This window comes from Xenopus tropicalis, chromosome 3 (assembly GCF_000004195.4).
Source record: "Xenopus tropicalis strain Nigerian chromosome 3, UCB_Xtro_10.0, whole genome shotgun sequence".
Lineage (NCBI taxonomy): Eukaryota > Metazoa > Chordata > Amphibia > Anura > Pipidae > Xenopus > Xenopus tropicalis.
Window position 1 is genome coordinate 151,745,976 of NC_030679.2, and position 70,692 is coordinate 151,816,667.

At 48.7% G+C, this 70,692-nt stretch overlaps 4 protein-coding genes across 9 annotated transcripts; all 4 read left to right on the forward strand.

The window, feature by feature from the left end:
- Positions 1 to 1,404: 1,404 nt before the first annotated feature.
- Positions 1,405 to 18,141, forward strand: LOC101732610 (asialoglycoprotein receptor 1). The gene is made up of 10 exons (XM_031899613.1): positions 1,405 to 1,830; positions 1,990 to 2,053; positions 3,678 to 3,788; positions 4,945 to 5,001; positions 6,195 to 6,275; positions 10,856 to 10,897; positions 12,272 to 12,352; positions 14,682 to 14,833; positions 15,697 to 15,803; positions 15,888 to 18,141. The coding sequence occupies exons 2-10, from the start codon at positions 1,993 to 1,995 to the stop codon at positions 16,030 to 16,032; spliced, it is 837 nt and encodes a 278-aa protein (XP_031755473.1). The 5' UTR covers positions 1,405 to 1,830; positions 1,990 to 1,992; the 3' UTR covers positions 16,033 to 18,141.
- Positions 18,142 to 20,227: 2,086 nt separating this feature from the next.
- Positions 20,228 to 25,777, forward strand: LOC100488747 (asialoglycoprotein receptor 2). The gene is made up of 6 exons (XM_031899614.1): positions 20,228 to 20,272; positions 22,456 to 22,569; positions 23,101 to 23,154; positions 23,737 to 23,888; positions 24,292 to 24,398; positions 25,539 to 25,777. The coding sequence occupies exons 2-6, from the start codon at positions 22,464 to 22,466 to the stop codon at positions 25,687 to 25,689; spliced, it is 570 nt and encodes a 189-aa protein (XP_031755474.1). The 5' UTR covers positions 20,228 to 20,272; positions 22,456 to 22,463; the 3' UTR covers positions 25,690 to 25,777.
- A 17,284-nt stretch (positions 25,778 to 43,061) lies between these two features.
- On the forward strand, positions 43,062 to 56,950 carry LOC116409657 (asialoglycoprotein receptor 2-like). Its single transcript, XM_031898390.1, has 4 exons — positions 43,062 to 43,073; positions 43,869 to 43,964; positions 49,495 to 49,601; positions 56,601 to 56,950. Exons 1-4 carry the CDS (start codon positions 43,062 to 43,064, stop codon positions 56,752 to 56,754), a joined length of 369 nt encoding a protein of 122 aa, XP_031754250.1. The 3' UTR covers positions 56,755 to 56,950.
- Positions 56,951 to 60,802: 3,852 nt separating this feature from the next.
- clec10a (C-type lectin domain family 10 member A) lies at positions 60,803 to 69,681 on the forward strand. 6 transcript variants are annotated; one of them, XM_012960234.3, is made up of 11 exons: positions 60,803 to 60,916; positions 61,629 to 61,722; positions 62,742 to 62,855; positions 62,952 to 63,041; positions 66,029 to 66,100; positions 66,314 to 66,394; positions 67,144 to 67,215; positions 67,310 to 67,390; positions 68,631 to 68,782; positions 68,955 to 69,061; positions 69,301 to 69,681. In XM_012960234.3, exons 2-11 carry the CDS (start codon positions 61,644 to 61,646, stop codon positions 69,443 to 69,445), a joined length of 993 nt encoding a protein of 330 aa, XP_012815688.1. In that variant the 5' UTR covers positions 60,803 to 60,916; positions 61,629 to 61,643; the 3' UTR covers positions 69,446 to 69,681.
- The last annotated feature ends 1,011 nt before the right edge of the window (positions 69,682 to 70,692 follow it).

Here is a 70,692-nt window from a genome sequence, read left to right on the forward strand (position 1 = left end):
ACAGAGAGTATTGGCTCCTCCTACAGAGAGTAGTGGCTCCTCCTACAGAGAGTAGTGGCTCCTCCTACAGAGAGTAGTGGCTCCTCCTACAGAGAGTAGTTGCTCCTCCTACAGAGAGTAGTTGCTCCTCCTACAGAGAGTAGTTGCTCCTCCTACAGAGAGTAGTGGCTCCTCCTACAGAGAGTAGTTTGTACAAATAACTTGTGATAGGAACAGGACGTTGCACAACCAGTGCCGGGGCCCCTAAAGCCAAATTGCAAGTAAAGTCATAGAGGAAACCACGTTCCCCCCCAGTTTTCACCGCAAGCGCCTGTAGGAGCAGGAAGCCGACCTTCTAAGAAACCCATGTGATGCCTTCATACGAGGCAGAAATGGAAAGAAATGGAGATGTACGACACATCCAGCACTTTGAGCCGGGCTGATTAAAGGGGAACCTGTCACCCTAAGAAATAATTCCAAATCCTCTCCTATCATGTTAGTTGAGCAAAATAAACTTTACTTACTTGTTACTATGGGATTTCACTTACCCCATTAGAGTGGTTGTTACTGAGTCTTGGTCCCTACCCCGACTGAGATGTCTACAGGAGAACCCCCGTTTTATGTAGCCCTCCCATTGGAGACCCTAAACTTCTCCAAATCAAACTGGACTTTAGATATCTAACTGTACCATTACAGGCCTTACCAACATGCATCTCCATGAGATCCAACAAAAGTCACTGCACCATGCTACCAGGTCGGGGTTATACTGAGTTTTGGTCTCTGTTTTGACTGAGATGTCTACAGGAGAACCCCAATTTTATGTTTCCCAGGTCTAGCCCTCCCATTGGAGCCCCTAAACTTCTCCAGCTTACACTGGACTTTAGATCTCTAATTGTACTTCACCAACATACATCTCCATGGGATCCACCAAAAGTAGAGTTATTGCACCAAGGTACCAGGTCAGAGTATTACAGAGTCTTGGTCCCTACCCTGACTGAGATGTCTACAGGAGAACCCCCATTTTATGTTTCCCAGGTCTAGCCCTCCCATTGGAGCCCCTATACTTCTCCAGCTCAAATCTAACCGTACCCAGCATCACCAAAATACATCTCCATGTAGTCCACCAAAAGTAGAGTCATTGCACCAAGGTACCAGGTCATAGCTCTCTCCTAGCAACATCCCAGAGATCTTCTGATTCTATGGAAACCATGAGCTTATGAGCTCAGTCTTTATTCCACAGATACGACACTACTGTATACATCTCTAAGTATCTACTGGAACATGGTTCCAAGTCACATCTCTCAGTAACTAACATCATAGACAATGTCGTTGGGTCCAGATCATGAGGCGTACCTGCAGGCCAATTCTAGAGGAGAGTCGAGGAGACAACCACTGTTGCCCACGTTACTTTGATATAATGAATTTAAGAGTTAAAGCTCTGGAGAACCTTCCACCGGCCTAAGTGGGGGGTCGCATGTAGCAATGCTTCTACCCCCGAGGGACCCTGTAAAGTTAACACCAAGTATCCATAGCTCTATGGTAGTTACATGGCTCGACCTGGGAACTTCTCAGAATAAATGCAGCATCTTCATGACTCAGCTCCTACCGAGAGTGAAACGGAGAAGTGAGGCTTCTGGCTGTTACGCAAAGACCAAGGTGACAGTTATATCCCCAGTGCCACCGACTTCCCCAGACAGTCTCTTACAACTCGTGTAAAACATTTATGAAGGTTTGCTGCAAGAACCCTAAAAGAACACCAAAAGGACTGACCTTCCCTGCCATCGACCCATCACAAACAAGAAGGTTGTGGCAGAATTTGCCCCACAGCAGGATCTGTGAGTGCTCCTCAAGGTGAGTCCAACCCCGGGTCTATAATCTCTGGCTAAATACTTGCCCCAGATTGAAGAAATATTGCAAGGACTCCCCTATTCTTCTATTGTCCCCTTCTTCTCCCCTCCCACCGTATGACCTTATTGGGTAAAGAGTAAATTTCTGTTTCCCTCTATCTAGAACATGGTGGAATACTATAATGCTAGAGAGATCAATGGAGAACGTCCCTCAGTCAATGTTCCAGGTAATATAAATGGAATATGTTGGGTTGGAGGGTATTTCCTGCCAGAGCAGAGGGCAGATCTTCAGCTTTTAGCTTTAATTCTATTAATGTTCTTCTCTTTTGTTCAATCTCGATGCTTCAGGTGGGTGCTCCAACCCTAACCCTAATACTAATCCTGACCCTAACCCTGACCCTAACCCTAATACTAATCCTGACCCTAACCCTGACCCTAACCCTAATACTAATCCTGACCCTAACCCTGACCCTAATACTAATCCTGACCCTTACACTAACCCTAATACTAACCCTAACACTTACCCTGACCCTAACCCTAATACTAATCCTGACCCTAACCCTGACCCTAACCCTAATACTAACCCTTACACTAACCCTAATACTAACCCTAACACTTACCCTGACCCTAAACCTGACCCAAACACTAGCTCTGACCCTAACACTAAACCTGACCCTAACCCTGACCTAACACTAACCCTAAACCTGACCCTAATCCTGACCCAAACACTAGTCCTGACCCTAACCCTGACCTAACACTAACCCTGACCTAACACTAACCCTGACCTAACACTAACCCAAACACTAACCCAAACACTAACCCTAACCCTGACCCTAACCCTAGCCTTATACACATAAATAAGTTGGACTGAGACCTTCTCAGCTCCCTATACTCACCTAGTCCGTCTCCCTATACTCACCTAGTCCGTCTCCCTATACTCACCTAGTCCGTCTCCCTATACTCACCTAGTCCGTCTCCCTATACTCACCTAGTCCGTCTCCCTATACTCACCTAGTCCGTCTCCCTATACTCACCTAGTCCGTCTCCCTATACTCACCTAGTCCGTCTCCCTATACTCACCTAGTCCAGCTCCCTATACTCACCTAGTCCAGCTCCCTATACTCACCTAGTCCGTCTCCCTATACTCACCTAGTCCGTCTCCCTATACTTACCTAGTCCATCTCCCTATACTCACCTAGTCCATCTCCCTATACTCACCTAGTCCGTCTCCCTATACTCACCTAGTCCGTCTCCCTATACTCACCTAGTCCGTCTCCCTATACTCACCTAGTCCGTCTCCCTATACTCACCTAGTCCGTCTCCCTATACTCACCTAGTCCATCTCCCTATACTCACCTAGTCCGTCTCCCTATACTCACCTAGTCCGTCTCCCTATACTCACCTAGTCCATCTCCAGACAGAGATTGGTCAGAGTGAAGTCACTCAATGGGCAGAATTTTGTCATCAAAAACACATTTATTGGGGCTCCATACAATTTTGGGGGTATGAAATATCCCTAGAGCTGCCAGTCACAAACTGCTAAGGGGAATGTTCCAGTGGGGGGGGGGGGGTAAATTCAGGACACGTCACTTTGTTGTTTAATGAATTTGTGAAACAGCTTCCTGAGCGAAACGCGTGTCAGGCATTTCCTTTTCCTGTTCTGACACCGCTGTGTATGTTGGGCCAATGGTGACGAGTTGGACCCCGAGCACTTTGTTCTGTGATGGAACCAAATCATCAGTTCTTAGCACTCGTGTGACCCCAACATGAACAACCCACCCCTTGTATAGAATGAACTTCTCCTCTTCTCCATCATTGATATTATTACTTGTTTAATTTCTCCTTCCTCAGTCTCTTCAACTCCAAGAAGGGACCCTCAGGTCTCATCCCGCCTTATCTGCTGCCTCACAACCCTGTGTATTAGTCTTCTCATCATATGTGTCGTATTTATTGTGCTTAGGGGTAAGTACAACCCTTCCTCCTGCATAGTATTTGGGCACCAATAAGGGAATGGAGTCAACGTTTCTGACTGAATTGAGGGAAGTCTCTTCCACTGAAGAACGTTCTCAGGTCTCAGTCTTTGTTACCTGGGACAATAGGCCAAATAGTCCATGTTTTGGGCATCTCACCAGGTGACAGTCTCATTAGGAGATCTTTAGATGGACAGTTAAACTTGACATTGATGGTCTAACACAGTGATCCCCAACCCTTTGGAGGTTTCTCCCAGTGGCCTCAAAGAAGGTGCTTATTTTTGAATTTTTGGCAAGTTTTGGTCAACCAGAAGCTCCTGTAGGCTGCCAGTCCACATAGGGGCTACCAACAGCCAATCACAGCCCATATTTGGTACCCCCGGGGACATTTTTCATGCTTGTGTTGCTCCCCAACTTTTTTTACATTTGAATTTGGCTCAGGGGTAAAAAAGTTTGGGGCCCCTGGTCTGATGGTGCTTGGAGAGAAGTCTAACTTTCTACTGGGTCTCTCTAAACACCTTCTAGGACATTGGGCTTTAGGCACATTGGGAGTTTTCTATAACTTGCATTTCCCAATTGCCCCCTACCCACCAGGGTACTAACCCCTTCTCACTCCTGGGTGGGGCACAGGCTGCCCTTTCTAGATGTTTTTTATCCTTAGAATGAACTACAACCCAAGCTGTACCTGTCCCGGTCAAACCAGACAACTTCCTTCTGGTTTCTCCTGACTTGCTTCCTTAGATGCTTCCATTGGCCAAAGAGGACCACACCCAATCCTGCCTTCCTTTTATACCCTTTAGGCCCCTCCCTCTTTTCTTGAATCTCTCTGGAGAGACCCTTTTTCTCCACCTTTCTCTCGTGGTGACTTACACGTTCTCTAACTAATTATCGTATCGCAGTCACAATGACTTGGACAATCAAAACCTTCTAATTTGGGGCATTTTCTTCTCCATTTCCACAGTTTCACAACATCGAGTTACGTAACATTTATACATTTTGTATAATCTTTGTATCACACTAGGGAATATTACAGGCATGGGCCTATCAACAGAAGCTCATGGGTTCAAACAGAACCAGGAGTCAGACGGGTGCAAAACAGATGTTTATTAAGGAGGATTTGGTGTAACTTTTCCTTTTTCCTCCCCCAGTAACTGGAACCCTGAATCCCTCCAATCAAAATAACATTCAGATGGACCCGCCTACAGGTAACAAAGCCAATGAGCTACACACTGGGGAATGGGATATTTATTGACTGGAGGTTCTTATATCTACATGTGACCGAGAGGTGGGAAATAATTCCCAAAGCTACAATGTATAGAGACCCGGAGTGAGTTGGGCAGATCCGCCATTTTATTCCCAGAGAGGTGGGAATTACCTCTCTACCCAATGGAATGCCCTGCCGGGGTATGTTGGGTAGGGGGTTCCTCACGGTGAGGGCAGTGAGGGGGTTGGGAATGCCCTGCCGGGGGATGTTGGGTAGGGGGTTCCTCACGGTGAGGGCAGTGAGGGGGTTGGGGAATGCCCTGCCGGGGGATGTTGGGTAGGGGGTTACTCACGGTGAGGGCAGTGAGGGGGTTGGGGAATGCCCTGCCGGGGGATGTTGGGTAGGGGGTTCCTCACGGTGAGGGCAGTGAGGGGGTTGGGGAATGCCCTGCTGGGGGATGTTGGGTAGGGGGTTCCTCACGGTGAGGGCAGTGAGGGGGTTGGGGAATGCCCTGCCGGGGGATGTTGGGTAGGGGGTTCCTCACGGTGAGGGCAGTGAGGGGGTTGGGGAAGGCCCTGCCGGGGGATGTTGGGTAGGGGTTCCTCACGGTGAGGGCAGTGAGGGGGTTGGGGAATGCCCTGCCGGGGGATGTTGGGTAGGGGGTTCCTCACGGTGAGGGCAGTGAGGGGGTTGGGGAATGCCCTGCCGGGGGATGTTGGGTAGGGGTTCCTCACGGTGAGGGCAGTGAGGGGGTTGGGGAATGCCCTGCCGGGGGATGTTGGGTAGGGGGTTCCTCACGGTGAGGGCAGTGAGGGGGTTGGGGAATGCCCTGCCGGGGGGTGTTGGGTAGGGGGTTCCTCACGGTGAGGGCAGTGAGGGGGTTGGGGAATGCCCTGCCGGGGGATGTTGGGTAGGGGGTTCCTCACGGTGAGGGCAGTGAGGGGGTTGGGGAATGCCCTGCCGGGGATGTTGGGTAGGGGGTTCCTCACGGTGAGGGCAGTGAGGGGGTTGGGGAATGCCCTGCCGGGGGATGTTGGGTAGGGGGTTCCTCACGGTGAGGGCAGTGAGGGGGTTGGGGAATGCCCTGCCGGGGGATGTTGGGTAGGGGGTGGGGTTAGTTTGGAGGGGGCGGCACTTGATGGACCTTTTTCCAACCCAACCCAACTCTGTACCCCGTGTCCCATTTTACAACAGGAACGTTACTGAGTGGATTTCAGGGAATTCTCGGGAAGGCGCACAGACTGATGAACTTGACCAAAACAATTCACATCAATGGTAAGAGATCCAGTAAGAGATCCAGTAAGAGATCCAGTACCAGACAATGCTCAGTAACTGCACACAATACTGGATACACAGACTCGGCTGGATCTCCTGGTTCCTGGGATACCCAGTTGCACAGCACTGGCCCATAGGCAGGAGAGGGTCTGGCAATGGGAGCGGATGAGGGAGGGACCTAATCATGTCAGGGTAGTTCCTCGGTTCTGCTGGATACCTGCCCAAATGGCGCCCCACTGACTCCTTTGATTTACCCCTCACTATTCCCCCTAGTGCTTCAGGCTTTGCCTTGACCTTCTGCTCAGTGGATCCAGCAGAGTAGATCCTGGACAGTTCAGTCCTTATTCCTACAATGGGGATTGGCCGTAACAGTATTCTTACTCTTGATTGGAGGTCAACATCCCAAATAATAGAGGGCTTTTAGGGGGGACACCCCTAAACTCTGCTGCTCCCAGCTTGCAAATGAACTACCTCATTAGCCATTAACTACTGGGACCAGTCCTTGGTGATCGTATCCCAACCATAGACTGGTTTCACCCTTACTGGGGCTAGTCCTTGGTGATCGTATCCCAACCATAGACTGGTTTCACCCTTACTGGGGCCAGTCCTTGGTGATCGTATCCCAACCATAGACTGGTTTCACCCTTACTGGGACCGGTCCTTGGTGATCGTATCCCAACCATAGACTGGTTTCACCCTTACTGGGACCAGTCCTTGGTGATCGTATCCCAACCATAGACCGGTTTCACCCTTACTGGGGCTAGTCCTTGGTGATCGTATCCCAACCATAGACCGGTTTCACCCTTACTGGGACCAGTCCTTGGTGATCGTATCCCAACCATAGACCGGTTTCACCCTTACTGGGACCGGTCCTTGGTGATCGTATCCCAACCATAGACCGGTTTCACCCTTACTGGGACCGGTCCTTGGTGATCGTATCCCAACCATAGACTGGTTTCACCCTTACTGGAACCAGTATTTGGTGATCGTATCCCAACCATAGACTGGTTTCACCCTTACTGGGACCGGTCCTTGGTGATCGTATCCCAACCAGAGACTGGTTTCACCCTTACTGGGGCCAGTCCTTGGTGATCGTATCCCAACCATAGACTGGTTTCACCCTTACTGGGACCAGTCCTTGGTGATCGTATCCCAACCATAGACTGGTTTCACCCTTACTGGGGCCAGTCCTTGGTGATCGTATCCCAACCATAGACTGGTTTCACCCTTAATGGGGCCGGTCCTTGGTGATCATATCCCAACCAGAGACTGGTTTCACCATTACTGGGACCAGTCCTTGGTGATCGTATCCCAACCATAGACCGGTTTCACCCTTACTGGGACCGGTCCTTGGTGATCGTATCCCAACCATAGACTGGTTTCACCCTTACTGGGGCCAGTCCTTGGTGATCGTATCCCAACCATAGACCGGTTTCACCCTTAATGGGGCCGGTCCTTGGTGATCATATCCCAACCAGAGACCGGTTTCACCCTTACTGGGACCAGTCCTTGGTGATCGTATCCCAACCATAGACTGGTTTCACCCTTACTGGGACCAGTCCTTGGTGATCGTATCCCAACCAGAGACTGGTTTCACCCTTACTGGGACCGGTCCTTGGTGATCGTATCCCAACCATAGACTGGTTTCACCCTTAATGGGGCCGGTCCTTGGTGATCATATCCCAACCATAGACTGGTTTCACCCTTACTGGGACCGGTCCTTGGTGATCGTATCCCAACCAGAGACTGGTTTCACCCTTACTGGGACCGGTCCTTGGTGATCGTATCCCAACCATAGACTGGTTTCACCCTTAATGGGGCCGGTCCTTGGTGATCATATCCCAACCATAGACTGGTTTCCCCCTTACTGGGACCGGTCCTTGGTGATCGTATCCCAACCAGAGACTGGTTTCACCCTTACTGGGACCAGTCCTTGGTGATCGTATCCCAACCATAGACTGGTTTCCCCCTTACTGGGACCAGTCCTTGGTGATCGTATCCCAACCATAGACTGGTTTCACCCTTACTGGGACCAGTCCTTGGTGATCATATCCCAACCATAGACTGGTTTCACCCTTACTGGGACCAGTCCTTGGTGATCGTATCCCAACCATAGACTGGTTTCCCCCTTACTTGGACCAGTCCTTGGTGATCGTATCCTAACCATAGACTGGTTTCCCCCTTACTGGGACCAGTCCTTGGTGATCGTATCCCAACCATAGACTGGTTTCCCCCTTACTGGGACCAGTCCTTGGTGATCGTATCCCAACCATAGACAGGTTTCCCCCTTACTGGGACCAGTCCTTGGTGATCGTATCCCAACCATAGACTGGTTTCCCCCTTACTGGGACCAGTCCTTGGTGATCGTATCCCAACCATAGACTGGTTTCCCCCTTACTGGGGCCGGTCCTTGGTGATCGTATCCCAACCATAGACTGGTTTCCCCCTTACTGGGACCGGTCCTTGGTGATCGTATCCCAACCATAGACTGGTTTCCCCCTTACTGGGACCGGTCCTTGGTGATCGTATCCCAACCATAGACTGGTTTCCCCCTTACTGGGACCGGTCCTTGGTGATCGTATCCCAACCATAGACTGGTTTCCCCCTTACTGGGACCGGTCCTTGGTGATCGTATCCCAACCATAGACTGGTTTCACCCTTACTGGGACCGGTCCTTGGTGATCGTATCCCAACCATAGACTGGTTTCACCCTTACTGGGACCGGTCCTTGGTGATCGTATCCCAACCATAGACTGGTTTCACCCTTACTGGGACCGGTCCTTGGTGATCGTATCCCAACCATAGACTGGTTTCACCCTTACTGGGACCGGTCCTTGGTGATCGTATCCCAACCATAGACTGGTTTCACCCTTACTGGGACCGGTCCTTGGTGATCGTATCCCAACCATAGACTGGTTTCCCCCTTACTGGGACCGGTCCTTGGTGATCGTATCCCAACCATAGACTGGTTTCCCCCTTACTGGGACCGGTCCTTGGTGATCGTATCCCAACCATAGACTGGTTTCCCCCTTACTGGGACCGGTCCTTGGTGATCGTATCCCAACCATAGACTGGTTTCCCCCTTACTGGGACCGGTCCTTGGTGATCGTATCCCAACCATAGACTGGTTTCCCCCTTACTGGGACCGGTCCTTGGTGATCGTATCCCAACCATAGACTGGTTTCCCCCTTACTGGGGCCGGTCCTTGGTGATCGTATCCCAACCATAGACTGGTTTCACCCTTACTGGGGCCGGTCCTTGGTGATCGTATCCCAACCATAGACTGGTTTCACCCTTACTGGGACCGGTCCTTGGTGATCGTATCCCAACCATAGACTGGTTTCACCCTTACTGGGACCAGTCCTTGGTGATCGTATCCCAACCATAGACTGGTTTCACCCTTACTGGGACCAGTCCTTGGTGATCGTATCCCAACCATAGACTGGTTTCACCCTTACTGGGACCAGTCCTTGGTGATCGTATCCCAACCATAGACTGGTTTCACCCTTACTGGGACCGGTCCTTGGTGATCGTATCCCAACCAAAGACTGGTTTCACCCTTACTGGGACCAGTCCTTGGTGATCGTATCCCAACCATAGACTGGTTTCACCCTTACTGGGACCAGTCCTTGGTGATCGTATCCCAACCATAGACTGGTTTCCCCTTACTGGGACCGGTCCTTGGTGATCGTATCCCAACCATAGACTGGTTTCCCCCTTACTGGGACCGGTCCTTGGTGATCGTATCCCAACCATAGACTGGTTTCCCCCTTACTGGGGCCGGTCCTTGGTGATCGTATCCCAACCATAGACTGGTTTCACCCTTACTGGGGCCGGTCCTTGGTGATCGTATCCCAACCATAGACTGGTTTCACCCTTACTGGGACCGGTCCTTGGTGATCGTATCCCAACCATAGACTGGTTTCACCCTTACTGGGACCAGTCCTTGGTGATCGTATCCCAACCATAGACTGGTTTCACCCTTACTGGGACCAGTCCTTGGTGATCGTATCCCAACCATAGACTGGTTTCACCCTTACTGGGACCAGTCCTTGGTGATCGTATCCCAACCATAGACTGGTTTCACCCTTACTGGGACCGGTCCTTGGTGATCGTATCCCAACCAAAGACTGGTTTCACCCTTACTGGGACCAGTCCTTGGTGATCGTATCCCAACCATAGACTGGTTTCACCCTTACTGGGACCAGTCCTTGGTGATCGTATCCCAACCATAGACTGGTTTCACCCTTACTGGGACCAGTCCTTGGTGATCGTATCCCAACCATAGACTGGTTTCCCCCTTACTGGGACCGGTCCTTGGTGATCGTATCCCAACCATAGACTGGTTTCACCCTTACTGGGACCAGTCCTTGGTGATCGTATCCCAACCAGAGACTGGTTTCACCCTTACTGGGACCAGTCCTTGGTGATCGTATCCCAACCATAGACTGGTTTCACCCTTACTGGGACCAGTCCTTGGTGATCGTATCCCAACCATAGACTGGTTTCACCCTTACTGGGGCCAGTCCTTGTTTATATATATATACAGAATATATAGAAGAATATCTTTCTCTCTCCAGGCTCCAAGTTCACGGAAGACCAGACGGAAACTGATGGGAACAGTAAGTACTTTATATGGATGTTTTAATTGAGACAGAGATATTTACTACGTTGCCCCCAAGTGCCTCACATCCCACAATGCCTCTCACCGGACTGGGTCTATCTGTTCCCATGGATGTTAGTTGGGGAAGGTGCTCCTGGACCCCAGTCCTGATCACTTTAATGCACCCACTAACACCTTTAGTACCTTCTCCCAGGGCACCCACTAGCACCTTTAGTACCTTCTCCCAGGGCACCCACTAACACCTTTAGTACCATCTCCCAGGGCACCCACTAACACCTTTAGTACCATCTCCCAGGGCACCCACTAACTCCTTTAGTACCTTCTCCCAGGGCACCCACTAACACCTTTAGTACCTTCTCCCAGGGCACCCACTAACACCTTTAGTACCATCTCCCAGGGCACCCACTAACTCCTTTAGTACCTTCTCCCAGGGCACCCACTAACACCTTTAGTACCATCTCCCAGGGCACCCACTAACTCCTTTAGTACCTTCTCCCAGGGCACCCACTAACACCTTTAGTACCTTCTCCCAGGGCACCCACTAACACCTTTAGTACCTTCTCCCAGGGCACCCACTAACTCCTTTAGTACCTTCTCCCAGGGCACCCACTAACACCTTTAGTACCTTCTCCCAGGGCACCCACTAACACCTTTAGTACCATCTCCCAGGGCACCCACTAACACCTTTAGTACCTTCTCCCAGGGCACCCACTAACTCCTTTAGTACCTTCTCCCAGGGCACCCACTAACTCCTTTAGTACCTTCTCCCAGGGCACCCACTAACTCCTTTAGTACCTTCTCCCAGGGCACCCACTAACTCCTTTAGTACCTTCTCCCAGGGCACCCACTAACTCCTTTAGTACCTTCTCCCAGGGCACCCACTAGCACCTTTAGTACCTTCTCCCAGGGCACCCACTAACTCCTTTAGTACCTTCTCCCAGGGCACCCACTAGCACCTTTAGTACCTTCTCCCAGGGCACCCACTAACACCTTTAGTACCTTCTCCCAGGGCACCCACTAACACCTTTAGTACCTTCTCCCAGGGCACCCACTAGCACCTTTAGTACCTTCTCCCAGGGCACCCCTGGCTCCTCCCTTTCCTGACCCTCGTCAGTTCTAGAATATTTCTCAGAAACGTTCCTGGCCTATTAATCACCAGTCGTAATTACACTCTTTAATTTTAACAAGAGCTCACTGCTGCCATTTAGTGGTGAAAACATACATTACACCCCAATAACCCCTTTTCGCCCTCCTACGTCCGTGTAGGGGAGGCGGCTTGGGGAAATGGCTTGTACAATATGGGGGGGCTTTAGATTCCAGTGTAACACAAGCTTGGGTAACAATGAGTGATTTGTATCCCTCTGTGTAACAGGCACATTACAGAGCAGCCTGCAAAGGCTTCTGGGTATGTTGGACCGACTGGTGAAGCTGATGGAGAAAGTTCAAGCCACCGGTAAGATATCCAATAATAATGATTCAAAAAGAACCCATAAGTGCCATGCAGTGCCAGTATGTGTAAAGCCCATGTACCATACTGCTAGCCAGTCCTTCCCCCAGGGGGCACCCCCTGCTCGGGGCAATTTAGATGTTTTTGTAGACCAACATTTGGTGCAGTAGAGAAGATTGGTCAACGTAGGGAGATCCAAGACCAACAATGTCCAGAGTCTCCAAAACCTTCCTTGGATTGTCCTACCACCAACCTCAATGCCTTCCCAGGGGTATCACCCTTCTCTAAGGTGGGTGTCCTACTCCTCCTACTCCTCCAACTCCTCCTACTCCTCCTCCTACTCCTCCTACTCCTCCTAATCCTTCCCACCTCCACCACAGGGAGCCCTGAACCACAAGCTGAGGCTGCAGGTTTTATGAAACCTTAAGGCTGAACCCTATAATGTCAGAGACACCATTAAGCAAAGTGTAAGTGATGCCCCAGGGGCTGTTGGAATGTACCCCTGGGTACTTAGAGAGCTTAGTTATAGCCCCATCTGGGCCCTTACACACAATGCAACATGTTGCTTAGGTAAATATGATGGAACAGGACTGTGCTACAACTCGGATGGGTAGAATATGGCGGAACAAAATGGCGTCAGTTAACTAATGCACTACGTTCTCCTGAAATGAACAACAGGTCCAACACACAAAGTGTAACTTACACCCACCCCAACCCAGTCACCCACTGTCACATCCATACCCACCCCAACCCAGTCACCCACTGTCACATCCATACCCACCCCAACCCAGTCACCCACTGTCACATCCATACCCACCCCAACCCAGTCACCCACTGTCACATCCATACCCACCCCAACCCAGTCACCCACTGTCACATCCATACCCACCCCAACCCAGTCACCCACTGTCACATCCATACCCACCCCAACCCAGTCACCCACTGTCACATCCATACCCACCCCAACCCAGTCACCCACTGTCACATCCATACCCACCCCAACCCAGTCACCCACTGTCACATCCATACCCACCCAGCCTATTAAATGGGTCCAACACACCCAGTCCTCATCTATGCTCATCCCAACCTACTCACCATGGCCATGTACCCTGGAACCTATACCCCCCACCCCATTTATATACATCCCAACCTACTCACCATGGCCATGTACCCTGGGTCCTACACCCCCACCCCATTTATATACATCCCAACCTACTCACCATGGCCATGTACCCTGGAACCTATACCCCCCACCCCATTTATATACATCCCAACCTACTCACCATGGCCATGTACCCTGGAACCTATACCTCCCACCCCATTTATATACATCCCAACCTACTCACCATGGCCATGTACCCTGGAACCTATACCCCCCACCCCATTTATATACATCCCAACCTACTCACCATGGCCATGTACCCTGGGTCCTACACCCCCACCCCATTTATATACATCCCAACCTACTCACCATGGCCATGTACCCTGGAACCTATACCCCCCACCCCATTTATATACATCCCAACCTACTCACCATGGCCATGTACCCTGGAACCTATACCCCCCACCCCATTTATATACATCCCAACCTACTCACCATGGCCATGTACCCTGGGTCCTACACCCCCACCCCATTTATATACATCCCAACCTACTCACCATGGCCATGTACCCTGGGTCCTACACCCCACACCCCATTTATATACATCCCAACCTACTCACCATGGCCATGTACCCTGGAACCTACACCCCCACCCCATTTATATACATCCAAACCTACTCACCATGGCCATGTACCCTGGGTCCTACACCCCCACCCCTTTTATATACATCCCAACCTACTCACCATGGCCATGTACCCTGGGTCTTACACCCCCCACCCCATTTATATACATCCCAACCTACTCACCATGGCCATGTACCCTGGAACCTACACCCCCACCCCATTTATATACACCCCAACCTACTCACCATGGCCATGTACCCTGGGTCTTACACCCCCCCCCATTTATATACATCCAAACCTACTCACCATGGCCATGTACCCTGGGTCCTACACCCCCACCCCATATATATACACCCCAACCTACTCACCATGGCCATGTACCCTGGGTCCTACACCCCCTCCCCACCATATATATACATCCAAACCTACTCACCATGGCCATGCAGCCTACATCATGGATTCAACACACATTGTCCAGTCTACATGAATTTAACCCTACTCAATGTACCCCAGATCCAATGCTCACCCACTATCCCAGCCACACCCATATTGGTCCATATTACCCATATTGGTCCATCTCATGGATCTTATGCTGCTCCTTCTTTTTAGGTGGCAAGAAACTTACATGTGATCCGAACTGGGTTTATTTTGATCTCAGCTGTTACTACGTCTCCAGTGAAGCACTTGATTGGATGGGATCCCAGAAACGGTGTCAGGCAATGAGTTCCCACTTGGTGGTGATCAACAGCAAAGCAGAACAGGTTTGTTGATAAGAATCCTTAAGTACTGTACACTTTGTACAATATGGAACTATGGGAAGAAACCTACAGAACTACAGAAATTGTGGGCTGAGACAGGCAAATTGTCCCATTTATGTCCATTTTGCCTCCCTTTAGTTCCTCAGTCCTCTGGCAGATGTTCTCCTGGGTTAATGTTAGATGGTTGGAGAGCCCTCAAGTTGGAACTATGGGAAGAAACCTACAGAACTACGGAAATTGTGGGCTGAGACAGGCAAATTGTCCCATTTATGTCCGTTTTGCCTCCCTTTAGTTCCTCAGCCCTCTGGCAGATGTTCTCCTGGGTTAATGTTAGATGGTTGGAGAGCCCTCAAGTTGTAACTATGGGAAGAAACCTACAGAACTACAGAAATTGTGGGCTGAGACAGGCAAATTGTCCCATTTATGTCCGTTTTGCCTCCCTTTAGTTCCTCAGCCCTCTGGCAGATGTTCTCCTGGGTTAATGTTAGATGGTTGGAGAGCCCTCAAGTTGGAACTATGGGAAGAAACCTACAGAACTACAGAAATTGTGGGCTGAGACAGGCAAATTGTCCCATTTATGTCCGTTTTGCCTCCCTTTAGTTCCTCAGTCCTCTGGCAGATGTTCTCCTGGGTTAATGTTAGATGGTTGGAGAGCCCTCAAGTTGGAACTATGGGAAGAAACCTACAGAACTACGGAAATTGTGGGCTGAGACAGGCAAATTGCCCCATTTATTTCCTATTTTCCTCCCTTTAGCTCTTTAGCCCTCAGGCAGATGTTCTCCTGGGTTAATGTTAGATGGTGGGAGATCCCTCGGGTTCTGAGTGGGGCAAACAGTTCATCCATGAAGTTTCCTTGTCTCTCCCAGAGCCACGTGTTTGGTATAACAAAGAAGAAGGTCACTTGGTTGGGTCTGAGCGATTCCAATGGAGCCTGGAAATGGGTGGATGGATCCCCCTACGAGTCGTCCCCTACGTCAGTAGTTTGTATCAGTATTCACACAATTCTGATCTGATTGGGTTGGTCGGTCGTTGGGTTTCTGATTGTGTTTCTCTCTAGGTTCTGGGATGAGTTGCAGCCTGATAATAACACAGTCGCGGGGCAGCCGGGTACAGAGGACTGTGCCAACGTCCGCGCCAACGGAATGTGGAACGACGATCACTGCCTCCACCAGTACCAGTACATTTGTGAGAGATCCATATGATGGGCACCGGCTGATGGAAACTGGGCTTTGTGTGTGGCCAGAACAAGCCAAGGGCAGATTTTAAATTATGACTGATAAACTCTCCCCAAATTCTGGCCCCCGACCTGTTATGGCGATCCTATAATCCCTACAGGGAACCTTTGGCCTATGAACCGGCTCTGGAATATGCATTTAGTAGTAGAATCTGATATAATTTGGTCTATTTTATGGAAATATAACCAAGTCATCATGGTAGCCTCTCCATGGAAAGAAGTTGCCCTTTACCACAAGACAAATTATTTCCTTATCTGACCCTCCTCCTACCTTAAGCCAACAAGGCCTCTTCAGCCTACAATAGTGTGACTTTCTGATAGAAGATCCCAGGTCTCTCACCGTATGGCTACTCAACTGTTGTTCTAGTATCTATCAGGGTCACCTAGCCCTGCAGGTATATCCCGATCCCACTGTACTGGGGCTCTGAGAGAGCAACTTTACCCCACTCCCAGCAGAGGTCAAACCCTATTAACCAACCTATCCCAGGACTATACTTTACTCACTCCATACAGCAGGTCATTGGGACATATTTATTGTAGTTCTTCACCAGATTGTAGGGGCTCAAGTAGGCAGGGCAACCTGGGAAGGTAGAGGAGGTAACAGTAGGATCAGGTTGGAGTTATCTTTACAGTGATGTCCATTGGTCTGGGTGGAAAGGAATGTAACCAGACCCAGACCAATGGACATCACTGTAAAGATAACTCCAACCTGATCCTACTGTTACCTCCTCTACCTTCCCAGGTTGCCCTGCCTACTTGAGCCAGCGGAGGAGGTTTTGATGAAGAAAAGGACTCAAGTCCATCAAGTTTACCCCTTGGCTGGTTAAATGGGGGATACAGTTACATAGCAGCATGGTGGTAGATGTCTTCTCTGGTTCCCTGGCAGGGTTGGGCATAGAGGAAGGTGGGTAGGTGGCACCTCTCTAGGAAGACATGTGACTATGAAGGTCTGAAACATCTGGTTCCAGAGGCAAAGCCTCGTATCTAAGACTCAATGGAGCCCAAACTGTCACTGGTCAAAGCAAAACCTCTCTACAAAACCTTTAGGCTTAGGACCCATGGAGTGGTGGGTCCAGAACCTGATAGAGGGGGCTGGGTATTAATTCCATGATAGACTTCACTAGGGGAACGTTCCTTCTACTCATTCTACTTCACATTCTCTCCGGACTCCGACAGGGTTAAACAGTTGTTGTTGTAGAAGAACCCAGTGACCCGAGGGGCCGATGTTCTTATCAGGAAAGAAGGAAACTGTGAGCGGTTCCGCTGGCTCAGCTTTCTGCACGTTTATAGGGACATATTCATGTGACTGTGCCTCTCTGCAGGGGCAATTGCCCAGGGCAATGATCCTCTGGGTTTTGCTTTAAATAAAATGTTGATTATTGGGATTATGGGGTATCTGCTTGCACGGCTGTAGGTCGGGGGGGGCAGTAAGTCTGGATCTCATATCTACTTCACTAACTGTAGGTTTCTTTATCTCCTGTGTTAATACGTTCAAGTTCTCTTGCTTGAGGGGGGTCCAGTTACAAATATCTTGGGGCAACTCTGTGGGCCCACCAATGAGATGTTTGCCCCAGGCCCACTGGTACCTTAAAGCAGCCCTGGGTCTCAGGTTGGGTGAGGAATGGGGGGTTCCTTCACAGGCATCTCACCCCTTAAGAACTGGACTCACTCAGACTCCATATTGCACAAATACATGGGTGCTCCAATCTGCTTGGGGTTTGTGAAGCAGCAGAACCCTGTAGTAGTATCTACTCTACAAACAGCTGGCAGTTACAACTAGGGGCCCATCAAACAGACTCACAATGGACTATGTGCCCCATGGAAAGGGCTCAACCCAACTTTAGTGCATCGTTGCCAGACTCCAACTTCATTATCAGTGGTTTCCAGGCTCAGCCGTATCTTCTCTACTGCCCCTTCCCTGCGGCCATTGCCCTCTCATTGAGTGAACACTCAGTACCCCCAGTCCTACTCCTACTCCTACTGACTCCTCACTGGGAGACCAACACTACTAGACCTTGTAATGGGATTAGATCATTATTCTACTGACTTTTCCATTACAATAAACCAAAATACCCACCAAATTCTTCCTCTTAATTTACTTCTCCCCCATGAGGTTTTTCTGGTTTCTCTCTGATACTTTCCCTGTTTGTTCCTCTGGGGAGTAACGTCCCGGAGTAATGTCCCGGAGTAACATCCCGGAGTAACGTCCCGGAGTAACGTCCCCGAGTAACGTCCCGGAGTAACGTCCCGGAGTAACGTCCCGGAGTAACGTCCCGGAGTAACGCGCCGGAGTAACGCCCCGGAGTAACGCCCCGGAGTAACGCCCCGGAGTAACGTCCCGGAGTAACGTCCCCGAGTAACGTCCCGGAGTAACGTCCCGGAGTAACGTCCCGGAGTAACGTCCCGGAGTAACGCACCGGAGTAACGCCCCGGAGTAACGTCCCGGAGTAACATCCCGGAGTAACGCCCCGGAGTAACGCCCCGGAGTAACGTCCCGGAGTAACGTCCCGGAGTAACGTCCCGGAGTAACGCCCCGGAGTAACGCCCCGGAGTAACGTCCCGGAGTAACGTCCCGGAGTAACGTCCCGGAGTAACGTCCCGGAGTAACGCCCCAGAGTAACGTCCCGGAGTAACGTCCCGGAGTAACGTCCCGGAGTAACAGAGACATTATTTCCTGTTTTTAAGTTACTTCATGTATATTCAGTGAATAAATAAAGTCAGCTGAGTTTGCCCCCCCCGCCCCCTCCATGCCCCGCCCCCTCCCCGCCCCCCCCAGTGCTTCCAGTCTGATAAGGGAACATATTTGGCTGAATTTCCTCAGTCTCACTGGCTGAACCTCTAATCAGTGCCGGCCATTTGTCTTCTCTATCCAACTGCCAGCCAAGTCTCGAGGTAAATAAAGGGGAGACTGGGGGTCCTGGGAATCTGGCTCTAATCTGGGGCCAGTTAGGGGGGGATTTGGGGTGAGTGCTTATTTGTGCCCTGGGTACCCCTGGAACTATAGCGGGGTGACTGCTACCCCAATGTTTCTATATATCTGTAACCTTGTTATGGGCTAAGGGGGCCCAGCCTGAAGGCCAGTTAGGGGGGGATTTGGGGTGAGTGCTTATTTTTGCCCCGGGTACCCCTGGAACTATAGCGGGGTGACTGTTACCCCAATGTTTCTATATATCTGTAACCTTGTTATGGGCTAAGGGGGCCCAGCCTGAAGGCCAGTTAGGGGGGGATTTGGGGTGAGTGCTTATTTGTGCCCTGGGTACCCCTGGAACTATAGCGGGGTGACTGTTACCCCAATGTTTCTATATATCTGTAACCTTGTTATGGGCTAAGGGGGCCCAGCCTGAAGGCCAGTTAGGGGGGGGATTTGGGGTGAGTATTTGTGCCCTGGGTACCCCTGGAACTATAGCGGGGTGACTGTTACCCCAATGTTTCTATATATCTGTAACCTTGTTATGGGCTAAGGGGGCCCAGCCTGAAGGCCAGTTAGGGGGGGATTTGGGGTGAGTGCTTATTTGTGCCCTGGGTACCCCTGGAACTATAGCGGGGTGACTGTTACCCCAATGTTTCTATATATCTGTAACCTTGTTATGGGCTAAGGGGGCCCAGCCTGAAGGCCAGTTAGGGGGGGATTTGGGGTGAGTGCTTATTTGTGCCCTGGGTACCCCTGGAACTATAGCGGGGTGACTGTTACCCCAATGTTTCTATATATCTGTAACCTTGTTATGGGCTAAGGGGGCCCAGCCTGAAGGCCAGTTAGGGGGGGATTTGGGGTGAGTGCTTATTTGTGCCCTGGGTACCCCTGGAACTATAGCGGGGTGACTGCTACCCCAATGTTTCTATATATCTGTAACCTTGTTATGGGCTAAGGGGGCCCAGCCTGAAGGCCAGTTAGGGGGGGATTTGGGGTGAGTGCTTATTTGTGCCCTGGGTACCCCTGGAACTATAGCGGGGTGACTGTTACCCCAATGTTTCTATATATCTGTAACCTTGTTATGGGCTAAGGGGGCCCAGCCTGGGGGCCAGTTAGGGGGGGATTTGGGGTGAGTGCTTATTTGTGCCCTGGGTACCCCTGGAACTATAGCGGGGTGACTGCTACCCCAATGTTTCTATATATCTGTAACCTTGTTATGGGCTAAGGGGGCCCAGCCTGAAGGCCAGTGATAAGGCCTGTATTGTTAGTGGAGAAGCTGTGCCTAAAACATTCTCAGGTAACATGGGATATGGGGTCACAGAGGAAATGAAGGGGACCTGCCCCCCATAGGGCCACACAGACAGAAAGATCTGGATAATTTAGAAACACAAAAAAATATTTATGAGGGAATAGATGCGCATAAAGTTGTGTTTAGTTGAGAGATTATTGTTAAGAAGAAATATATATTCACTTGCCCTTGCTATAGTCCCCGGAGACAATCACAGGTGAGACAGAAGGGACAGGTGAGACAGGTGGGACAGAAGGGACAGGTGAGACAGGTGGGACAGAAAGCACAGGTGGGACAGAAGGGACAGGTGAGACAGGTGGGACAGGTGAGACAGGTGGGACAGAAAGCACAGGTGTGACAGAAAGGACAGGTGAGAGAGGTGGGACAGAAGGGACAGGTGAGACAGGTGGGACAGAAGGGACAGGTGAGACAGGTGGGACAGAAAGCACAGGTGGGACAGAAGGGACAGGTGAGACAGGTGGGACAGGTGAGACAGGTGGGACAGAAAGCACAGGTGTGACAGAAAGGACAGGTGAGAGAGGTGGGACAGAAGGGACATGTGAGACAGGTGGGACAGAAGGGACAGGTGAGACAGGTGGGACAGGTGAGACAGGTGGGACAGAAAGCACAGGTGGGACAGAAGGGACAGGTGAGACAGGTGGTACAGGTGAGACAGGTGGGACAGAAGGGACAGGTGGGACAGAAAGCACAGGTGGGACAGGTGAGACAGGTGGGACAGAAAGCACAGGTTGGACAGAAGGGACAGGTGAGACAGGTGGTACAGGTGAGACAGGTGGGACAGAAGGGACAGGTGGGACAGAAAGCACAGGTGAGACAGGTGGGACAGAAGGGACAGGTGAGACAGGTGGGACAGAAAGCACAGGTGGGACAGAAGGGACAGGTGAGACAGGTGGGACAGGTGAGACAGGTGGGACAGAAAGCACAGGTGGGACAGAAGGGACAGGTGAGACAGGTGGGACAGAAAGCACAGGTGGGACAGAAGGGACAGGTGAGACAGGTGGGACAGGTGAGACAGGTGGGACAGAAAGCACAGGTGTGACAGAAAGGACAGGTGAGAGAGGTGGGACAGAAGGGACATGTGAGACAGGTGGGACAGAAGGGACAGGTGAGACAGGTGGGACAGGTGGGACAGGTGAGACAGAAAGCACAGGTGGGACAGAAGGGACAGGTGAGACAGGTGGGACAGGTGAGACAGGTGGGACAGAAAGCACAGGTGTGACAGAAAGGACAGGTGAGAGAGGTGGGACAGAAGGGACATGTGAGACAGGTGGGACAGAAGGGACAGGTGAGACAGGTGGGACAGGTGAGACAGGTGGGACAGAAAGCACAGGTGGGACAGAAGGGACAGGTGAGACAGGTGGTACAGGTGAGACAGGTGGGACAGAAGGGACAGGTGGGACAGAAAGCACAGGTGGGACAGGTGAGACAGGTGGGACAGAAAGCACAGGTTGGACAGAAGGGACAGGTGAGACAGGTGGGACAGAAAGCACAGGTGTGACAGAAAGGACAGGTGAGAGAGGTGGGACAGAAGGGACATGTGAGACAGGTGGGACAGAAGGGACAGGTGAGACAGGTGGGACAGAAGGGACAGGTGGGACAGGTGAGACAGGTGGGACAGAAGGGACAGGTAGGACAGGTGGGACAGAAAGCACAGGTGGGACAGAAGGGACAGGTGAGACAGGTGGGACAGAAAGCACAGGTGGGACAGAAGGGACAGGTGAGACAGGTGGGACAGAAAGCACAGGTGGGACAGAAGGGACAGGTGACACAGGTGGGACAGGTGAGACAGGTGGGACAGGTGAGACAGGTGGGACCAGCGATGCACCTTCCCTTCGGTGTCCTGAATTCCTGGTTATTTATATGAGACCAATCTGTCCTGGCAAAAAGAGACCCATTTTTCAGTGCTGGGCAGGTTTGCTGGGCTGAAACCCGTAGCAACCAATCAGATTTTTGTTTCCATTCTTCATCTTGCAGTTGGCTGTAAAATAAATCAGATCACTGATTGGTTGAAGTGGGTTAGTTGCCGGTGCAGATGAGCCACAGGGTTTAGTTCACTTGGGCACCACCTGTGGGAGAGGGTTGGGCACCCACTTGGTCTTCTCCAGCAGGTCCATCTCTCTGGTTTCTCTTCCGCTCAGGAATATATTTTGTCTCTTTATAAACATTTTTAGTTTCCAGAATGTTCCAGTGGTTCCCTACAGTCTCCTCACGGATCCAATGTGCTCTCTCTGCCTTGTGCGTTGGCCTCCTCATCCTCAATATCATCGTCACTGTGAGCATCAGGAGTGAGTACAACCTTCCTTCATCATCATCATCTTCATCATCAGCGTCATTTCTTAAGCATCATACAGTAGATGACAGAGGAGAATGGAAGAAGTTTATGGTGTCCTTAGCTGTGTTGTCCTCTGCTTTGGATCTAGCGGGGCTTAGAGTAGGTCCTTCTCCTCCTCGCCCGTTGCCTACACAGCTTGCCCTCTAGTTTCTTCATTAATAGAACGATGGCATCTCATAGTCTCTGAAATAGGAAGAAAAGTCCCATTAATATCTTCCAACCTAGACAATGACCCTACACCTGGTCTTTAATATGCTATGGGGAATCCATTGGCCTTCAAGTGAAGTAGAAGTCAACACCAGTAGAAACCAAGGGTGGGAAGTCATGTGATCAGTTCCCCCAAAAGCCTTTGCGTTCCTGTCCCAAACCTGGAATATTGCACCTCCTGCTCCTCTCTGAGATCTTTGTTGTATCATGTTACCGCAATGCCCAATAGGGGCCAATATGTCACACTGAGCTTGGGTTGTCCTTGTATTTATCTCAGAAAACAATGTGCAGTGTCCAAGCCAGGAGCAGAAAAATATCATCTCAGTGACAGGTAAGTGTATTGTACTCCATTTCCCTTTCCGTGTCCCGGAACCCCTTCCTATGCTGATGGTGAGATCCCCTTTCCTCCCCACCCCCAATGTATCACTCATTCCCCCTCTCTTGGTAGGGAACCCCATAACCTGACTACCCTTACAGTAAGGAACCCCTTCCTATGCTGATGGTGAGATCCCCTTTCCTCCCCACCCCCAATGTATCACTCATTCCCCCTCTCTTGGTAGGGAACCCCATAACCTGACTGCCCTTACAGTAAGGAACCCCTTCCTATGCTGATGGTGAGATCCCCTTTCCTCCCAACCCCCAATGAATCACTCATTCCCCCTCTCTGGGTAGGGAACCCCATAACCTGACTGCCCTTACAGTAAGGAACGCCTTCCTATGCTGATGGTGAGATCTCCTTTAGTTAGTCTTGAAAAGGCATATTGCAAGCCATATTGTGATATCTGAACCACAATGAAGCTTGAACCCTTCACATGAGAGACCACCCAACTGGACAACTGGACTACCCACATTAGAGTTGCTATACACCACTCACATATTGATAATTGTAACACCATTTACACCTGTACCCCAGATTTACCGCACACCCCCTGCCCAGAGGACTGGTCCATCTTTGCCGGCAGCTGTTACTACTTCTCCAACGTGGCCGTAACGTGGGAAGAGGCCAAACACGCCTGTCAGAAGAGGAGCTCCAACCTGATTGTGATCAACAGCAAAACTGAGCAGGTATCAATAGAGCCCCCCAAGAGTGGGCCAATGGGCAGAGTTACTGTATCTAAAGAGAGGGGAAGTTATTATGGGGAGAGAAGGGTTAGGGTACATGGTGGGCTTGGAGCAAGAGAGGTTCAGTAACCAACATTGATGGATTAGTAGGTAAAGATGAGAGCAAAGTAAGAAAAGGAGCAATGGGCAGAAAGGAGAAGGACTTGGCATTGGAATATTGGGGTACAGAAATGGACGTGGAAGATGATGAATGCTTTGTATAGTAATAATAATAATAATAATAATGGGTGAATGGAATTGTGGGAGAACATTATGAGGCTGGAGCAGAGCAGTGATGGGGAGCACCATTGCCCCTTGGGTGGGGTGAGCTAAGGAACACTCCATTCTGTTACATTTCTTTCATCAGGACTACGCCATTAAGGTCAGCATGGGGCAATACACTTGGATTGGGCTCACCGAGATTGATGAAGAATGGAAATGGGTGGATGGAACCCCCTATAATCTGAGACAAACGTGAGTCCCAGAGACTGAGTATTTGTGTCTGTGGGATGGGGCTACTGCATATGGGCTGGCAGAACCCCCAGAACATGCTAGACCCAATACCAGTTGGTGAAGCAAAATGTTACTTGGACCTTCATCTCATCCTTCTCACCGTGACCCACCATGTCCCATTATGTCCCTCCGTGTTCCACCATGCCCATCATGTCCCACCATGTCCCGCCATGTCCCACCGTGTCCCACCATGTCCCGCCATGTCCCACCATGTCTCGCCATGTCCCGCCATGTCCCACCATGTCTCGCCATGTCCCGCCATGTCCCGCCGTGTTCGCCATGTCCTGCCATGTCTTACCATGTCCCACCGTGTCCCACCATGTCCTACCATGTCCTACCATGTCCCACCATGTCTTGCCATGTCCCGCCATGTCCCACCGTGTCCCTCCATGTCCCACCATGTCCCTCCGTGTCCCACCATGTCCCACCGTGTCCCAAAGAGTCCCTCCAATTCCTGCCGTGTCCCACCATGTCCCAACAAGTCCCTCCATGTCCCACCATGTCCCATCGTGTCCCACCATGTCCCACCAAGTACCACCATGTCCCGCCATGTCCCACCATATCCCACCCTGTGCCACCATATCTCACCCTGTTCCACACGTCCCACCATTCCTACTATGTCCCTCCATGTCCCACCATGCCACTCCATTTCAATAGATCATTACCTACAGAGATGAATGCTATGAAGTACTGAGTTGGGCTGTGGGCTTCCATGTCTGGCCGTGCCATTGAGTTGCCCACTCAGCTCACAAAGTCTTTATATGAAGTCACTCATTTTATAGGGAGCTGGAACCCAAACCAGGGCTTCTTCAGGTTATTCCATAATGAAGAGAAAGGTCCAAGATTTAGATTTAATAGTGGGAGAACAATCAAGTGTGAACCCCATGTTTCATTACTAATGGAGAACAGTCTTGACAATTATAATGACCCTCCATTTTAGGGGATTGGGGTGCATTTAGGCAAGATGGGCCCATTGTGCCCTACTCTATTGGCTAGTATAAACTGATTTGGCAGCCATGGCCCACACATGACACCATTTATATGGCCTTTCCCTAAACAAACAAATCTATAGAAGCCCATTCATTTCTCTCCCCATTACAGGTACTGGAAAGAGGGGCAACCCAATAACTGGTCCGGCCATCAGCTCCCCGGGGGCGAGGACTGTGCCCAGCTCCAGCTCGGTGGCCAATGGAATGACGAGCACTGCAGCCAGCGATGGCGGTACATCTGTGAGAAGAAGGCAGGAGTCTAATGGAGGGAGCTGAGAGGTCCATGTTGTGCCCAAGGTGGTGCCCAAGAATTGGAATAAAAATGAACTTTATCCCAAACTCTTTATTTCATTTCTACTCTTCAGGCAAAATCATTGGAGCAAAATGACACACAGTCACCTCTCTGTTAACTTTAGGTTGACTTTTAGTATGGCCTAATCTTAGCACCTTTTCAATTGGTCTCACTCAACTGGTTCTCAACCTTCCTAATGCCACGACCCTTTAATACAGTTCCTCATGTTGTGGTGACCCCCAACCATAAAATGATTCCTAAGACCATTGGAGATATGTGTTTTGTGATGGTCTTAGGGGACCCCTGTGAAAGGGTCATTCGACCCCCAAAGGGGCCCCGACCCACAGGTTGAGAACCACTGCTCTAAACAAACAGCATTTTGCACTTTTGCTATTATCGGAACCTTTTTCAGACACAGAAGTCTACATTTCACAATGGGCTGATTACTCTAGATTGGGGATCCCCAACGCAAGACTCCTGGGGGTGTCCAATATAAGCTTCTGCTTTGAGGCCACGGGGAGCAACACCCAAGGGGTTGGGGAGCAACATGTTGCCCCAGAGCCACTGGTTGGGGATCACTGGTCTAGATGTTCCGAATTCCAGGGGTAGCGCTCAGTTGGTATCCAACCAAACCTGGAAGAACTTTTTGAACGATACAATTAACTCTAAATAGTTATATCATGGATTTCATGGGAGGGTCAAATATTGAGTGGAAAAGGTAGATGGGGCGTCTCTAGGAGGGGGGGTTAATCTGTAGCGACTATGAAGGTTCAGTGATGATTTTTCCTTGAGTCTTGTGTGGCACATCGGCCAACAAATGCACAAACACAGTCAAAAATGTACATTTGTACTATACAGAATATCCTTACACTGCCAGGCAACCTAATGGTGTTGGGCCGTTCCATCTGAATGAAGAAGGTCCATACAGAGGAGCCAAAGCTTTTATAGGTCCATCATGGCTCCAAGATGCTTGGGGGTCCAACTGTCAAGCGGTGAAGCAAATCTTTGAGAATTTGGAGATGATGAATTTACCCCCTGAGCTTTGGTCACCACTTCCCTGATTGTGAAAATCCCTTCCATATTTAGCTCCGGACTCGCTTTGGAACCATAAGAAGGTTGGCCGGTGGTTTTATGTGAAGTGTAAAAACCACAGAGAAACAGAATATTTTTCCGAGGAAAAGGGAAACTTTCTCACTGTGTCAGCCCAAATCCTCCGGTGCAACATTTCATGTGTTTACCCACAATGCATTATTCTGTCCCATGATTTTGATTTTGAAACAAAAATGATTCTTTTTGCTCCTGTATCTATTGGAAAAGAAATGACCCAATAACATCCCTGCGGGGCGGGGCGTGAGTAAGTGAGTGGCGCTGTCAGTATTCGGTGTGACCCATTCCCCCCCATACAGAGCAGCTTCAGCTCTTGGGGGTCGGTGGGTCCCTCACATGAACCCCTCACTTTAGCTCTTTCCCCAACATTTCATTGGATTAGGTCAGGACTGGGACTTGGCCATACCCCAAAGTCACTTTATTCCCCTGTAACCAGTCTTTGGTAGAACCACTTGTGTGTTTAGGATGGGAGTCTCGCTGCGTGACCCACTGTCACGGACAGATGTCTTGATAATTTCCTTTAGAATTCTCCTTTAGAACCCTCCCAGCACCACGTTCCACAGATACAGGGATAAGGCTTTCCTCATTTAGTTCTATTTTGGCTTCATCCATCCACAAAACACTCTCCCAGTCTCCTTCTAGTTTGTCACATGATCTGTAGCCAACTGTTGGGGCTCAGCAATATTTTTGGGGTTAGAGAGCAGTGGCTTTCTCCTTTCCCCCCTGCAATACACCCCATTGCTGCTCAGGGTTCCCGATGGTGGGACTCATCAACATTGGCCAATGTGAGACCTTCAGTTGCTTAGAAGTTCCCCTGGGTTCCTTAGTAAGCTCTTTGACTATTAGGCGCCACCTTGCAGTTGGACTTGTCTTCAATGGTCGACCACTTCTGGGCAGGGTAACCACGGGCTTGAATTCCCCCCATTTGTACACAATCTGTCTGACTGCTGATTGGTGGAGGCCAAACCCTTTAGTCCCAACTTTATGGGCATCAACAAGTCTTTGTTTTCTGAGCTCCTCAGACACTTCTATATATCCCATGATAACCCTAAGGATTCACTTACTTTTGCCCCACACAGAGATGTTATTGGATCATTTTTGTTCAATAAATACAGGAGCAAATAGAATATTTCTTGTTTCATTGGGTTTTCACACACCTACTGTAGCCAAAGGCCAATGCTGCTCTATAAATATGGGATAAAAACCCAAACCCCAGTGGCTTCTCCCATACAAACGGCGCCATTGCGTTCCTCCTGTTACCAACGAGCAGTCGCCATCTTGGAACTGAGAAGATACCAACAGCCAAGTCTTTGTTTGTGGCTCCCAACATTTATATCTATTGATTAGTGATAAAGGCCCAGTGCCCCCAGTTTTTATCTTGCAGTACAAGTATGTGACCTCTAAACCAGAATGCTTGGAGTTTTCTGGATAAGGGGGTCTTAATTTGGTCTATATGTAAGTGGTTAAGGGTCCCACTCATAGGCCATTTATAAAGATCATTTTATCATTTCTCCCTTTCTATATTTCCCCTCTCCCCCCATTTGTCTCTCTACTCCCCGAACCCCCTTTCCCTTCCCCTCTCCCCCCATTTGTCTCTCTACTCCCGAACCCCTTTCCCTTCCCCTCTCCCCCCATTTGTCTCTCTACTCCCCGAACCCCCTTTCCCTTCCCCTCTCCCCCCATTTGTCTCTCTACTCCCTGAACCCCCTTTCCCTTCCCCTCTCCCCCCATTTGTCTCTCTCTGCTCCCCGAACCCCTTTCCCTTCCCCTCTCCCCCATTTGTCTCTCTACTCCCTGAACCCCCTTTCCCTTCCCCTCTTCCCCCCATTTGTCTCCTCTACTCCCCAAACCCCCTTCCTTCCCCTCTCCCCCCATTTGTCTCTCTACTCCCTGAACCCCCTTCCCCCTCTCCCCCCCATTTGTCTCTCTACTCCCCGAACCCCCTTTCCCTTCCCCTCTCCCCCCATTTGTCTCTCTACTCCCCGAACCCCCTTTCCCTTCCCCTCTCCCCCCATTTGTCTCTCTGCTCCCCAAACCCCCTTTCCCTTCCCCTCTCCCCCCATTTGTCTCTCTACTCCCCGAACCCCCTTTCCCTTCCCCTCTCCCCCCATTTGTCTCTCTACTCCCCGAACCCCCTTTCCCTTCCCCTCTCCCCCCATTTGTCTCTCTACTCCCTGAACCCCTTCCCCTTCCCCTCTCCCCCCATTTGTCTCTCTACTTCCCCGAACCCCCTTTCCCTTCCCCTCTCCCCCATTTGTCTCTCTACTCCCCAACCCCCTTTCCCTTCCCGTCTCCCCCCATTTGTCTCTCTACTCCCTGAACCCCCTTTCCCTTCCCCTCTCCCCCCATTTGTCTCTCTACTCCCCGAACCCCCTTTCCCTTCCCCTCTCCCCCCATTTGTCTCTCTACTCCCTGAACCCCCTTTCCCTCCCTCTCCCCCATTTGTCTCTCTACTCCCCGAACCCCTTCCCTTCCCCTCCCCCCATTTGTCTTTCTACTCCCTGAACCCCCTTTCCCTTCCCCTCTCCCCATTTGTCTCTCTACTCCCTGAACCCCCTTTCCCTTCCCCTCTCCCCCCATTTGTCTCTCTACTCCCCGAACCCCCTTTCCCTTCCCCTCTCCCCCCATTTGTCTCTCTACTCCCTGAACCCCCTTTCCCTTCCCCTCTCCCCCATTTGTCTCTCTACTCCCCGAACCCCCTTTCCCTTCCCCTCTCTCCTTCTGTCTCTCATCCACTCTCTTTTCCCTTTCCCTCTTCTCCACACTTCTATATTTCTCCTGTATTATAAGGGATAATGTACCCCCTACTGTAAATGATAAGGATATATTATTATTATATTAGCCTGTTTCAATAAATTACTTGGTCTTGATTGGACATTCCCTTGGTTCCAGAAAGCACTTGCACCCTATAATCAGAATGTCGTTGGCCCCTGAGCTCCATTTATGACAGATACACATCACTGAGCCCTGTTTATAGGATATAATATATAATTGGGGGATAATAGAAAGGCAGGGGGTGTGAGTAGATGCCACTGCTAAAGCAAAGCCCCCCCCCCCGGCCTTCCTTCCTTCCTCTCAGAGACGTGGGATGGGGCGATGGGTGCTAAATAGCAGGTTATTTTTGGAGGCTTGTGAAATCCTTTGCACGCTCTTAGTAAGGTTAAATATGTTAAAGGGGAACCTGTCACCCTAAGAAATAATCCCCTATTTATTTCTATCACGTTAGCTGAGCAAAATAAACTTACACTGTATAAATATTATAAATCTTGTTTCCTTCAGTCTTGGAATTACACAATCACAGCCAGCTGGCGGCTGCCATTTTGTGAGTAAGGAAAGCTTTGTATCAGGCCAAAATCTTGTTTATGTGCCCGAATGGGGGCCTGATGCCCCGCCCATGCACAGGATGTACCATTAGATGGGGAGGGGAGTGTAAAGTCAAGATATTTGTCTGCCCCCCCTCTGTACCTAAGGTATAGAGGCGGGGCAGCCTATATGATTGACAGCTCATTGGGGGGGTGCTAAATATACACTGGGGAGTTCCTACTGCCTCATACTCCTATGGGAGGTGTCGTCCCTATTGATTACGCTCTCATTTCAATACATTTATTGTGAGCAGAAGCACTGCCACCGCCAACATACAGAAGTCATCTGATTGGTCCACGGGGGGTTTCGAACGTCGAGGGAAGATGATGGTCGGGGTTCCAACTGGAAACCAGTGAGTCCATATCTTTTACCCTTCTATATTTAAATACGTTCTCTCAAAAGATGTCCTTTGTCTCCTGTAGGTGAGGGACTTCATTAAACTGGTACAGCCCCCCAGGGTGATTTCATTGGCCAAGCTAATTCCCAAACAAGCCTTCATTGGCCAAGCTAATGCCCAAACAAGCCTTCATTGGCCAAGCTAATGCCCAAACAAGCCTTCATTGGCCAAGCTAATGCCCAAACTAGCCTTCATTGGCCAAGCTAATGCCCAAACTAGCCTTCATTGGCCAAGTTAATGCCCAAACTAGCCTTCATTGGCCAAGTTAATGCCCAAACTAGCCTTCATTGGCCAAGCTAATGCCCAAACAAGCCTTCATTGGCCAAGCTAATGCCCAAACAAGCTTTCATTGGCCAAGCTAATGCCCAAACAAGCCTTCATATGTCAAGCTAATGCCCAAACTAGCCTTCATTGGCCAAGCTAATGCCCAAACTAGCCTTCATTGGCCAAGTTAATGCCCAAACTAGCCTTCATTGGCCAAGCTAATGCCCAAACAAGCCTTCACTGGCCAAGCTAATGCCCAAACTAGCCTTCATTGGCTAAGCTAATGCCCAAACAAGCCTTCATTGGCCAAGCTAATGCCTAAACAAGCCTTCATTGGCCAAGCTAATGCCCAAACAAGCCTTCACTGGCCAAGCTAATGCCCAAACTAGCCTTCATTGGCCAAGCTAATGCCTAAACAAGCCTTCATTGGCCAAGCTAATGCCCAAACAAGCCTTCACTGGCCAAGCTAATGCCCAAACAAGCCTTCACTGGCCAAGCTAATGCCCAAACTAGCATTCATTGGCCATGTGAATGCCCAAACAAGCCGTCATTGGCCAAGCTAATGCTCATACAAGCCTTCATTGGCCAAGCTAATGCCCAAACAAGCCTTCATTGGCCAAGCTAATACCCAAACAAGCCTTCATTGGCCAAGTTAATGCCCAAACTAGCCTTCATTGGCCAAGCTAATGCCCAAACTAGCCTTCATTGGCCAAGCTAATGCCCAAACTAGCCTTCATTGGCCAAGCTAATGCCCAAGCAAGCCTTCATTGGCCAAGCTAATGCCCAAACAAGCCTTCAGTGGCCAAGCTAATGCCCAAACTAGCCTTCATTGGCCAAGCTAATGCCCAAACTAGCCATCATTGGCCAAGCTAATGCCCAAACAAGCCTTCATTGGCCAAGCTAATGCCCAAACTAGCCTTCATTGGCCAAGCTAATTTTTTTAAAGAAAAGTTGTAGGGTTTCCTTTACTGAAAGGAGAAGTGGGAGGAGGAGATTGGAGAGGGAAGGGATATTCATTTCTACAGCCTAATACGGTTAGAGATACAGAGACGGGGCAACTGTCAGCTTGGGCTGCTGGTCATTGGGGCCTGGTAAGTCTGTCTCAGGTAATTATTTGCCTCAAAATTTTAGAGGTTTCAGATTTTTTCGATGTTTTTTCTCACATGGACATTTCCATTGGAGGGTGGGAGGGGTGAGATAAAACTAATTAAAGATACATTTTTGAAAATGGTAAAATAAACAAAAATATAAATAAAAGAGAATTCTTATAGTTACCCGTGGGAAATGAGAGAAATACCTACAGCCATGTCTGCGTTATATTAGCAAGAATGGGGCATATTCTACTCACTAGCGCTAAACGGATTCTCTCAGTAGGATTATAATTCTATTAATTACCTTTCAGCTTCTACATATAAAGATGGTTTTGGGGTTACGACATTTCCCCTTTAATGTTTTTTACAGGACTGTTCTGGATCATGGATAACGAATATGAGAACTTTCACATGCAAGAAGATCAGCATTCTAAAGCAAGAATTTCCCTTGGTACAGGAACGAGCGGTAGGTCCTTAAATAAGAAGCCTGAGTGTGGGGGGGGGGCGAGCAAAGTTGTGTCAAAATGACAGAAACCCAAAGTCCTTCAGTTCCTGCCGGGAGCGGGTCTGCTGCCAGTTTGCCAATGTGCAGTAAGCGTGGGGTAGTACTCATATTGTTTTTGTTGACCCTCTTCTCCGCTTACAGAGCTAGTTTACTGTTTTTCTTTTAAATAAATATTGAAAAACATATACCCCCCTGATGCCTCAATTGGTGTTATTTTATTGGTATTTATTTTGGTTGTTAAAACTTAGCAGTAACGGTTTCATTTCCCACCCTAGGCTTATAGTGAGAGACAGAGGGCAGCGGCACCACAAATACATTAATTACAGTGAGAGACAGAGGGCAGTGGCACCACAAATTCATTAATTACAGTGAGAGACAGAGGGTGGCAGCACCACAAATACATTAATTACAGTGAGAGATAGAGGGTGGCAGCGCCACAAATTCATTAATTACAGTGAGAGACAGAGGGTGGCGGCACCACAAATACATTAATTACAGTGAGAGATAGAGGGCAGTGGCACCACAAATACATTAATTACAGTGAGACAGAGGGCAGTGGCACCACAAATACATTAATTACAGTGAGAGACAGAGGGCAGCGGCACCACAAATACATTAATTACAGTGAGAGACAGAGGGCAGTGGCACCACAAATTCATTAATTACAGTGAGAGACAGAGGGTGGCAGCACCACAAATACATTAATTACAGTGAGAGATAGAGGGTGGTAGCGCCACAAATTCATTAATTACAGTGAGAGACAGAGGGTGGAGGCACCACAAATACATTAATTACAGTGAGAGATAGAGGGCAGTGGCACCACAAATACATTAATTACAGTGAGACAGAGGGCAGTGGCACCACAAATACATTAATTACAGTGAGAGACAGAGGGTGGCGGCACCACAAATACATTAATTACAGTGAGAGATAGAGGGCAGTGGCACCACAAATACATTAATTACAGTGAGACAGAGGGCAGTGGCACCACAAATACATTAATTACAGTAAGAGACAGAGGGCAGCGGCATCACAAATACATTATTACAGTGAGAGAAAGAGGGCAGCGGCACCACAAATACATTAATTACAGTGAGACAGAGGGCAGCGGCACCACAAATACATTAATTACAGTAAGAGACAGAGGGCAGCGGCATCACAAATACATTATTACAGTGAGAGAAAGAGGGCAGCGGCACCACAAATACATTAATTACAGTGAGAGATAGAGGGCAGTGGCACCACAAATACATTAATTACAGTGAGAGACAGAGGGCAGCGGCGCCACAAATACATTAATTACAGTGAGACAGAGGGCAGTGGCATCACAAATACATTAATTACAGTGAGAGACAGAGGGCAGTGGCACCACAAATACATTAATTACAGTGAGAAACAGAGGGCAGTGGCACCACAAATACATTAATTACAGTGAGACAGGGGGCAGCGGCACCACAAATACATTAATTACAGTGAGAGACAGAGGGCAGCAGCGCCACAAATACATTAATTACAGTGAGACAGAGGGCAGCGGCATCATAAATACATTAATTACAGTGAGAGACAGAGGGCAGCAGCACCACAAATACATTAATTACAGTGAGAAACAGAGGGCAGCGGCACCACAAATACAATCATTACAGTGAGAAACAGAGGGCAGAGGCGCCAAAAATACAGTAATTACCATGAGATACAGAGGGCAGCGGCATGCCAAATAGCCAATCACAGCCCTTTATGGTGCTTGTGTTGCTCCCCAAGTCTTTTTACATTTGGCTGTGGCTCACGAGTAAGAAAGGTTGGGGCCCCCTGCTTTAATGAATCAGATGAGTGCAGGATTGGCCAGCCTGTGAATGACTTTGTCATCTCTCTTCTCTCCCGAACCTCCTCAGTCCCTAGGATGCCCCAGTCGGTCCCCACATGCACCCTGCGCCTCCTCTGTGGACTCTCCGCCCTCTGCGCTGTTATCCTCATCCTCAATATTGTAGTCACCTTCACAAGTAAGTAGGGTCCCCCCATTGTCACTGCACATACCTTGGGCACTACCACGTCCACTGTGACACAGCCACACCCATTTTGGCACTACCACGTCCACTGTGACACAGCCACACCCATTTTGGCACTACCACGTCCACTGTGACACAGCCACACCCATTTTGACACTACCATGTCCACTGTGACACAGCCACACCCATTTTGACACTACCATGTTCACTGTGACACAGCCACACCCATTTTGACACTACCATGTTCACTGTGACACAGCCACACCCATTTTGACACTACCACGTCCACTGTGACACAGCCACACCCATTTTGACACTACCATGTTCACTGTGACACAGCCACACCCATTTTGACACTACCATGTCCACTGTGACACAGCCACACCCATTTTGACACTACCACGTCCACTGTGACACAGCCACACCCATTTTGACACTACCATGTTCACTGTGACACAGCCACACCCATTTTGACACTACCATGTTCACTGTGACACAGCCACACCCATTTTGACACTACCACGTCGACTGTGACACAGCCACTCCCATTTTGGCACTACCACGTCCACTGTGACACAGCCACACCCATTTTGACACTACCACATCCACTGTGACACAGCCACACCCATTTTGGCACGACCACGTCCACTGTGACACAGCCACACCCATTTTGACATGACCACTTCCACTGTGACACAGCCACACCCATTTTGACACGACCACTTCCACTGTGACACAGCCACACCCATTTTGACACTACCACGCCCATTGTGACACAGCCACACCCATTTTGACACGGCCACACCCAATCTGATGCAACCACAACTTTATTTTGACAGAACCGCAAATTTTCTGCAGTGAAATGTTGCTGGCGTTTCATGAAAAAAATGACCAATGGCAAAATGCAGAATTTCGCTACGAAGCCATGGTGGCAAAAAAAATTGCTCCTCATTATTAATAATAATAATAATACTTTATCTAATTGAATGGCATCAAACCCTTGGTATTTTTATATCACTTGACTCTGGGGGTTTGGGCAGATGTGAATGCCGGGGGGGGGTATTATACAGACTGTGCTTCTCCTTACAAGTTGTGCCTATGGGGATTCACTTTGCGTGGGACGTAGCTAAGGGATTATGGGAAAGCAAACGGCCAATACAGACATTCCCCATAGTCCTAATGATTCACCAAGGAAGTGTAGGGACCCCAAAAGAATTGGGCCCCTCCAGGATTAGTTCCCCTTTAGACAGGCACCATGAGGGTGGCCTTATGAGATTTGGACACCTAAAGGTGGTCCTGGGTGTTTATGTGTGAAAAGGGAGTTTCCCTGCAAGTTAACAGCCACCACTAGATGTCGCTGTGCTAAAAGTATAAAAGGGAATGACTCCCAGTTTCAGCAGGTCTTCGTCCTGGGACTGCTTCTTGTAAAGAAGCGTATAACAGGCTTGTGTTCTAGTACAGGAGGTACTGTAACAGGTCACTCTAGGAGTGACAGGCAGGCTAGAGAGAACGGGCAGTGATCGCCCCGACAGGAGAGAGAGGGGTTAAGACCCCCCAGCACTCATGGCTGGAGTTCAGGACCTGTAGTGTAGTAAGAGGAGCCAAGTCAGCACCTGGGAGTGTTCCCAGTGAAGGGGCCCTACGCGTGGACCGGGGTGAGTTCCTAGGTGGAAGCATCCGGCGGGAGTACCGGGGGTAGCCCAAAGAGAGAGTGTGTGACTTGAGCCGTCTGTGTGACATCCTCTGAAGTGTTCTGCCTGCATCAATAAACAAGTTCATCTGGTTCACCATTTTAACCAGTGTCTTGGTGGTTCATATACTGAGGATCCTCAACTGCCTGGTAAGCAGCTACCCCAAGGGAGGGGCAAGGTACCGGGAGTTGCTGGGAGTCCGGGTCCAAGGAGGACCTCATAGAGTTTTCCCAGGGAGGATACATATAGTTCTACCTATACCTACCCTGGGTGGAGGCACGCCATTCATTTATATTACACCTGTCCCCCATAATAAGCGGGGGCTCAGGGCTCCTGTAGCGCCACACGCAGGTGATTGCGTGTTAAAAGTACAACCGTAGCCAAAATAGGGTTACAGAAGGTTGTGCCGACTCCTCTATTATCTGCACATTGACCTTTTCTCCTGTTTCACTTATTTTTTATTGGACTCCCACCCAGAGTGCTCCGGTGTAGTTAAGACAGAAGTGACCTCCCTCCCAGGTAACGTTCCAGAGCGTCCAAATGGTGGGAACATAGACATGTCCGCTCTCCCTGGTAATTTGATCTATTTGTAAGTGGTTATGGGTCCCACTTATTGGCCAGTTGTCCCATTTGTCTCTCTACTCCCTGAACTGTCTCTCTCCTTCTGTCTCTCATCCCCTCTCCTTTCCTTTTCTATTCCCCCCTCCAACTGTTTGGCCTTACTCCCCCCCATCCTCCCTCTGCTCTCCCCTTCTATATTTCCCCTCTCCCCCCATTTGTCTCTCTACTCCCCGAACCCCCTTTCCCTTCCCCTCTCCCCCCATATGTCTCTCTGCTCCCCGAACCCCCTTTCCCTTCCCCTCTCCCCCCATATGTCTCTCTGCTCCCCGAACCACCTTCCCTTCCCCTCTCCCCCATATGTCTCTCTACTCCCCGAACCCCCTTTCCCTTCCCCTCTCCCCCCATATGTCTCTCTACTCCCCGAACCCCCTTTCCTTTCCCCTCTCCCCCCATATGTCTCTCTGCTCCCCAAACCCCCTTTCCCTTCCCCTCTCCCCCCATTTGTCTCTCTACTCCCCAAACCCCCTTTCCCTTCCCCTCTCTCCTTCTGTCTCTCATCCCCTCTCCTTTCCTTTTCTATTCCCCCCCCCCAACTGTTTCGCCTTACTCCCCCCATCCTCCCTCTTCTCCCCCCTTCTATATTTCCCCTCTCCCCCCATTTGTCTCTCTACTCCCCGAACCCCCTTTCCCTTCCCCTCTCTCCTTCTGTCTCTCATCCCCTCTCCTTTCCTTTTCTATTCCCCCCCCCAACTGTTTCGCTTTACTCCCCCCCATCCTTCCTCTTCTCCCCCCTTCTATATTTCCCCGAACCCCCATTTGTCTCCCCGAACCCCCTCTCCCCTCATTTGTCTCTCTGCTCCCCGAACCCCCTTTCCCTTCCCCTCTCCCCCCATTTGTCTCTCTACTCCCCGAACCCCCTTTCCCTCTCTCCTTTTGTCTCTCATCCCCTCTCCTTTCCTTTCTATTCCCCCCCCCCAACTGTTTGGCCTTACTCCCCCCCATCCTCCCCCCCTTCTATATTTCCCCTCTCCCCCTATTTGTCTCTCTACTCCCCGAACCCCTTTCCCTTCCCCTCTCTCCTTCTGTCTCTCATCCCCTCTCCTTTCCTTTTCTATTCCCCCCCCAACTGTTTGGCCTTACTCCCCCCCCCATCCTCCCTCTTCCCCCCCTTCTATATTTCCCCTCTCCCCCCATTTGTCTCTCTACTCCCCGAACCCCCTTTCCCTTCCCCTCTCTCCTTTTGTCTCTCATCCCCTCTCCTTTCCTTTTCTATTCCCCCCCCCAACTGTTTGGCCTTACTCCCCCCCATCCTCCCTCTTCTCCCCATTCTATATTTCCCCTCTCCCCCCATTTGTCTCTCTACTCCCCGAACCCCCTTTCCCTTCCCCTCTCCCCCCATTTGTCTCTCTACTCCCCGAACCCCCTTTCCCTCTCTACTTCTGTCTCTCATCCCCTCTCCTTTCCTTTTCTATTCCCCCCCAACTGTTTGGCCTTACTCCCCCCCATCCTCCCTCTTCTCCCCACTTCTATATTTCCCCTCTCCCCCCATTTGTCTCTCTACTCCCCGAACCCCCTTTCCCTTCCCCTCTCCCCTTCTGTCTCTCATCCCCTCTCCTTTCCTTTTCTATTCCCCCCCCCAACTGTTTCGCTTTACTCCCCCCCATCCTTCCTCTTCTCCCCCCTTCTATATTTCCCCGAACCCCCCATTTGTCTCCCCGAACCCCCTCTCCCCTCATTTGTCTCTCTGCTCCCCGAACCCCCTTTCCCTTCCCCTCTCCCCCCATTTGTATCTCTACTCCCCGAACCCCCTTTCCCTCTCTACTTCTGTCTCTCATCCCCTCTCCTTTCCTTTTCTATTCCCCCCCCCCAACTGTTTGGCCTTACTCCCCCCCATCCTCCCCCCCTTCTATATTTCCCCTCTCCCCCTATTTGTCTCTCTACTCCCCAAACCCCCTTTCCCTTCCCCTCTCTCCTTCTGTCTCTCATCCCCTCTCCTTTCCTTTTCTATTCCCCCCCCCAACTGTTTGGCCTTACTCCCCCCCCCATCCTCCCTCTTCCCCCCCTTCTATATTTCCCCTCTCCCCCCATTTGTCTCTCTACTCCCCGAACCCCCTTTCCCTTCCCCTCTCTCCTTTTGTCTCTCATCCCCTCTCCTTTCCTTTTCTATTCCCCCCCCCAACTGTTTGGCCTTACTCCCCCCCATCCTCCCTCTTCTCCCCATTCTATATTTCCCCTCTCCCCCCATTTGTCTCTCTACTCCCCGAACCCCCTTTCCCTTCCCCTCTCCCCCCATTTGTCTCTCTACTCCCCGAACCCCCTTTCCCTTCCCCTCTCCCCCCATTTGTCTCTCTACTCCCCGAACCCCCTTTCCCTTTCCCTCTCCCTCCATTTGTCTCTCTACTCCCCGAACCCCCTTTCCCTTCCCCTCTCTCCTTCTGTCTCTCATCCCCTCTCCTTTCCTTTCCTATCCCCCCCCCAACTGTTTGGCCTTACTCCCCCCCATCCTCCCTCTTCCCCCCCCTTCTATATTTCCCCTCTCCCCCCATTTGTCTCTCTACTCCCCGAACCCCCTTTCCCTCCATTTGTCTCTCTACTCCCCGAACCCCCTTTCCCTTCCCCTCTCTCCTTCTGTCTCTCATCCCCTCTCCTTTCCTTTTCTATTCCCCCCCCAACTGTTTGGCCTTACTCCCCCCCCATCCTCCCTCTTCTCCCCATTCTATATTTCCCCTCTCCCCCCATTTGTCTCTCTACTCCCCGAACCCCTTTCCCTTCCCCTCTCTCCTTCTGTCTCTCATCCCCTCTCCTTTCCTTTTCTATTCCCCCCCCAACTGTTTGGCCTTACTCCCCCCCCATCCTCCCTCTTCTCCCCATTCTATATTTCCCCTCTCCCCCCATTTGTCTCTACTCCCCGAACCCCCTTTCCCTTCCCCTCTCCCCCCATTTGTCTCTCATCCCCTCTCCTTTCCTTTTCTATTCCCCCCCCCCAACTGTTTGGCCTTACTCCCCCCCCCTTCCTTCCTCTTCTCCCCCCTTCTATATCCTCCTTTGCTGATATTTCATCTATTTCATGTAAAATTACTGTTCATTACAAACTTTGACATTGAAACCCCATTGTGCACCTCATTCTAACATTCCATTTTCATTGGTTCCCCAGATTGCCCCCCTACCCCCTGCCCTGAAAAATGGCCTCTGTTCAATGGAAGCTGCTATTATTTCTATACTGTGCCTAAATCCTGTGTCACACAACGTATGACGTATGAGCCGCTAGCACAATCAGGGAAATACCACACGTGCCACAGGGGTTGTTTCACAGGGGTTTATTACAACCAAACGTAGATAAACAGGGAAAGGGCAATACGCATGGAAGGTCCACAAGTCCCAATCACATCAATCCTCCTACAGGGAGTCTTCAGGGCAAACCCCCTCTGCACAGTCTCCAGGGAACAAAGGCCGAGTCTCCCAGCCCCCAATACACAAAGGTGTCCCACCCAGACACCCCACAATTACCTGGGTAGCCTCCCCAGGCAGTTCCAATGGGAATAAACAAAGTTCCTTTTTGGGTAGTTCCACAGAAACACACTACCTTGGTTCCAGGGGCAAACAGTCCTTCCACAGGGGTTAGGGTAATCCAGTTGGAGGGAATCTTCCTGCCTGAGCTAGGATGGATCCCAAGGAACCGCAGGGGAGGGTGTCCTGTCACAGCTAGGATGGATCCCAAGGAACCGCAGGGGAGGGTGTCCTGCCGTAGCGAGGTTACACCCAGATCAACAAAAAGCTCCCTCTCCACCCACAACCTCTGGGTTTTCTACCCTGCTGCTGGTACCTCCCCTCTTTTCCACACCCCCTAGGATTGATTGGTTAGGAGGCTGACCCTGCTTCTGCTTAACCCAACCCTAGCAGCTCCAATTGGCAGGGTCCCCTGCAGCATCATTAGGGGAGGGGTTTAACCTAGGAAGGACATGCCCAGCTCCTCTGGAGGGGACTTCTGGGAGCTTCTTTGTTTAAAACCCTTTCGGCGGGAAAACAGAACAATGGGCTGCCACCATCTTGGCTAGATCATGCACTGGCTAAACATGGGGCCAGTATAAGGGTTTTTTGGTCACACTTCTCCCCCCTGGCGCAGGTGGTTTCCCTGGGGCTCCCCTTTATTAGGGAGGGCCTCAGGAACCACCGCTGGTTGGTTAGTCCTCCTGGCGTGAGAGTCCATCTGCATTGTGATGCTCTTTTCCCTTTCGGTGTTGAATGGTGAAGTTATACTGTTGAAGCAGGAGGCTCCATCTTAGAAGTTTCCCATTGTCTCCTGAGACCCTCTGTAACCAACTGAGGGGGTTGTGATCTGTCACAACAGTGAATTCTCTGCCATACAGATAGGGCTGCAGTTTTTGTAAAGCCCATACAATTGCCAGGCACTCCTTTTCAATGGTGGCATAGGCAGCCTCTCGGGGTAACAGTTTCCTGCTCAGGTAGGCAACGGGGTGCTCCTCACCATAGGTATTAACTTGGGAAAGTACTGCTCCAAGGCCAAAATTGGAAGCATCAGTCTGCAAAATGAAGCGCCGGGAGAAATCTGGGGCCGCCAGCACAGGGGAACTAGCCAGAGCTTGCTTTAGAGCGTTCATGGCTGACTCACATTCTGGGGTCCACACAATGGTTCGAGAACATTGGCGACTTGTCAGATCCCTTGTGGCGCATCCATGGAGACAGCGTTGACTTCATTAGTATCTCGGGAGAGGCTGCATTCAATATGACCCACATCATTGCCCAGGAGGATCTCAGCAGGCAGTTGTCGCAGTATGCCAACTCGATGAGTAAACGGTCCGTGTCCTAGATCCAAGGTGACCTGGGCTATGGGAATATCTTGTTTGTGCCCCCCAGCCAGAACAATGCGGGCAGTTTTGCCAGGAATCACTGCATCTGCAGAGACAATATGGGGCTCCACTAGGGTAATAAATGATCCTGAGTCTAAGAACCCCTCCACCTGCCTACCATTGATCCTGACAGGAAGTACATGTTTTCTGGGCTGTCCACTGTTGTTCCAGCCCATCCCCAAGACAACATATTCCTCTATTACATCCTCTCTCGGCCTGGGAGGGGCAACCGCTGGGTCTGTGGTAAGCTGCCGTACTGTCTGGATAACCTGCTGACGAATATTGGGTCCTGGTGAAGAGACAGCAGCGACCTGCCGAGGTGCAGAGAGCCTCCCTGTGGGCCCTGGCGGGGCAGGACGTAGATTTAAAGGGCAGGCTGGAGATAAATGGGCCAGAGATCCACAACGGAAACAGGTCCGGGGTGTGGCTGCGCGAGTAGGTGCTGAGAGGGTGCGATTAGGTAAATGGTTTAACCGCAGAGGCTGGGGGCGGTCCAGACCACGGGTGTTGACCATAGTACCTGAAGCAAGGGTAAGGGGGCGGGCCTGGGAGCGGTTCTCAATATACTCATCCGCTAGCTGGGTGGCCTCATCTAGGGTGCCTGGCTTGCGGTCACTTACCCACTCCCGTACCTCAGTGGGGCATCGTTCAAGGAATTGTTCCTTAAGGATAAGCTGGCATAAGTCTTCCAGAGTGTGGGTCTTGTTGCCACGTATCCAGTGGCGAAATGCCCTTTGTAGTTTCCCACCAAAGTTCTGGTAGGTATCTTGAGGGATTTTAACCAGGCTACGGAATGTTCTCCGGTAGGAATCCGGCGTAATGGAATAGCTGGCTAAAAGTATCCGCCGTACTTCCCCATAATTCGCCCTCTGAGGATATGGGATTTCCTGATAAACTTCATTAGCTTTGCCTGTGAGCTTACCCGCCAGGATAAGCACCCACTCCTCCTGAGGGACTCGGTGGTCCTCACACAAACCTTCAAAGGAGCGAAGGAAACCGTCTATGCTCTGCTTACATTCATCAAATGTGGGGAAAGCAGCATGAGTCAATTTCACCACTCGCCGCTGAGCATTGGGTGACCCCACAGCAGGCCCAGAGCTCAAGGGCCCAGGCTGATTGGCCTGCAAAGTTAGGCGCCATACCTCTAGCCGTTCTGCTGGGGACAGGCCTGGGCCAATAGCAGCTAAGTGTTTATGGAACATAGTGAGAGTGCTGTCCTCACCTCCCCCCGCTGCATCTTGATGCAAGTTACACATCTCTTCTCCCCCCTCAGGAGTCTCCGGGTCCCCCTGGGTGTCGCCTTCTTGGGTAGGCTGAGCATGGGGAGTGAGTAGCTCCATCAGCTCGTGTCTCCGCTTCCCCTCTGGGTCAATACCCCACCGGTGGCAGAGCCGTTGCAGCGTGGGTAGCCGGAGCTCGGAGAGCTCATGAGCTGTAAGGTCCAAGTAGTTCCCTGATGTGCTAGCATCCATATCCCACCACTGCCACCAGAAATGTCACACAACGTATGACGTATGAGCCGCTAGCACAATCAGGGAAATACCACACGTTCCACAGGGGTTGTTTCACAGGGGTTTATTACAACCAAACGTAGATAAACAGGGAAAGGGCAATACGCATGGAAGGTCCACAAGTCCCAATCACATCAATCCTCCTACAGGGAGTCTTCAGGGCAACCCCCCTCTGCACAGTCTCCAGGGAACAAAGGCAGAGTCTCCCAGCCCAACCCCCAATACACAAAGGTGTCCCACCCAGACACCCCACAATTACCTGGGTAGCCTCCCCAGGCAGTTCCAATGGGAATAAACAAAGTTCCTTTTTGGGTAGTTCCACAGAAACACACTACCTTGGTTCCAGGGGCAAACAGTCCTTCCACAGGGGTTAGGGTAATCCAGTTGGAGGGAATCTTCCTGCCTGAGCTAGGATGGATCCCAAGGAACCTCAGGGGAGGGTGTCCTGCCGTAGCGAGGTTACACCCAGATCAACAAAAAGCTCCCTCTCCACCCACAACCTCTGGGTTTTCTACCCTGCTGCTGGTACCTCCCCTCTTTTCCACACCCCCTAGGATTGATTGGTTAGGAGGCTGACCCTGCTTCTGCTTAACCCAACCCTAGCAGCTCCAATTGGCAGGGTCCCCTGCAGCATCATTAGGGGAGGGGTTTAACCTAGGAAGGACATGCCCAGCTCCTCTGGAGGGGACTTCTGGGAGCTTCTTTGTTTAAAACCCTTTCGGCGGGAAAACAGAACAATGGGCTGCCACCATCTTGGCTAGATCATGCACTGGCTAAACATGGGGCCAGTATAAGGGTTTTTTGGTCACATCCTGGGATGGGGCTAAAGCAGCCTGTGAGCAGATGAACTCCCATTTAATTGTGATCAACAGTAAGGAAGAACAGGTGGGTAGGGGGCAATATACTGGTGAGGGGGCACCATTGGCAGGGACATACAGTAGGGACAGAGCAGTAGATAAGATCTGAGATATTCCAAGGAAGAGAGAGAAACATGGGAGCACAAATGCAGAGGGATAGGGCCTATTTATTTACTGGCGCTATATAAATAAATGATGATGATGACGATGCCCTGAGGGTGGGGAGAAGTATAATGGGGTAGAAGGAAAGCTCAGTAAGGGTAGTAAGTAGTAGGCTGCTCAGTGAGTGGGAGGTGGGGAAGCTGAGTAACCTGGGAGTATAATGATACTGAGTAAGGAGTGAGTTGGGTGAGAATTGGGTGATAGTTGGGTAAGTGTTGAGTGAGTGTTGGGTGAGAGTTGGGTGATAGTTGGGTAAGTGTTGGGTGAGAGTTGGGTGATAGTTGGGTGAGAGTTGGGTGATAGTTGGGTAAGTGTTGGGTGAGTGTTGGGTGAGAGTTGGTTGATAGTTGGGTAAGTGTTGGGTGATAGTTGGGTAAGTGTTGGGTAAGTGTTGGGTGAGAGTTGGGTGAGTGTTGGGTGAGAGTTGGGTGAGTGTTGGGTGATAGTTGGGTGAGAGTTGGGTGAGAGTTGGGTGAGTGTTGGGTGATAGTTGGGTCCCATAACCCTGTATTCCCTCACTTGCTAAGAATCCATCCAGCCCCTATATAAAGTTATATAATGTATCAGCCAGCACGACTGATTCGGGGGGGGGGGGGGGTCCCACAACCTCACAGCTCTCACTGTAACAAATCCTTTCCAAATATTTAAATGGAACCTCCCTTCTTCTAAACGGAGTGGGTGCCCTCGTGCCCGTTGGAAGGACCTACTGGTAAATAAAACATTAGAAAGGTTATTATATGATCCCTTTATATATTTATACATAGTTATCATGTCCCCCCTTAAGCGCCTCTTCCCCAGTGTAAACAGACCCAACTGGGCCAGTCTTTCCCCATAACTGAGACTTCCCATACCCTTTACCAGCTTAGTTGCCCTTCTCTGGACCCTCTGTAACTCAATAATGTCCCGTTTGAGCACTGGAGACCAAAACTGAACAGCATATTCTAGATGGGGCCTTACCAGCGCTCTGTAAAGGGGAAGAATAACCCCCTCCTCCCGTGAATCTATACCCCTTTTAATACAGCTCAATACCCTGTTTGCCCTTGCAGCTGCTGCCTGGCATTGCTTGCTACAGCCAAGTTTATTATCTACAAGGACTCCAAGGTCCTTCTCCATTAGGGATTTGCCTAGTGCAGTCCCATTAAGGGTATAAGTGGGGGCAGATTTTTAAATCCCAGGTGCATGACCTTACATTTATCCACATTAAATCTCATCTGCCACTTAGCTGCCCAGATTGCCAGTTGGCCAAGATCCTGCTGCAGGGATGTCACATCCTGGATAGAATTGACTGGTCTGCAGAGTTTTGTGTCATCTGCAAACACTGATACATTACCCATAATACCCTCCCCTAAGTCATTTATGAACAAATTAAACAAAAGTGGACCCAGTACAGAACCCTGAGGGACCCCACTGAGGACCTTACTCCAAGTAGAGAATGTGCCATTAACAACCCCCCTCTGTACCCGATCCTGTAGCCAGTTTTCTATCCACGTGCCAACGGCTTCACTAAGACCAATAGACCTTAGCTTAGAAAGCAGTCGTTTGTGGGGAACGGTATCAAATGCTTTGGCAAAATCCAAATAGATTATATCTACTGCCCCCCCACTGTCCCACTACTGCCCCCCCCACTGTCCCACTACTGCCCCACTACTGCCCCCCCACTGTCCCACTACTGCCCGCCCACTGTCCCACTACTGCCCCCCCACTGTCCCACTACTGCCCCCCACTGTCCCACTACTGCCCCCCACTGTCCCACTACTGCCCCCCACTGTCCCACTACTGCCCCCCACTGTCCCACTACTGCCCCCCCACTGTCCCACTACTGCCCCCCACTGTCCCACTACTGCCCCCCCACTGTCCCACTACTGCCCCCACTGTCCCACTACTGCCCCCCACTGTCCCACTACTGCCCCCCCACTGTCCCACTACTGCCCCCCCCACTGTCCCACTACTGCCCCCCACTGTCCCACTACTGCCCCCCCACTGTCCCACTACTGCCCCCCCACTGTCCCACTACTGCCCCCCCCACTGTCCCACTACTGCCCCCCACTGTCCCACTACTGCCCCCCCACTGTCCACTACTGCCCCCCCACTGTCCCACTACTGCCCCCCACTGTCCCACTACTGCATCCCCACTGTCCCACTACTGCCCCCCCACTGTCCCATTACTGCCCCCCACTGTCCCACTACTGCCCCCCACTGTCCCACTACTGCATCCCCACTGTCCCACTACTGCCCCCCACTGTCCCACTACTGCCCCCCCACTGTCCCACTACTGCATCCCCACTGTCCCACTACTGCATCCCCACTGTCCCACTACTGCATCCCCACTGTCCCACTACTGCATCCCCACTGTCCCACTACTGCCCCCCCACTGTCCCACTACTGCCCCCCCACTGTCCCACTACTGCCCCCCCACTGTCCCACTACTGCCCCCCCACTGTCCCACTACTGCATCCCCACTGTCCAGCTTCGTACTTACCTCATCATAAAAAGCAATTAAATTGGTCTGACATGACCTGTCCTTCATAAAGCCATGCTGATTCCTACCCATAATGCCATTCTCCACTACATAATTTTGAATGTGATCCCTTAACAAGCCTTCAAATAACTTGCCCACCACGGATGTCAGACTTACAGGCCGATAATTGCCAGGCTGAGATCTTACTCGCTTTTTAAATATAGATTAGATTAGATTCAACTTTATTGTCATTACACAAGTACACATACAAGGCAACGAAATACAGTTTAGGTCTAACCAGAAGTGCAATTAGCAGAAAGTACAGGATAAAGGTATAAGTTCTAAGTGCATTTAAAGGGATATGTGCAGGTAGAGCTATAGGTACTTATTACAGAAGACTCATTGGTGAGCATATATACAGACTACAGATTACTAGTAACCATGCTATGGATGAATCGTATTTACAAGTATTACTAACTGTTTGTAGATAGATATGAACATAATATACAGGTTGCTAATTTCTACAGACAGGAGTTTACAAGTGAACATTTACAGATAAATATGAACATAGTGTACAGGAATTAGACATGTGCGAATATATACGCAATCAGAAGTTTTACAAATGTATTGTAAATGGATATTTGTATTTTTGTATTTTCAAACAGATATGTACATTGTGTTGCAATATTAAATAGTGTAAAGTGTAATTACTGTATATACTCGAGTATAAGCCTAGTTTTTCAGCACCCAAAATTTGCTGAAAAAGTCACCCTCGGCCATGGGTCCCTCCAGACTAGCACCCTCTCTCCTTTGTGTGCAAATTAGACCACCCGCAACCAGACCCTCCAGTGCCTGTTGTTTTTGTTGACCTTCTTCTCCACTTACAGAGCTAGTTTACTGTTTTCTTTATTTAAAAACATATACCCCACTGATGCCTCAATTAATGTAATTTTATTGGTATTTATTTTGATTATTGAAACTTAGCAGTAGCGGCTGCATTTCCCACCGTAGGCTTATACTCGATACAATACGTTTTTCCAGTTTTCTAAGGTAAAATTAGGTACCTCGACTTATATTCGGATCGGCTTATACTCGAGTATATACGGTAGTATAATGGTAAGAGTATAGGGTTGGAGATGTAAACAGGTGTCAGTGGGGGGCAGAGTTCAATAAGGAGATAGCTCTAGGAAAGAAGCTGTTCCTCAGTCTGTTGGTTCTTGACCTGAGACACCTGAAGCGCCGTCCAGAAGGCAGGAGAGAGAACAGTTTATGGGCGGGATGAGAGTAATCCTTAAGAATACTGCATGCTCGACGCACACAGTGTTTCTTTTGAATGTCCTCAATGGATGGAAGTGGAGTCCCTATAATACGCAGGGCAGTTTTCACCACTCGCTGCAGTGCCTTACGCTCAGCAACAGAACAGCTTCCATACCAAACTGTGACACAGTTGGTTAGGATGCTTTCTATTGTGCAGCGATAGAAGTTCAGCAGAATAGTTGAAGATAGCTTCTTCTTTAGTGTTCTCAAGAAGAATAGACGCTGGTGGGCCTTCTTGACCAGGCTAGAGATGTTAGTAGCCCAGGATAGGTTCTCCGAAATGTGGGTCCCCAGGAACTTGAAGGATGAGACAGGCTCAACAACCATCCCATTGATGTGAATGGGTTCATGTGAACCTCTTCTTCCTTTCCTGAAGTCCACAATGAGCTCCTTGGTCTTACTGGCGTTAAGGAGCAAATTATTGTCCGTGCACCAAGTGGCCAGGTGCTTGATCTCCTCTCTGTAGGCAGACTCATCGTTGTTGCTGATGAGGCCAATCACTGTTGTATCATCTGCAAACTTGATGATGTTGTTAGATCCATACACAGGCCTGCAGTGTGGGTGAAGAGGGAGTATAGGAAGGGGCTTAGCACACAGCCTTGTGGTACGCCAGTGTTAAGCGTGGAGGTAGTGGAGCAAATATGTCCTGACCTAACATGCTGAGGTCTGTTGGTCAAAAAGTCCATGATCCAATTGCAAAGTGAGCTGTTAATATCCAGATCTCTAAATTTGGTGTAATATCCAGATCTCTCAATTTTGTCAATAGGAATGACATTCGCCTTCTTCCAATCCCTAGGTACCATACCTGATGAGAGCGAGTCTGAGAATATCAGAAACAAGGGCCACTGCAATTCTGCCCCTAGCTCTCTCAGTACCCGAGGGGGTATTCCATCTGGCCCAGGTGCCTTGTTTACATTTATCGTGTGTAACCCTTTAAGCACCATATCCTGTGCCAACCACTGTGTATTTGGAGCTGAGGCAACAGTGCAGCTATTGGGTGGGACTTGGCACTCTGGCTCCCCCTACTGTATACACAGAAGAAAAGAACTGGTTAAGCACATCTGCCACATCTCTTGGGTGAGAGTTGGGTGAGAGTTGGGTAAGTGTTGGGTGAGAGTTGGGTGATAGTTGGGTGATAGTTGGGTGAGTGTTGGGTGAGAGTTGGGTGAGTGTTGGGTGAGAGTTGGGTGAGTGTTGGGTGAGTGTTGGGTGAGAGTTGGGTGATAGTTGGGTGATAGTTGGGTAAGTGTTGGGTGAGTGTTGGGTGAGTGTTGGGTGAGAGTTGGGTTAGAGTTGGGTGATAGTTGGGTGAGTGTTGGGTGAGAGTTGCTGTAGGGGAGTGGGTGAGTAGGTGCAGTGCAGACAAACAGCTCAGTGGGGCCAGTACTGTATATTATACTGTATATTATATATATAAAGAGCTGGACAATACACTCACGTATTTATCTACCGAACATTCCGTCTGGAACTGAGTTAGAGAATATATTTATCTGAGCCCATTAAATCAGGCTCATACTTTATTCTCAGGACCTGTTTGCTGCCCAGATAGAACAGAGACAGAGATAAAGAACAATTATATTGTTAAAAACCCAGTTATCTGGTTCTGTGGTTCTTCCTGCAGGAATATATAGCGCAGATTTCCCTTAAAATGTCTGCATGGATCGGACTCACCGACACTGACGGAGAATGGAAATGGGAGGATAAAACCCTGTATAACCCGACCCAAACGTGAGATCCACATTCCCTCTCGGTACCAATAAACACACAGAGCAGAGAGATGGGAAAATGTGGGACCCCCCCCCCCCCGAATCAGTCGGACTGGCAGATACATTAAATAGCTTTAAGAAGGGGCTGGATGGATTCTTAGCAAGTGAGGGAATACAGGGGTAGGGGGGATAGCTCTCAGTACAAGTGAGGGAATACAGGGGTAGGGGGGATAGCTCTCAGTACAAGTGAGGGAATACAGGGGTAGGGGGGATAGCTCTCAGTACAAGTGAGGGAATACAGGGGTAGGTGGGATAGCTCTCAGTACAAGTGAGGGAATACAGGGGTAGGGGGGATAGCTCTCAGTACAAGTGAGGGAATACAGGGGTAGGGGGATAGCTCTCAGTACAAGTGAGGGAATACAGGGGTAGGGGGGGATAGCTCTCAGTACAAGTGAGGGAATACAGGGGTATGGGGGATAGCTCTCAGTACAAGTGAGGGATATTACAGGGGTAAGGGGGGAATGCTTCTCAGTACAAGTGAGGGAATACAGGGGTAGGGGAGATAGCTCTCAGTACAAGTGAGGGAATACAGGGGTAGGGGGGATAGCTCTCAGTACAAGTGAGGGAATACAGGGGTAGGGGAGATAGCTCTCAGTACAAGTGAGGGAATACAGGGGTAGGGGGGATAGCTCTCAGTACAAGTGAGGGAATACAGGGGTAGGGGAGATAGCTCTCAGTACAAGTGAGGGAATACAGGGGTAGGGGAGATAGCTCTCAGTACAAGTGAGGGAATACAGGGGTAGGGGGGATAGCTCTCAGTACAAGTGAGGGAATACAGGGGTAGGGGAGATAGCTCTCAGTACAAGTGAGGGAATACAGGGGTAGGAGGGGGATAGCTCTCAGTACAAGTGAGGGAATACAGGGGTATGGGGGATAGCTCTCAGTACAAGTGAGGGAATACAGGGGTAGGGGAGATAGCTCTCAGTACAAGTGAGGGAATACAGGGGTAGGGGGGATAGCTCTCAGTACAAGTGAGGGAATACAGGGGTAGGGGAGATAGCTCTCAGTACAAGTGAGGGAATACAGGGGTAGGGGGATAAGCTCTCAGTACAAGTGAGGGAATACAGGGGTAGGGGGGATAGCTCTCAGTACAAGTGAGGGAATACAGGGGTAGGGGAGATAGCTCTCAGTACAAGTGAGGGAATACAGGGGTAGGGGAGATAGCTCTCAGTACAAGTGAGGGAATACAGGGGTAGGGGGGATAGCTCTCCAGTACAAGTGAGGGAATACAGGGGTAGGGGAGATAGCTCTCAGTACAAGTGAGGGAATACAGGGGTAGGGGAGATAGCTCTCAGTACAAGTGAGGGAATACAGGGGTAGGGGGGATAGCTCTCAGTACAAGTGAGGGAATACAGGGGTAGGGAGATAGCTCTCAGTACAAGTGAGGGAATACAGGGGTAGGGGGGATAGCTCTCAGTACAAGTGAGGGAATACAGGGGTAGGGGAGATAGCTCTCAGTACAAGTGAGGGAATACAGGGGTAGGGAGATAGCTCTCAGTACAAGTGAGGGAATACAGGGGTAGGGGAGATAGCTCTCAGTACAAGTGAGGAATACAGGGGTAGGGGGATAGCTCTCAGTACAAGTGAGGGAATACAGGGGTAGGGGGATAGCTCTCAGTACAAGTGAGGGAATACAGGGGTAGGGGGGATAGCTTCAGTACAAGTGAGGGATACAGGGGTAGGGGGATAGCTCTCAGTACAAGTGAGGGAATACAGGGGTAGGGGAGATAGCTCTCAGTACAAGTGAGGGAATACAGGGGTAGGGGAGATCAGCTCTCAGTACAAGTGAGGGAATACAGGGGTAGGGGAGATAGCTCTCAGTACAAGTGAGGGAATACAGGGGTAGGGGGAGATAGCTCTCAGTACAAGTGAGGGAATACAGGGGTAGGGGGGATAGCTCCTCAGTACAAGTGAGGGAATACAGGGGTAGGGGGGATAGCTCTCAGTACAAGTGAGGGAATACAGGGTATGGGAGATAGCTCTCAAAAGTACAAAAGTGAGGGAATACAGGGGTAGGGGGGATAGCTCTCAGTACAAGTGAGGGAATACAGGGGTAGGGGAGATAGCTCTCAGTACAAGTGAGGGAATACAGGGGTATGGGGGATAGCTCTCAGTACAAGTGAGGGAATACAGGGGTAGGGGAGATAGCTCTCAGTACAAGTGAGGGAATACAGGGGTATGGGGGGATAGCTCTCAGTACAAGTGAGGGAATACAGGGGTAGGGGGATAGCTCTCCAGTACAAGTGAGGGAATACAGGGGTAGGGGAGATAGCTCTCAGTACAAAGTGAGGGAATACAGGGGTATGGGGGATAGCTCTCAGTACAAGTGAGGGAATACAGGGGTAGGGGGAGATAGCTCTCAGTACAAGTGAGGGAATACAGGGGTAGGGGGGATAGCTCTCAGTACAAGTGAGGGAATACAGGGGTAGGGGAGATAGCTCTCAGTACAAGTGAGGGAATACAGGGGTAGGGGGGATAGCTCTCAGTACAAGTGAGGGAATACAGGGGTAGGGGAGATAGCTCTCAGTACAAGTGAGGGAATACAGGGGTATGGGGATAGCTCTCAGTACAAGTGAAGGGAATACAGGGGTAGGGGGAGATAGCTCTCAGTACAAGTGAGGGAATACAGGGGTAGGGGGGATAGCTCTCAGTACAAGTGAGGGATACAGGGGTAGGGGGGATAGCTCTCAGTACAAGTGAGGGAATACAGGGGTATGGGGGATAGCTCTCAGTACAAGTGAGGGAATACAGGGGTAGGGGAGGATAGCTCTCAGTACAAGTGAGGGAATACAGGGGTAGGGGGGATAGCTCTCAGTACAAGTGAGGGAATACAGGGGTAGGGGGAGATAGCTCTCAGTACAAGTGAGGGAATACAGGGGTAAGGGGGATAGCTCTCAGTACAAGTGAGGGAATACAGGGGTAGGGGGATAGCTCTCAGTACAAGTGAGGGAATACAGGGGTAGGGGAGATAGCTCTCAGTACAAGTGAGGGAATACAGGGGTAGGGGAGATAGCTCTCAGTACAAGTGAGGGAATACAGGGGTAGGGGAGATAGCTCTCAGTACAAGTGAGGGAATACAGGGGTAGGGGGATAGCTCTCAGTACAAGTGAGGGAATACAGGGGTAGGGGGATAGCTCTCAGTACAAGTGAGGGAATACAGGGGTAGGGGAGATAGCTCTCAGTACAAGTGAGGGAATACAGGGGTAGGGGGATAGCTCTCAGTACAAGTGAGGGAATACAGGGGTACTCTCAGTACAAGTGAGGGAATACAGGGGTAGGGGGATAGCTCTCAGTACAAGTGAGGGAATACAGGGGTAGGGGAGATAGCTCTCAGTACAAGTGAGGGAATACAGGGGTAGGGGAGATAGCTCTCAGTACAAGTGAGGGAATACAGGGGTAGGGGAGATAGCTCTCAGTACAAGTGAGGGAATACAGGGGTAGGGGGGATAGCTCTCAGTACAAGTGAGGGAATACAGGGGTAGGGGGATAGCTCTCAGTACAAGTGAGGGAATACAGGGGTAGGGGAGATAGCTCTCAGTACAAGTGAGGGAATACAGGGGTAGGGGGATAGCTCTCAGTACAAGTGAGGGAATACAGGGGTAGGGGGATAGCTCTCAGTACAAGTGAGGGAATACAGGGGTAGGGGAGATAGCTCTCAGTACAAGTGAGGGAATACAGGGGTAGGGGAGATAGCTCTCAGTACAAGTGAGGGAATACAGGGGTATGGGAGATAGCTCTCAGTACAAGTGAGGGAATACAGGGGTAGGGGAGATAGCTCTCAGTACAAGTGAGGGAATACAGGGGTAGGGGAGATAGCTCTCAGTACAAGTGAGGGAATACAGGGGTAGGGGAGATAGCTCTCAGTACAAGTGAGGGAATACAGGGGTAGGGGGAGATAGCTCTCAGTACAAGTGAGGGAATACAGGGGTAGGGGGGATAGCTCTCAGTACAAGTGAGGGAATACAGGGGTAGGGGGGATAGCTCTCAGTACAAGTGAGGGAATACAGGGGTAGGGGGATAGCTCTCAGTACAAGTGAGGGAATACAGGGGTAGGGGGATAGCTCTCAGTACAAGTGAGGGAATACAGGGGTATGGGGGATAGCTCTCAGTACAAGTGAGGGAATACAGGGGTAGGGGAGATAGCTCTCAGTACAAGTGAGGGAATACAGGGGTAGGGGGGATAGCTCTCAGTACAAGTGAGGGAATACAGGGGTAGGGGGGATAGCTCTCAGTACAAGTGAGGGAATACAGGGGTAGGGGGGATAGCTCTCAGTACAAGTGAGGGAATACAGGGGTAGGGGGGATAGCTCTCAGTACAAGTGAGGGAATACAGGGGTAGGGGAGATAGCTCTCAGTACAAGTGAGGGAATACAGGGGTAGGGGGGATAGCTCTCAGTACAAGTGAGGGAATACAGGGGTAGGGGAGATAGCTCTCAGTACAAGTGAGGGAATACAGGGGTAGGGGAGATAGCTCTCAGTACAAGTGAGGGAATACAGGGGTAGGGGGGATAGCTCTCAGTACAAGTGAGGGAATACAGGGGTAGGGGGGATAGCTCTCAGTACAAGTGAGGGAATACAGGGGTAGGGGAGATAGCTCTCAGTACAAGTGAGGGAATACAGGGGTAGGGAGATAGCTCTTTAACTCTCAGTACAAGTTGCCCCAGGGACTGGTCCCATTGCCATCTTGTAGTCAGGAAGAATTCAGATGGGGTTTTTACCTTCCTCTGGATCAGCTGGCAGTTAGGCAGGTTATATATAGGCATTATGGTTGAACGTGATGGATGTATGTCTTTTTTCAACCCAACTTACTATGTTACACTATGTCCCTACTGGGTGTAGAGTAGTTTGGTAGAGGCTGAGAAATAGTTTCTGGAAATACACAATACTGAGTGGAACAATGAAACGTACACAAGTGACAATATCCTGAAGGAGCCTCTCGGCACAATGGCAGTTTGGCTTGTAAGTAACATATAAATAAATATACATATATACAATCCCAATGTATCTATCTATAGAGGCCTGTATTATTAACTGTATTACCCCTCTATTGGGAGCCCCCCCGGCACACTCTACTATATACTTACACCTGGATACAGGGTCAGACTGAGAGGTGGAGGGCCCACTGGGGCTGCCGGCTGCGTCCTCCACACCCCCTTACCCCCCGCTGAGCCTCCCTTACCCCCTGCAGGCACCCCCACTGAGCCTCCCCCCACCCAACATCGCCCCCTGAGTGTGCATAAGTTTAACGCGTCAGGGGAGGAGCAGTCGGCCGGGGGGGGAGTGCCAGCAAGTCGGGTCTGGGCCACCGGGTCCCACTGGGCTTTTTCCCATTGTCCCAGCGGCCCAGTCCGACCCTGCCTGGATATAATGAATTTCTTTTGACACCAACATTGTATTTTCTTCTTTTAAACAGTATCGAGAGACTATTTATGAATTTTTATTGAGACGTTTTAATGAATGTCCTGCCCTGGCAATATTGCCCTAGCATGGCATAGGGTTAACCCCTATCAACATGTGGTCTCCCGCAGAGACCCTTAATTAATCAAATACACAACAAGGGACTGTGGGAAGGGGACAAATTCAGCAGAGTTAGCAGACAACTGGGAGCCATTTGGGGCAGGAACTGGGGCCATTGGCTTCTTTCATCTGTTGGTCAAAGCAAGGCAATTATGGACCTAGAACAGCAGGGGGCGCAGCTATACAGAAAATATGGATTATAGAAAGGGATCCATATCTCCGCTGCTTTAGGGGTCACATCCTCATGAATCATATATTGGTTATGGGGGGGCCCCAGGCTTCCCAATGGTACCAAACAGGGACTGCCTATACCCACCAGTTAGGGGGATAGTTTTGGGGGGGACTGGGACATGAGAACAACCTCATGTTTGGTATCATTCTGATCCCCCACATATGGGTTAAAACAAGCCCCTACTTTCATAATAATATGGGGTACTGGCAAGTGTCAATTTTATATGACAAGAAACTGGCATGAGAAGTGCAGCTCTCTACAGGGAGGGGGTCATGTGACAAGTTCCTGGCCACTCCCCCCTCATGCATACGGTAATGAGGGAGGGGCCAGCGGAACATAAAACATACACAGGCCCAGGTACTGACAGCTCATTCTTGGGGTCCCAACTTATGTTGGGGGGGGCTCAGAATTTCCAAACTCTTGCCTCAGGAGGGCACAAAAGATAACTCGGTAACGTACATAGGGTTTCTCTGTGTTTTATTTCCTTTTATTTTATTTACTGTTTGAATGTATTTGTCTCTGTTTGTAATATCTTTATAAATGCACTGTTTACCCTGTAATATGAAATATAAAATATAATAAGTTCTGCCCTTTGGCTCTAAAGACTCACGTACCTTGTTTACATGTGAATATAATAACTGCTTGGCTGTGTGTGTATTGAGTAGGGGGGGCAGGTTCTGGGTAAAGGCTAATTAACTAGTTGGCTGCTAGCAGTGTGTAATTAACCCTTTGGCTGCTAATGTGTTTGTGGGAGTAGTGGAAACTAACCCTAACTACAGTAAGAAAGTTGTGTGATATATTTGTGCATTAGGTTTCTATGGCCTGTTAATGATAGATGGTGGCAGCAAATAGTTTTTTTGGGGTGGGGGTGTGTATGGGGGTGTCTGAGGTTAGTTTGACCTGTGTGAAAGGTGACTGAGTGTAACCCCTTGTTGCCCCGTCCCCGTGTCATAAGCGTCTGAGAGTGGCGTGTCCCTGACAATGAATTTATATGGATGAATTTTGATCCAATAGAGGTTCCTGCTTATTATTGTTTTAGATTAATTTATTTTCTGGCCGGCCAGTGTGATTCATTTTTGACTAATATAGGATCATTTTTCTTATTGTTTGTTTGCATTTTGCAACAAGTTGTAAATATGAAATTATTATTTTCTTTATATATTAATAAAAATGTGACTTTTTATCCCAAACATACCTGTATTTGCACCATAGATACTGGATAGAGGGGCAACCAGATAACTGGGCCGGCCATGGGAAAGGCGGAGGGGAAGACTGTGTCACCAGCTCTACCGAAGGGAAGTGGAACGATGACCAATGCAGCGAGAAATATTATTTTATTTGTGAGAAGAAACGAGAAACTAAATAAAGGGTTAAAGAAATGGAGGAGCCTGTGGGTGTCAGACGTCTCTAACCCAAGGGGGTTCCTGGGAATAAAACTGAAGCTTTTCCTGCAGTACCCCATGTATCTCTCTTTATTGTGTGTCTCCCACTCAGCTCTCTCCTGAGCTCTCCCTTTGTTTTTATAATAAAACAGTACCTGTACTTGATCCCAACTAAGATATAATTACCCCTTATTGGGGCAGAACAGCCCTATTGGGTTTATTTAATGGTTAAATGATTCCCTTTTCTCTGTAATAATAAAACAGTACCTGTACTTGATCCCAACTAAGATATAATTACCCCTTATTGGGGCAGAACAGCCCTATTGGGTTTATTTAATGGTTAAATGATTCCCTTTTCTCAGTAATAATAAAACAGTACCTGTACTTGATCCCAACTAAGATATAATTACCCCTTATTGGGGGCAGAACAGCCCTATTGGGTTTATTTAATGGTTAAATGATTCCCTTTTCTCTGTAATAATAAAACAGTACCTGTACTTGATCCCAACTAAGATATAATTACCCCTTATTGGGGGCAGAACAGCCCTATTGGGTTTATTTAATGGTTAAATGATTCCCTTTTCTCTGTAATAATAAAACAGTACCTGTACTTGATCCCAACTAAGATATAATTACCCCTTATTGGGGGCAGAACAGCCCTATTGGGTTTATTTAATGGTTAAATGATTCCCTTTTCTCTGTAATAATAAAACAGTACCTGTACTTGATCCCAACTAAGATATAATTACCCCTTATTGGGGCAGAACAGCCCTATTGGGTTTATTTAATGGTTAAATGATTCCCTTTTCTCTGTAATAATAAAACAGTACTTGTACTTGATCCCAACTAAGATATAATTACCCCTTATTGGGGCAGAACAGCCATATTGGGGTTATTTAATGGTTAAATGATTCCCTTTTCTCTGTAATAATAAAACAGTACCTGTACTTGATCCCAACTAAGATATAATTACCCCTTATTGGGGCAGAACAGCCCTATTGGGTTTATTTAATGGTTAAATGATTCCCTTTTCTCTGTAATAATAAAACAGTACCTGTACTTGATCCCAACTGTGCAGTTGGAGCTGAGGCAACAGTGCAGCTATTGGGTGGGCTCCCCCTACTGGATACACAGAAGAAAAGAACTGGTTAAGCACATCTGCCTTTTCTGTATCCGCTGTAACCATATTGTTATTATAACTCAATGGGGCCACACCCCCAACCTGCATCTTTTTACTATTAATATACTTAAAAAACTTTTAAGTGGGCAGGATAAACAAGTTGGGGGCCACCATGAAGCTCACAAGGGCTTCAACAATCCAGAGTCCAATGTGTAGGCATGGCTCCAAACCAAGGTATATGGGATATTACTGCACCAACTCCCAGCAGGGGCCCCGACTGCAAGATGAGGGGATCAGGCAAGTAGACCTAAGTCCAGGCAGAATGAACTGCTGGGGGCAATGCCAGACTCATTGGTTTATACTGGATTTCCTCCAATGCCCTGATACCAACCAGATGAGAAGGTCTAATAAAGTTATATAAATATAGGCCTTACTCAAACTGAACTAAGCTGAGTAATTGAGATTAACCTTGAGTTTATTCAAGCCCTGGGGCTTTGTAGATGTTCATTTTGTAGATGTAAATGTAGATTTATCAATGGGGTGCAGGGTGCAAAGCCATTGGGCGGTAATGGTGGACATGTAAGGTAAGTACACTAAGGTGAGTGGCCATTCCCAGGGATGTAGAGCCAATCGCCTGGTATTCTAGAGAATGACCACATCATGTGACCAGAACCATTGGCCGGTAATGATGGACGTGCAAGGTAAGTACACTAAGGTGAGTGGCCATTCCCAGGGATGAAGAGCCAATTGCCTGGTATTCTAGAGAATGACCACATCATGTGACCAGAATCATTGGGCGGTAATGGTGAACATGTAAGGTAAGTACACTAAGGTGAGTGGCCATTCCCAGGGATGTAGAGCCAATCGCCTGGTATTCTAGAAAATGACCACATCATGTGACCAGAATCATTGGGCGGTAATGGTGGACATGTAAGGTAAGTACACTAAGGTGAGTGGCCATTCCCAGGGATGTAGAGGCAATCGCCTGGTATTCTAGAAAATGACCACATCATGTGACCAGAATCATTGGGCGGTAATGGTGGACATGTAAGGTAAGTACACTAAGGTGAGTGGCCATTCCCAGGGATGTAGAGCCAATCGCCTGGTATTCTAGAGAATGACCACATCATGTGACCAGAATCATTGGCCGGTAATGGTGGACGTGCAAGGTAAGTACACTAAGGTGAGTGGCCATTCCCAGGGATGTAGAGCCAATCGCCTGGTATTCTAGACAATGACCACATCATGTGACCAGAACCATTGGCCGGTAATGATGGACGTGCAAGGTAGGTACACTATGGTGAGTGGCCATACCCATTGATGTAGAGCCAATCGCCTGGTATTCTAGAGAATGACCACATCATGTGACCAGAATCATTGGCCGGTAATGGTGGACGTGCAAGGTAAGTACACTAAGGTGAGTGGCCATTCCCAGGGATGTAGAGCCAATCTCCTGGTATTCTAGACAATGACCACATCATGTGACCAGAACCACTGGCCAGTAATGATGGACGTGCAAGGTAGGTACACTAAGGTGAGTGGCCATTCCCAGGGATGTAGAGCCAATCGCCTGGTATTCTAGACAATGACCACATCATGTGACCAGAACCATTGGCCGGTAATGGTGGACGTGCAAGGTAAGTACAATAAGGTGAGTGGCCATTCCCAGGCATGTAGAGCCAATCACCTGGTATTCTAGACAATGACCACATCATGTGACCAGAACCATTGGCCGGTAATGGTGGACATGTAAGGTAAGTACACTAAGGTGAGTGGCCATTCCCAGGGATGTAGAGCCAATTGCCTGGTATTCTAGAGAATGACCACATCATGTGACCCAACTAATAACATCTTGTTTATATTTCTATGGTTCTGTAGTATCATGAATTCTTCCTCATCCCTTCCTGTCCAAAGTATGATCAGGGCCAATGGCGAAATGTAGAATCCCCATTGGTAGGTTTGATCTAAAATATGAATAGATACTATGGATACTACTATGTAGTCAGATGAGGTGCACTTACTCCCACTGTTACTCCCAGGAACCTCTCTGCCCAGAGAACTGGCACCACTTTGCCCTCAGCTGTTATTATGTCTCCAAATCAGGGTTCCCCTGGGAAGGAGCTTAGAAACGGTGTGAGGGGCTCAGTTCTTACTTGGCCAATAACAAAGTTGAACAGGTCAGTATCAGAGTATAAGAAGCCATAACTCTTTGAGGATCACCAGGGTATGGGGGGAATGTACCTCTTGTAGGACATGGGACTTCCCCAGTAGAGCCCACCAGAGGCCATAGGGGTATCCCTCAGCCTGGAATGGCCGTCCTGGCAGATACATTCCATAGCCTTCAGAAAGGGTTGGAAAGGACTAGGCTACCCCAACTAGACAGAACCACATAAGACAAAGACCAGTGAATGCCATTTCTATAATGGGTCCCAAGGTTACAATCAGTGGCTTAACTATAGAGGAAGAAGACCCCGTGGTCGTAGGGCGGGACAGGGGGGCTCCAGTCTGTTTCCTCTATAGAAGTGAAATAATCCCCCCTCCACAGTTGCATTCCTACATGCGACCAGGGAGGGGGATGTGGTGGGCAGGAGACTCCAGAAGGTGGAGTTATGATGAAACCTAACATGGTTCAGGACTTTGGATACCCCACTGGTAGCAGCTACTGTATATACAAGGGACTATACACCAAGGTGTAGAGCTCTAGTAGTCCCATAAGTATTCTGATAACTGGGTTACAAGTTCAGGTGGAGGCCCAGGAGCCAATGCCCATATTCCCCAGTAGGCAACGCCAATAAGCTTTGCTCAAGGCATGGAGAGATCTGGAGCTGGAAAGGTTAATTCACTCCCCCCCTTGATGTTTCTTTCTTTGTTTTTCCACTTAAGGAAATGCATTCATATAAAATTGCTGATTTGTGTCTTTTAGAAGATAGTTGAACTTCCTTCAAGGCAATTGGGTGGAGCTGATTTCGTACAATAACAATTTCATCAACCAAAATCAAGGTTCAGTGACCAGGAGCAGAGCAAATGTAAGTGTGGGACCCCGCAAATTGGGCGTTTTGCTCCCTATTTCTATGACGGGTATAGCAACCCCATGTGGAGAGTGATGGTTACTGGGATGGATGTTATACAGAGAGACACATGTGGAAGGTGCATGTTGAGTACTGGAGAGGGTCTACGGTTGGGTCTACCGTTGGGTCTACGGTTGGGTCTAGGGTTGGTGTTATGGGTTTGTTCATATTATGGAACTGCTGTATGATGTATTCTTGTCTGTATGAGAATGGGGATTACTAGGATGGGGGGGGGGGGGTCAGCTGAGTGGTGTAGAGGGCTCCATGATATATAATCCCTGCATTTATATGAGGAACAAGTCTCATCATTCACCAAACCAGGGACTGGTGGGATCCTCTTCAATCTGAGGAGAAGTAGAAATCGGCTCGGGTATTTTGCTTTCCCTTGGATCCACTAGAAGCCAGAATGTGATCATGTGACACAACGTGGGAACTAACAGGCAGTTACTGTTTCCATAGATATTACTAAGTTTCTTGAGAATTATTTTCATTTCTTGTTCTCTGGGCCCATAGTACTTTGCATGTAGTTCAATATTCTGAGGGGTGGGGGGATCCCTGTGTATGTTCTGCATTTCTCTTCGGCAGAATAGTGCTCCATGAATTGTCAGTTGCTGGTTCCGTGAAAGAGTTGAGTGTTGGAGTTTATCTGACTTTGTCTGTATCATTGTAGGATTTCCCCTGGATAATGTCTAAGGAATATCAGGATCTTCAGTGTCTTCAGGAAGAGGAAACGTCAGCAAAGTCTACTGGTCCTGCCATGAAAGGTAATGTAATAATAAGGGGTCCTGCTTGGATAATTGGGGGCTTTATTACTAATGAGGGGTAGAAATAAAATACCAAACTTCTTATAAGTAAGCAATATTTGAATTATGTAGAAGTAATTCAAAGATTGGGGGGGTTCAACCACAGCAGAAATAATGAGAGACCCTAGAAGGGCAGATCCACTAGATGATCAGTGACAAAACTAAATGCAAAATGAACAGTCTGCTGCCTCTATCATAATGCCCCCGGGGCAATTTTATCTCCTAGAGTATCCAATGTCTCTTGTGACTCTTACACTGGTCAACAGAGGTTCTAGTTTAGTCTCTTGGATGCCCCTTGGGCTTTGGGGTGGATGTATGTAGAGAGCCCAACGTAGCGTAGAAAGTGTAGAGCTTGACCCCAGAGTACTGTTAGGTTCTGACTATCGCTACTGCAAGAGGAGTTTTAGGGGCCACCTGAGAGTGGTGTTGTTGTATGTGTAACTCATGTGATGATATGTAGCCCGGTGTGAACTTCTGCACAGGTATATGTCTAAAGGATGAGTTTGTTATAACTGGGTTACGGTTTGGTCAACAAAATGTGGGGTGAGGAATGAGATAAGGGGATTAGAGATTAGTTTTCGTGGGGACTCAGATTCATTGAGACCCTTTTCATCCACGTTTATCTACGGTCCCCTATATTTCCCTTTTGAAGATCCCCTACCAATATTTTCCTTGAAAAGATACTCTGTCTAATCAAAGTATCCAATCTAGTAGCAAAGGACTCTTAACCTGATTCCTGGGAATGTTCCCTATCCGACCCAGACGTAAGTCTCCTCGTCTACTCCTGAAGAACGTCCCCCATCCAAACTGGTCAAAGATTTCCCATACTAGACCGTGTAAAAGTCTCCTTTCTCTCAACGCTCAGTCACCTGGTGTGCTCCTTAGTAAGATCTTATAAACATGCTGTGTCCTATTTAGACCTTCCTGAAAGATCATTCCTTATTCCCTTGAGCTCTCCTGCAACTCTCCAAACCCTATAGCCTTCAAGATGCAGAGCTGGGTCCCATCAAATTCTTCACGGCCCCTCTATGGATTCTGCTGCCTCTTTGCTGTTCTCCTTGTTGTCATCGTCATCCTCATTGTGCATTTCCAGAGTGAGTAGTTCTCATATCTTCATAGTGACTGGTCTATAAAACAGACACAATCACCAAGCATGACCTGTTTTAATAATCAGTCTTAATTCACTACAGAGCCAGAAATAAAGGATAGAAGCCTTGAGTACCAGCTTGGCAACTTCAGTGTCAGCGTGAAGTCCCACGTGTCCCAGCTAACTCAAGATGGTAAGTAAGAAGGTTCTTGGGATCTAAGAGTTGTTTGGGGAAGCTCCACGTGTCCCAGCTAGCTCAGGGTGGTAAGTAAGAAGGTTTTTGGGATCTGAGTGCCGTTTGGGGAAGCCCCACCTGTTACAGCTAACTCAGGATGGTAAGTAAGAAGGTTCTTGGCATCCAAGAGCTGTTTGGGGAGGTCCCATTTGTCCCAGATAACTCAGGAGGGTAAGTAAGAAGGTTCTTGGGATCTAAGAGCTGTTTGGGGAGGTCCCATTTGTCCCAGATAACTCAGGAGGGTAAGTAAGAAGGTTCTTGGGATCTGAGTGCCGTTTGGGGAAGCCCCATGTGTTCCAGCTTACTCAGGATGGTAAGTAAGAAGGTTCTTGGCATCTAAGAGCTGTTTGGGGAGGTCCCATTTGTCCCAGATAACTCAGGAGGGTAAGTAAGAAGGTTCTTGGGATCTGACTGCCGTTTGGTGAGGTCCCATGTGTCCCAGCTAACTCAGGAGGGTAAGTAAGAAGGTTCTTGGGATCTGAGTGCCGTTTGGGGAAGCCCCACGTGCCCCAGCTAACTCAGGAGGGTAACTAAGAAGGTTCTTGGGATCTGAGTGCCGTTTGGGGAGGTCCCATGTGTCCCAGCTAACTCAGGAGGGTAAGTAAGAAGGTTCTTGGGATCTGAGTGCCGTTTGGGGAAGCCCCACGTGCCCCAGCTAACTCAGGAGGGTAAGTGAGAAGGTTCTTGGGATCTGAGTGCCGTTTGGGGAAGCCCCATGTGTTCCAGCTAACTCAGGATGGTAAGTAAGAAGGTTCTTGGCATCTAAGAGCTGTTTGGGGAGGTCCCACGTGTTCCAGCTAACTCAGGATGGTAAGTAAGAAGGTTCTTGGGATCTAAGAGCTGTTTGGGGAAGCCCCATGTGTTCCAACTAACTCAGGATGGTAAGTAAGAAGGTTCTTGGCATCTAAGAGCTGTTTGGGGAAGCCCCACGTGTTCCAGCTAACTCAGGATGGTAAGTAAGAAGGGGCTTGGGATCTGAGTGCTGTTTGGGAACAGACCAGAGTTTCTAATGTCAGGGCAATCCAGAAGAGAAAGCTGAACACACTACTAGAAACTAGAACAGTATCTGAGACAAACTGCAAAGGGGTCCATTATTTATTCTTTACCAGGAAGTCCTCCCTTTTTAACTTCTCTTTCAACATTCTCTCATGGGGATCATCAGCTGATTTTCAGTATCTTCTATCCAGTCCCTAAGGTTCCATTGCGTTATGAATGTCATCTTGGTTCCACTAATTATTTTACTGTGCCCATTACTAGTCACGCTAGCCTTTCCTTCATTCATTTATCTTCTGGCTCTTCTTTTTAGGAAGAAACCTGTTTAAAAAAACAACAACAAAATATTCTATTTTGCCTTAGATTCTTATGGTTTCTGCTGCACAACAAAAGTTGTTCTTCTGTCCATGAACTTGGCTAAACCCTAGATTGGCTTCCTCCACCCAAGTCCTGAGTGTGCTTTGCTAAGGTGATATACAGGTTGTCCACATAAGAACAGTAACTCATCAAAGTCAACTGGGGTCCCAGGAGCACTACAATGAGCCTTCAGCTCAGTGAGTAGAAAACAACTGTAGGAAATAGGAGCAGGCACTTAAAGGAGCAGTCCTCCAAAATGGGGTGGCAAAAAAAACTGTAGAAGCTAATGGCCCGTGCCCCTGTCTTGGAGGAACCAGCAAGGTCAGCATTGTCCAAGTTGTTTTCTTATCTATAGAACATCTGGCCTTGCAGTCCAGATAGCAGCAGGTACTGTTAATCATGTCTCCATCAACTCAATAAAGGATCCAATTGAGTGATTCCATATTCCCCACTGGTGAATTAAGAGATACACAGACACTGAGTTGGCCATCGGTCACATCTTAAGTCTTCTCCAAACCAACTCTTTGGATCCCATAAGATTCCAGGTCTTTGATGTTTTTTGGTTCATAATCTAAGCAGTTGAGTGATTCCATATTCCCCACTGGTGAATTAAGAGATAAACAGACTCTGAGTTGGCCATCGGTCACATCTTAAGTCTTCTCCAAACCAACTCTTTGATTGGGTCCCATAAGATTCCAGGTCTTTGATGTTGTTTGGTTCATAATCTAAGCAGTGATCTAAGCAGGGTTTGGGATGGGGATCAGCATCAGGTACTGTTAATCATGACTCCATCATCTCAATAAAGGATCCAGTTGAGTGATTCCATACTCCCCACTGGTGAATTAAGAGATAAACAAACTCTGAGTTGGCCATCGGTCACATCTTAAGTCTTCTCCAAACCAACTCTTTGATTGGGTCCCATAAGATTCCAGGTCTTTGATGTTGTTTGGTTCATAATCTAAGCAGTCATCTAAGCAGGGTTTGGGATGGGGATCAGCATCAGGTACTGTTAATCATGACTCCATCATCTCAATAAAGGATCCAGTTGAGTGATTCTATACTCCCCACTGGTGAATTAAGAGATAAACAGACTCTGAGTTGGCCATCGGTCACATCTTAAGTCTTCTCCAAACCAACTCTTTGATTGAGTCCCATAAGATTCCAGGTCTTTGATGTTCTTTGGTTCATAATCTAAGCAGTCATCTAAGCAGGGTTTGGGATGGGGATCAGCATCAGGTACTGTTAATCATGACTCCATCATCTCAATAAAGGATCCAGTTGAGTGATTCCATACTCCCCACTAGTGAATTAAGAGATAAACAGACTCTGAGTTGGCCATCGGTCACATCTTAAGTCTTCTCCAAACCAACTCTCTGATTGGGTACCATAAAATTCCAGGTCTTTGATGTTCTTTGGTTCATAATCATAAGCAGTCATCCATATTCCATCTCTACGTACGGCTTTCATGAAGCTTTGCACCTTCTCTCTATCATTACTATTATCGTCCGTGTAAAATAACAGGTAACTATGGTGCTACTCTAGCTACAAACCCCCACCCAGATGACCTTGGTGTATCCTGTTTGTATCTCCCCCAGGTACCCGACTGATGGACAAGATTACAGAGCTTGAAACATCAGTGAAGAAGATTCAGAACGAACTTTCTTTAGGTAACAACATGCCTGGATATTTCCATTTGTCTTTTCTTGTGGGATAAATTAAATGAATGGCTTTATATCTTCTTTTCAGAGAGACCTCAAAACTATGGACAATTGTGTTGCTTGGCAAAATTATAAATATTATATATTGAAGAAAATTATATGGGGAATTGGGGTAACCACTTATTGGGGATGAGAGATAACCTCTGCCCTTCTGTGCAACAGGCTCGTTACAGAGTGACATGCAGAGAGTCCTAGGAACGCTGGGAAGATTGGTTGACCGGGTTCAAACATTGCAAGTTAATGGTAAGTGATTGGAAGACTAAGACCAAGCAGAGGACTCTACTAATTGTCACCCTCTGTAGGTTCTCTATCTGTAAGTATCCAGGGGTCACAATAGAGTTACAGGGGCCACTGGTTCTAGTGTTTGGGACGGGGATCAAGGAGTAAACAGGACTGATTCTTGCAAACTGAGATGAGTTTTATTGCAGGACTTAGTACTGGTGATCTCTCATCAAACCTTCCAAGAACTTGCCCACTATATGGCAGACTTACCGGGTTGTAATGACCACGTACATTGGATTTCAATATGGGCAATACATTAATGGCACCATTCTAACTAAGGATCAAGAACAAGCAAAGAGTTATGGAAATTCTCGATTTTGTATTCTCCTCCAAATTTCAAGATTGGCCTGGTTTGGGACTGTTTGGCTCCCTCTTGGTGCCGTTGGTGGAGGGAAGGGCAGCCTCATAGTTTGGTGGCCTCTGATTTATATTATGCATCACATTTGCCTTTTCAGTGTCCCTGGAACCAATATACTGTATGTTATCTATATAACGGACCAGTGCTCTCAAACCTTATCTTTTTACTACTGATATACCATAATGGTTTCCATGTTATCCCTACACTGGGCTCATTAGTCCTTGGTACCTCAACAAGTTCTTTATGATTAGGAATTGAGCTTTTATACAATCTAGTCTGACTGCTCCCCCAACTGCATTGTGCTGATATGTTCATGGTAATATTTGGGTGATTGTTTGTGTATTTCCCCCAGACACCAGACTGATGGAGAAGCTTACAGAGCTTGAGGGATCTGTGAAGAAGTTTCAGGGTACCCTTACCATAGGTAACAACATGTCCAGCCTTGTGTGGTGTAGGGACTGGGGTAAATACATTCTGGGGAGGCCACATGGGGTAACCTGTGTCCCTCTATGTGACAGGCACGTTACAGAGTGACATGCAAAAGGTTCTGGGCACGCTGAGCAAACTGGTTGACCGAGTACAAAACTTGCAAGTTAATGGTAAGATCTATTCTATCAAATGGGTCTTAGGAGTCTTAGGGTTTGAAACTTACTAACTGAAGACTAACTGAAGACCAGACCATTTATTCACTACAATGACTGAAGCTAAGGAATACGAAGTAACGAGAGAAGTCAGTGGGGCAGAAGGTTCCTAAAGAAACCATATTAAGACCATTAAGACAATATTGACATTTTATAAACTTTGATAGAGGGAGTAACACCACCACGATCTTTATATCAGCAGTAAAGAGATAAAGGTTGAAGGAGTGATTTTGGACCTGTTGTAAGTGGGGACTGTGGAAAGTCAAATGTGCTAAAATATGATTAAACATCAAGAAGATAAACGAGTTCTAATATATGATAATGAGGACTTCGGCTAAGGACCCACAAAGCGAGTTAAAGTGGCCATACACGGGCCGATATTGGTCCTTTAGACCGATTCTCCAGCTTATATGCCCTTGTATGGGCACCAATGACGGGCCTCCCTGACCAACATCTGGCCTGAAATTGCCCAGATCTCAATTGGGCAGGCTTAAGATTTTCCATTGGATTGAGACCGCATCGGCTTGTTGATGTGGTCCCCGATCGAATTAGCCCTATATCATCCACCTGTAGGTAGGCATAATGGGTGAAGATCCACTCGCTTGGCATTCTCGCTAAGGTTAAGGGTCCTTAGCCTGAAATACAAACTAACAGAGTATGCAACTGGAGAAATGGGGTTAAGAGGTATCTAAATATTGACCAACCAGCTTAGGTTGAAGGATAACAGAATTCTGTGATCTAATAAGGTACATTCATAACAATTTTGTGATGTCCATAGTGTGCCCTTGCCCATCATGACTGGGTATGTTCCCTTCTATTCCATGATGTCATAGGAGTGACCATGCCCTTTATTTCCCAAAGTATAAATTAAGAAGCTGGGTATGTCGATGGATATGATCTATCTAAACCAGCAGTTTTCAACCTGTGGGTCGGGACCCCTTTGGGGGTCAAACGACCTTTTCAAAAGGGTCGCCTAGGACCATTGGAAAACACATATTTCGGATGGTCTTAGGAATGGTTGGGGGTCACCACAACATGAGGAACTGTATTAGGGTCGCGGCATTAGGAAGGTTGAGAACTATTGATCTCAACCATGAATGGACACTATGGACACTTATTGCTATTTGGTCAGATGAGTTGAACTAACCAAAATCTCGTCTTCCCTCAGAGAGAACTTACTCCCATTTTTTGCTTCCAGGCTCCCAGGAACCTCTCTGCCCAGACAACTGGCATCGCTTCACCCTCAGCTGCTATTATGTCTCCAAATCTGGGTACCCCTGGGAAGAAGCTAAAAAGCGGTGTGAGGGGCTCAGTGCTCACCTGGTGGTGATCAATAATGAGGATGAACAGGTGAGTATCAGCCATAATAGTATAATAGAGCTGTTACTCTTTGAGGATGAGAAGGGTATGGGGGGAATGTACCTCACTGAGACATGGGGGGCCCACCAGTAGATGGGAAGTTCATCTACTATGTAAGTACATAAGCTCTAAGCAAAAAATTGCCGATCCTGTTTTCTCCCAGGAATACGTTTTTGGAATAGCGAAAGGCCAGTTCACTTGGATTGGCCTCACGGATTCAGAAGGGGAGTGGAAATGGCTGGATGGGACTCCTTATAATACTTCTCCTAAGTAAGTAAACTCCATAGCTGTACCAATATTGCTTCTGATTACGCCATGGGCTGGTACGTTACATAGATCTCCTGTGAATAGACCTTTGTGAATAACATAAAGCCCTAAGGAGTAGCATTCCCGGCCTAAATTCTCATACAACCTGTCCTTACCCCACCCGTTCCCCCCATGAACCAGTTCCCTGGATAAGCAAAAGATCCAGCATTTGGAACCACGTCTTCTATGCTCATATTCTCCAGGTTCTGGATTGCAGACCAACCAGATAATTATTTTGGCCATGGGCTCGGTGGTGGAGAGGACTGCGCTCACCTTCATTATAACGGTCAATGGAACGACGACCACTGCTCCCGCCGATACAGGTTTATATGTGAAAAGGCCATATGAGCAGAGCAGCCATCGATTCCTGGGCAACTGGAAGGGGGGAACCAACCAAGAGAAGGACAACGGAGGACAAACCTTCAGCCTTGCAGAAGATGCAAATACTCAGCAATATAACAATACTCACTAATACTGCCAGTCTATACTTCAGCTTTGTACAAATGCCAAAACCCTATAGTTACAATTAACTCCTCCTGATATTTCATGGGCACTAAATTCAACAATAAAGGGGTGACAATCAATGGTCCAGTTCGATTTTTCTTCTCGATTTGAGATCGTTTTTGCTAATTCAAGTTGTGGTTCGAAAACTCGAATATAAAACTTAGCCATCGAAAAGCTTGTGAGTTTTTATAGAAGTCAACGGGAGTCGTCCTGTGTCACGCCCTATTTTCAATTCGAGTTTATGAGTTTGTTTGAAGTCTGAAACTCGAATATTCAAGGTTTTTTGTTCGCACGGGTTAATCAATAATATGTGAGTTTAATCGATATAGAAAAACAAACTCGAAGTCACAAATTCGAAACTCGATACATAAGCCCCTAAAAGATGGTTTCTCCTGGGTACGAACCCCAAGGGGGCCGTCCGTTAGGGCCTTGGTCTCTAGGCTCGAGCCCAATCAGAAGGAACGTTATAGAAAGAACATGTAGAACAATGGAGATCTGAGCATTGAGGAAACCATGAGTAACCTATGGTGCAACATTCAAATCCGAGTTTTTTGTAGAACAAAAATTATGATCACAACTATTTTTCAAATTCGAAATTCCGTTTTTTAAACACAAAAATACCTCTAAAAAGTCAAGAGGAACTTTTTTCAAATTCAGGAAAAAAAAAAAAGTTCCCTAAATTGGATATTGATAAAATAGATGGTTCTGTTACTGATGTTTTGGATAAAATTTCTTTGATATCTTTATGGATATTCTGTCGTTCTATCATGTGATTTGTCGAATCAAAAGTGATCAACTGATTTCATAAAATAAGGAAAAACTTGGATTCAGCAAAATACCAGGGATTTATAGTTGGTTCTACAATTAGGGGCACATCTTGAGAAAAAGGTCGATTTTTTTTTAACTTGTAGATATTTTTCAGATTTATGAATGGGTTTCGCCAGTACACGAATTTTCCTGTATTTTTTCTTGAAACATTCATGTTTTTTTGGAAATTTTCTGCAAAAAATGCATTTTTTTTTTTTTAAAACATCTCCGTAAGACGTAGGTAGAGTTGACAATGAGTTTTTGCCAGTACACAAATTTTCGGT

Excerpts from the sequence above, each read along its gene's own strand:
- LOC116409657 (XM_031898390.1), top strand. Across the intron at positions 43,965-49,494 it reads TCAACAGTAAGGAAGAACAG|GAATATATAGCGCAGATTTC; the intron begins GTGGGTAGGGGG and ends TTCTTCCTGCAG. Across the intron at positions 49,602-56,600 it reads CTGTATAACCCGACCCAAAC|ATACTGGATAGAGGGGCAAC; the intron begins GTGAGATCCACA and ends TTTGCACCATAG.
- LOC101732610 (XM_031899613.1), top strand. The coding sequence starts at position 1,993 with ATGGTGGAATACTATAATGCTAGAGAGATCAATGGAGAACGTCCCTCA. Across the intron at positions 5,002-6,194 it reads TCAGATGGACCCGCCTACAG|GAACGTTACTGAGTGGATTT; the intron begins GTAACAAAGCCA and ends ATTTTACAACAG. Across the intron at positions 15,804-15,887 it reads CCCTACGAGTCGTCCCCTAC|GTTCTGGGATGAGTTGCAGC; the intron begins GTCAGTAGTTTG and ends GTTTCTCTCTAG.
- clec10a (XM_012960232.2), top strand. Across the intron at positions 67,391-68,630 it reads ACAAAACTTGCAAGTTAATG|GCTCCCAGGAACCTCTCTGC; the intron begins GTAAGATCTATT and ends TTTTGCTTCCAG. Across the intron at positions 69,062-69,300 it reads CCTTATAATACTTCTCCTAA|GTTCTGGATTGCAGACCAAC; the intron begins GTAAGTAAACTC and ends CATATTCTCCAG.
- LOC100488747 (XM_031899614.1), top strand. The coding sequence starts at position 22,464 with ATGTTCCAGTGGTTCCCTACAGTCTCCTCACGGATCCAATGTGCTCTC. Across the intron at positions 22,570-23,100 it reads CGTCACTGTGAGCATCAGGA|AAAACAATGTGCAGTGTCCA; the intron begins GTGAGTACAACC and ends TATTTATCTCAG. Across the intron at positions 24,399-25,538 it reads CCCTATAATCTGAGACAAAC|GTACTGGAAAGAGGGGCAAC; the intron begins GTGAGTCCCAGA and ends TCCCCATTACAG.